Genomic DNA, 57,225 nt, shown 5'->3' with positions numbered 1-57,225 from the left:
TTTCCGTCACCATCGTCTCGTCTTCTCTCCCTCGCAGACAAAGAGGAGGTGCTGAGGAAGAAGCAGAAGCCGCTGCCTCACTATGAGCACTGGAGAGGAGGAAGAGGAGGAGGAGGAGCCGGGGGATTTGGTGGATCAGGAGGAGGAGGTAGGAATGTTTCTAAGATTGGCATGAGAAGGGGGATTTCCTCGCATGAACACGAGGAAGGCGTCTCTCAGACTCAAACGGACGCGGCGCCGGGCTTTCCTCAGCCGTCCTGAGTTTTGAATCTTCTTTCTGCAGGATTTCAGTTCCACCAGGAGATGAATGGAGCCGGGGGAGGAGCAGGAACGGGAGGGTTTTTTAATGTCTCTTTCTCTGGCTTCGGTAATGGGGGAGGGGCTCAGATGTCAGGCTCCGCCCCTCAGTCAGGTGCTGCTCAGCAGCAGCAGCAGACTGACAGACAGACAGGAGGACAGAGCGACTCGCCGCTCCGTCAGCAGCTCCTTCAGATCGGTAAGAAACAAAACTGTTCTCCTCTCGTCGTACGCCGATGACGTGCCGCTGTACGCTCTCTCACCTGAACCTCCACCTGTGCTGCGTTTCCAGCTGCTGCCCTCAACAGCAGAGTCTCTCAGAGCGCCCGGCAGACCGCCACCGCCCTGCTGCAGTACTGCAGCACTGGAGACGCTCGCGTCCTCCTCGCCATCCAGAGACACCTGTGTGGCATCCAAGATGGAAACGGAGACACGTGAGTGTTTCTGAGAACCAATCACAGCAAGTTTCTCCTCTGAGGTTTGTTTGGTGGCTTCACGTGTTTGTTTCTCCTTCCAGACCTTTACACCTGGCCATCATCCATCATCAGACAGGTGTGATCCAGCAGCTGATCCACACTCTGCTCAGCAGCCAGCAGCAAGGCATCATCAACACAGCCAACCACCTCCAGCAGGTAAGCTCCTCCCCCTCCTGTCTGATGTAGATAATGAGTAAACCCAGCTGTAACAGGTAATAACATCCTGCATAGTTTACAGGTTACTAGGTAAACTAGAACTCGCCTCATCTTTTTAGCTGCAGTCTGAGGACAGGTAAGCAGAAACTGGCAGATCAGGTGTTTTCAGATGCGCAGGTAAAGTCCTGGGAAGTTTTTCCTGTTTGGAGTGTTTGTGCTCTGATCGGAGCACGGAGCACACACCTGTTGGGCAGGTTAGGGCGCTGCAGGAAGCTGCAAAACATCCTTATCACATGACCGCTGACTCCTCCTCCTCTGCAGACTCCCTTGCACCTGGCGGTGATCACACGGCAGGTGAAGGTGGTGGAGGTGCTGCTGAAGGCGGGGGCTGACCCCAGCCTGGTGGACAAAGATGGCCGTACCCCCCTCCACCTGGCGGCGCTGGCCGGGGACCACAACATTCTTCGCTTCCTGCTGGCTCACCTGGGAGAATGCCACGCCCACCTGGTCAACATGCCTGATTTCCACGGTGAGAGGATGCCACACACACACACACACACACACACACACACACACACACACACACACACACACACACAGAAATATAAAAGGCTGAAAGTAACCGAAACGTTTCTCTCCGTCAGGCCTCCACCCACTTCACCTGGCTGTGAGGAGGGACGGCGAGCGCTGCCTGCGTCTGCTGGTGGAGGGCGGAGCCAAAATAAACGAGCCTGAGCAGAAGAGCGGGAACACCGCCCTCCACCTGGCCGTCAGAGAAAACCTGTTCAAGGTGGCCTGCCTGCTCATCACCGAGGTAACGAGACACAGCAGGGGGCGGAGCTTCTTTACATCAACCGGCAGTGTGAATCTGATGTCATTAATGTCTTTGTGTTTCCAGCTCCGAGCTGACGTTAACGCCTGCACGTTTGGAGGAAACACGCCGCTCCACCTAGCCGCAAGCCTCAGCTCGCCGACCTTCTGCTCCATGCTCATCGCTGCAGGTGAGACACGCACACATGGGGAGGCGGAGCCACGTTTAACAAACAGGTGATTAAAGGTGGGTTGTTCCTCAGGTGCTGATAAGTCCATCGAAAACGATGAGCCGCTCTTCTTCAGCTCCTCCTCCTCAGACGATGAAGATGAACCAATCAGAGAAGAAGAGAAAGAGCGAGAGGTCGCCCCAAAGACATCCAATCCCCGCAAGAGACCTGCAGGAGGCCACACCCCCCTGGACCTGGCTAAATGCCAAAAGGTAAGTTGTACTTTCAAAATAAAAGCATATTTTCCAGATGTAGAGACGACAGATGTACATGTGATCGACCAACTGCGTAAACAGCGGGGTAATCGATTCAGAGTAATCAGAGTACACCCTCAGGTGGCATTTTCTGAACGTCGTTACGGTTTGTGAGGACGCTAACAGAGAAGCTGTTGTGTGTGGCTACATCACCTCTTCAGGTCAGGAAAGTGTTGTCGCCATCTAAGAGTCCGAAGTCGGATCGCCGCGGCAGCGGGAACATCAGACCGACGACCAGCAGCACTGAAGGTTTGTCGGTTTTCTCTTTTTAGCTGATCGGCTTTCAGATGTTACTAAAAACAAGCTAACGTGAAGCTGCGATGCCGCCACAGAGGTGGAGCGCGCGGGGCTCGACGAGGACACGCTGTCACGGCTCGTGAACGTGCTGAGCGTCGGCGACGTCCCCTGGAAGAAACTGGCGGAGAAGTTGGGCATGATGACGCTGACTCACCTGTACCAGGACAGTCCGACGCCCTGCCGCCAGCTGCTGCGCCATTACAAGGTAAGAGCCACGCCCACTGCACACGTGCCTCGCTGAGGCTGCGCGGGGTCACGTCTGACAGCCGGCCTCACGTGATGGCACCCCACGTGTCCGCCTCTCCCTCTGCCCGAGTCAATTAGAGGTCTCTTCCTGTTAACAGGGAGTTCGTCCTCGCCACCGTTTTAGGGTCTTTACCCTGAAATCAGCTGCAGGTAACAGCTCACCTGCCAGCCACGCCCCGGCTCTGCGACACAAACAGGAAGCATCGCTGGTGCTCATAGATGTTTCCGTAAGCTGTGCTGCTACTTCCTGTGCACACAGTCACATGATCGCTGTCAGTTTATTATTTAGAGGAAGACTCTGTGAGGGACGTTTCCTGTTTATCTCGATCAGGTTGTCAGACACACCTGTGACACCTGTGAGCAGCAACGCGTCTGTTATTACTGCCGAGTCTCTAACGTACCGCGTAAAGCACCTGGAGGGGACTTCGGTGATTTTCTGTAGAACTGAAACAAACTGAATGTCATGGGCTCCTCCTGGTGGAGTATGTGGGTACTGCAGCAGTGTGACTCATGTATCTCACAGGAGCTCGTGGCAGTCTTACACGTTAAGCTGCAGAGGTGTGCTTTGTGACAGCTGCAGGTCAGATTAAACGTTTGTGTGTGTTTGCAGCTGGGTGGAGGTGCAGTCGAAGGCCTGGTTGAAGCTCTGCAGTCTCTCGGTCTGACAGAAGGAGTCCGACTGCTGAGGAACGCCGAGCTCCGAGACGACAAACACAACACAGGTAACTGACGGAGGCGTCCGTTAGCTCTGCTCAGATCTGATGTTTTACACGCTGCAGCGATAGAGCAGGACGGTACTGAGCATGTGCAGAACAGCGACGACTGGAATCTGTTTTTAGTCTCACATCTAACATCGAAGTGCTGCTTACGTTTTGTTACGTCCAACAGACCCACTCACCTCGTTCTTATTCTTCTCTTCAATCAGACGTCACTGTCGACAGCGGCTTCGGCAGCCAACCAATGGAGGACGTGGAGCCGCCCGCGGGCGTGCAGTGACGAGTGCGTCACGAGCACCATCCTTCTGCGATCCATCAGAAACCTGCAGCGGGTTTCAGAGATCGGACTGTAAATGTTTGCTTCCTGTAGGATTGAGACGAACATTTGAAATCCAGCTCAGCGAATCAAGATGAAGTTTTTTATAAAACAAATACAGAGGATGGACGAATCGACGCTGAAACTGTACCATAGATCTCAGAGCGTGCTCTTTTTAACTTATGTTTCATTTTCCTGTAATAATTTCACTTTATTAAAGAGTATGTGTGTTGTGTCAATAACCTTTTTGAAAAGTTGGGTGGATGAAATGATCAATAAATCTGTTGTTTCACTTTCACACTGAGCTGCTTCTTCTCCATTCTGGAAACTGGAATTTCCCATTTTCTGTCCGGTCTGAAACGCAGCACGCCTGCTCCCTGATATGGACGATCCCAGCACCTCAAAAATAAAGTGACGATACCAAAACTAAACGTATAAGTTTGATGTGAAATATGAGCCAATCAGACCGCACTTCAGAGAGGAATTAAAAATAAACATTGAAGTTTACCAGAATGAAAAGACGGCGACCTGCCCGCCATGTGGCCGCGTTTTCTGAGGTAAGTTTAAAGGAGGAGCTAAGCTCGCGGTCTCAGGTGTTTGACACACCGTAATCTCTCAGCAAGAGGATTTTAACTCTGATCCAAGAGGCGAACAAAAAGTGGCGACTCACCATCAGCACAGGATTGATCCACCTGGAGACGGAGGAGCTCAGACTGCATCATGGATTCTTTCACTGCATCTGTCTCCTGTGCAGAGGTCCTCCCTGCACTGCTGTGTTGTTGTGTGTCTGAGCTACACTGGGACATCGTGCTGGGAGAAGACTGACAAACCTGACTTCCTGTTTGTCCTTCTGATTCTCCCTCGTTGGTGTCTGACCTTCGTTTCTGTGCAGCTTCTCTGATTTGATGATAACCTTGTTTTAAGAGCCTCCTTTGCACATGTGTGTTCCTTTGTGGGAACATTTTCTGTGTTGTCCTGATTACTCCCAGTTTGTGTTCCCGAGGGTGGTGGGAGTCAAAGAGGACGAACTGGTCTGTGTGTGTGGGTAAACTTCCTCAGTGTTCACAGCACAGTGCAACACTGGTAACCTACAGCAGAACCAGCTTCACCCGATCAGACCTCAGACGCATATTTAGATACGAGTGGGAGACCAAGTTCAATGACATGAGTTTATCGGCTGTTGATCAAGTTGTTTCTTTGTGTGACGAACAGATTTATTTTTAGATAACTCATGACCAGAACTTGCCAAATTTGGCATACGCCATGAATTCATTTACTAGATGATGTCATTGCTGGAAAAACTGTCACCATGTGAGGGAGGGAAGATTAGCCAGTAGTAGCCTCAGCGTAGGTACAAAGTCCTGTCTGTGTCACAGCACCGGGTCTGCCACTCAGTGTTTTGTGTATTTCCTGTTTTATTCTTTGATTATTGTGTTTTCTCAGTGTTTCCTGTTTTATTTTGACAGAGTCGTTAGGTTTGTTAGTGTCAGCTGTTTCCTCATGTGTTTCCACTCCCCAGATTACCTCTAGTCTGTGGCTGTATCCCAATTCAGGGTCTGCAGCCTCAACGATCCTCAAGGGCCGCGTACTTAAAGACCGCTAAGGCCGGAAGTGCGAGGCTTGTGAAATGGGACGGTCTAACCTCCGTTGTGATGCCCAGGTTGCCTAGCAACCATGATACTAACAGCTGTAAACGTGTCATACAGCTGTGTTTGACAGAAATGAAGGAGAAAATCTTTTGTTCATGTGTTTGTTTCTACATGAGCTTTGATCATTCTCTGTAAGATGAAGCTCAGCTATTGAACGACGTATATTTTAAAGTAAAGGCTTTAAAACCAAGTTAGTACAAACGTCACTAATGTCACATGACTTTGCCGACATGTGGCCAACAGTAATGTTTTAATGTTCTTCGTTATTAAACATTTGCACATCAATAAGTGACATCATATTCAGTACTTAAAGTTCACTCTTCGGCCGCCCCTCATCCGCCGTTTTTTTTTTCCTGCAAAATTATCCACACCCACCGCCGCGCTATGCATTCTGGGATATGTTGGGCCATGTAATCGGCCTTAAAATGCGGCCTTTAAGGCTGCAGACCCTGGATTGGGATACAGCCTGTGTGTTTCGGTCGTCTGTTGCAGGCACGTGCAGAGGGGGGGGGGGGGGGGGGGGCTAGAGGGGCTTGAGCACCCGCCCCTTTCCTGATGTGTGCCCAAAGTGCCCTTTTGTTGAGGCAACTTTTAAAAAAAAAAATCATTTTTAATGTGTGCGTGCGGAGTCCTGTCTGTGCTCCTCAGCAATAATATTTAACTATTAATCACAGTTTTGCTAAATAAAAGGATCTGGCTTGCATCAGTCACATGACCACATTTAACCAATGATCGCCCTTGACGGCAGAACGCGCTGGTTACGAGCCGGGAACGAGCTCACAAAGAGCACGCGCATTTTTTCCGGTCCGGAGCTGCAGGAGAAACACAAGTTAACTCAGAGACACAGACTGATGCGACACAACCAGTAAGTAGGTGTACAGCGTACACTGTAGTGTGTAGCACCCAGGAGTATCAGCTTATTACGTACACGTTGGACTGACGAACTGAAACAAACGAGCGTGCTGTGTGTGCAACAGCGCGACAAACATTACCTGTCCTTTTATTAACTGCACAGGTAGTGCTGGTCACAGCTGCTGGCTACCTGTGTAAGGCTGTCATGGGTCTGCAGCTGTGTCACATATTTAGGGAACATATTTAGTTTTAAAGGAAGTTTCCGGGCTTTTCCTGCCTTTCTGGAGGGATTATATTTCACTAAAAAATGATCTAATATGCATGTCCACATAATAATTATTATAGTTATAATATATTTAGAAACACGCTGTATTTTAAAGAACATACATTAAGAAGCAGATTATATTAGATTTATATTTTAAATAAGACAAAAGTTGGATTTTACAGCAGTAAAATGATTGTATCTCTACAGTTTAAACATGTAATAAGCTTTGCCCTGCACAGAGTGGATAGTGAAACAAATGGAATCATCATAATGACATTATTTCATATTTATTACTTCCCCCTCCTCTTTGCTTTATTATTGTAGCTCTAGTAATAAATATGTAAGGATTCTGGATCAGCACCATGATGCCCACAGTATATACAGTATTCTGAAGAAGGTCTAACATGTCACTGTTGCGTGCATGTGTGTGTTTTATTTAGATGGATTTTTAAAAAAATATTACTCATGATATAACATTGTGCAGACATGGCTGGTAAGGACATGAGGAGGAAACAGCAGGAGCTGTGTGAGGCTACTAAAGGCAGGGCTATAACATTTTTCTGTCATCATTTTATTATAGATTAAGTGCAGGAGTTGTTAGGTGTGGATAATTAGATTATAGTTTATTGCAATAGCAAGTTGTGCCTTGTTCTCAGATAGACAGCAAGTGGAGAGTGATATATGAAATGATGGGATGGAAGGAAGAAGAGAAGCAAAGAGTGATTCACAGGCAGAGCCTAAATTATTTCTCACAGTTTTTTGTGTCCTTATGGTTCCAAGCGCTGTCACCAATCTTTGCATTTTGTTATTATCTCATGACACTTGTTTAATCTGCTACCATCTCTCCTGTGGACTTTTTAATGTCTACAGTCTCAGATCAACACAGCCCTGCCCTTCCCATATTAGACTCTTGATGAATGTGTGTTGTTGTTATTCAGCCTGGTTCAATGTGCCCCTTTTTAACTTTGGGCACCCGCCCCTTTAAACCTCTCTGCACGGCCCTGGTCTGTTGTTCCACACCGCAGTCATCATCGTTTTCCCAGTTCATAGTTGTTCAAAGGCTCACTTTTGTTTTGCTAACCAGCTCCGTCGTCTCTGCTCTGGGGTCAGTTTAAAAAGACATCGGCGCCCTGACAGCAAGTACAGTGAAATGACATTAAAGAATCATATAGTAATATTAATGTTTCTATACATGCATACAAAATTTCAATGATTGTAAAATAAAACCCAGCGTCAACCCTGAAGTTACTTAGACAAGCTTAAAGTCTTTCTTCATAGTATTAGAGGCCTAGGAAACAGGATCTTTGACTCATCCCGATAACCTCAGGGTCGATCCTGGTTTTCTGTGCCACAGAGGTGGTTTACTTCTTACAATCGTCCTGCTAACTTATGCTGTGAAGCTATAGTCCTGCCACTGCAGGTCAAGTTCCACATTAGAGATCAGCAGGTATGAAATCTCTGCCTGATGGATGGAATTTTACTTTAGTGGCAAAAATGATGACCTCCATCCTAAAAAGCTAACAAAAGCCAAACAGGAGCTCCGTGTCATCACAGAGACGTTTAGATGTTCAAACTTAGCATTCTTGAAAGCAAAACAAAAATCTGCTATTTATTTTCTCTTAAATGAACGTATACTTTGATTCTTAAATGAAAATGCATTGGCCCTCGTATATAATATAATATGCAATGTTTCTTACAAATACTGTTGAATGAATAATTCCTCACTGTTGTTCGTTCTTCTATTAATGTAAAAATGCTCATGAATATAAACATTTCTTCTAAGGTCGTTTTCAACAGTTGTTTCTGAGTTAGCAGCTGGAGCTTTTGATAACCAGCGAGGCACCAGAAGCCTTTCAAACTTTGAAACCAACGGGTGCTGCCCCTCGGCAGGCTTCCAGAAAATGGCTGAATAGTAAAAGAGAGGCGGGTTTTAATAGAAATGACAGCGTCTGCATACAGATGACAGGAATCATGTTAAAACTACTAAGAGGAGACATTAAGCAGATAACAATCATTAAGAGTGTTTTCACATCGAAGGGGCTGGACTGTCACAGCTCCTTGAAGTCGGTGCATGAGGTGAGGTTGCACCGAGGTTCTGCAGCTTAAAACGTGAGCCTGTAAACCGAAGGTGCTGGGTTCAAATCCCAGCCACGCCTACCGAGTCAGAGGAGCCGTGACTCGCACGGAGCTCTTCACGATCCTTTGAATAAAAACACTCAACATCGATGTTTTCTTTTGAAAATCTCTTTATTTTTTGCCTCGAAGCCTTCAGGATGATACAAACAAGTTGTTTGCGTTTCACTAATACCAAACCTCACAGGAAGTGACAGCGTATGTACAGATACTAATCGGCGAGCCGGCGGCGAACATTCAGGCCGCAGCAAAGCCCAAAAACAAAGCAAGTTTTCACAGGAACTAGTTTGTCGTCCTTCGAGAGACGAGCAGAATAAATTAATGGCGCCGCCTCTCTGAGGAGGCTCAACCTCTGCGTCACTCTAAAATATCTAAACCAAAGTGCTCTAAAACGCAGCGAGTGCTAGCTAGGCGTCCAGCCCAACTACGATATGGCTTCTCGAGGTTAATGCGAACATTTATTTACAGGACACAGACGAAGAGCTGAAAGCGGCTGCGACGCTCACACAAAGTCATCCTACGCTGCTTCACGTTGCACAGTGCGGAAATACACGGAGTGTTACAGGATATGTGGGAGATAAATAGGAGTCGGCACCGCGGGAGCAGAAACGAGAAAAGTTAGCAGGCGAAGCAGCGATTTCTCCGCACGGAGATCCACGGCATCGCTGACCCAAATCCTGCCGCCCGGCGGTCACCTGCGCGCAGCTCCAGGTCCAGGCTCAGGAAAAAGCCACAAACGATTTATGTACACTGAACCAAAATGGTTTCCTGAACCTCAACCAGAGCTCAGAAGACCCGAGGGCTTTGTTCACCCTCCATCCACCCCGACCTCCTCCTCATCCTTCATCCTAATCTGAAAGATCACGCTGCATCTACATATGGAAAAATGATTCCTGCAGCCGTAGGCGTGTTGATGTTGAAGAGAAGAAGCTGAAGGATGGATTTTCAAACGGATGCTGACTCTTCAGGAATCAGCAGAGAGTTCGGAGCCATTTCAAAGGTACCGGCGGAGCTGTGCTCAGAGACGGGCCAACGAGACGAGAGCGTCGCGAACGAGCCGAACAATTCAGAGCCGCAGTTCCTCAAAAGTGCTCCAAACATGACTCGTTCCCCAGAGCGCCGTCCATCTTTTAACTACAGGCTGTGTTCCTGGTATGGACCAATCACAGCTCTGCAGCAGTGCCCTGTTAGCTGATGCCACAGACGCCCCCAGCTGAATCTTCCAGCCTCACGTCGGGAACTGCGAGAAGGCGAGGGGAGCAAACCTCAAACACGGACAAAACTACGATGAGTCTGTTTTATAAACAAAGACCTGAAAGCTGCGACTGAGACCACAAGTTCACTTCTATACAAGCCGCCCCCTGCTGGACATTAGACAGAATGCAGGTTAAAACTCAGGATGGATTCAGGTTTTTCCAAAGACGCCAGCTTAAACTGAGCGGACTTCTTGTGTCCAGAATACCTAAAAGCGTTTTTTTCCTTGTTTTCAGTCACATGAAGACTCCCAGTGACCCGGGTTTCATGTTATGAGGTAAAAATGTTCACAAAGAACTGATTTCTGTTCGGTACCTTTGAAATGTTCCCTCTGTGGCGTTGTACCTGCAGCTGAAACACAGCGTGGAGACGCTTGTTCTGGAGATAATCCAGAACGTTTTTCCTGATTTCAGCGTGGAAGCTGCCGTTTCCCCTTTTTCTCTTTTTTCCACAGCCGACGCCGGCGGTTCCAGCATTACGTGGCCAACAGTGACAGAAACAAGCTTCAGAGTTTTTCCCTGACGTTAGAGTTCAACATTGATCCTCTGCTGCCACCTGGAGGCCTTCCCTGTCACTGTCAGCCTGATGAGCTGCATCGTGCAAACTCTGCAGCTTTACATAAAAAACTTCCTGTTCCTGAGCTTCAGACCTGCTGAGGTACAGAAGTCACAGAGTGCCAATATTCAAATCCACCTGAAGTCACAGATTTTACTGTCTAAAAAATAAAGGTCAGCACTTATTTCAGAATTAAAAGAGTACCTACTGAACAGGAAGTCATCTTCACCGGATCAGAGGGAGACGTTAGGATTGTGTAGATTATTTATAATATTCTCAGAACCTGGATGTAAACAGAGCAGATTAGATCCCTCTGGTTGAACGCACGTCCATCAACACTGTGATTCAGGACTAATGTTCAGTTTTTGGCACACATCTCGTTTTCAGTCATGGTGTCAGAGACGCTCTGGGCTGTAATCTGAACTCTCAAAGTGGGAAACAACATTTCCACACAGCGTTGAGCTCAGACGAGACCACGCTGTCACATTAACACCCTGACTGACGACCTCCGCCAGTGAAGAACATGTTGGTGGACGCTTACAGCACTCTGGCGACCCCTGGTGGCTGAAAGAGGAAACTGCTGCTGAACATCAGCACGCTGGTCAGGATTTGAAACAAACGGCTCTTTAACAGAAAGCTGTCAGGTGCTTCTTCCTGGATGTCAACGACGAGAAAGGTTTACACAATAATAACTCTCAACTCCTCCTCTCCTACGGTCATGTGACCGAATCCACCTGTCACCTGTTTGGTCCACAGCACTTTACAAACATGTTAAATGAGATTTACATGAAGAAGAACACCGTCCTCATGACGATGAGGTGGACGGACTCCAGCACACACAGAAACTCTGGAAGCCCATTAGTGACAAAACCCACAGAGTGAAACCAGCTGCAAAACAAATCCGACTTTTTCAACAAGAGAAAAAATTAAACATACTCTCACCAAAAATGTTCGATTTTCCAAAATTTCTCTCTTAAATTTAAATTTATCCTCATATTTTTATTTAAAAGTTCACACTGAGATTTTTAACTTGTGGTTTTTAAAGTTAAAGATTTTCAAGTAGTACAAACAACAAAACATCAAAATCTGAATAAATAAGACACCTGGCTCCCTGCAGTGTGAACTCCTGAAGTTTTATTTTGTTCCCTCAGCAGATTTTTGTCACTAATGGTCTTCCGTACAGCCTGTTTTTTTCCAGCAGAAGTCAGAAAAACTAAAAACCCGTCTCCATCCAGCATGTTCAGGCTGTATTTACACATCAACACAGCACTACTGTGATTACTGTGCACACTCACACACACACACTCGCACGCGCTCAGTGGAGTGCAGAGGACGAGGAGGTTCGGCGTTCCTGTGTGGCCGCTCCCTTTGTTTGTTTGTTTATCTCTCGCTCTCTTGTCCCCTTTGCTCGGTTGCCATGGCAACAGTCCCACGCACTCTGTCCGTCACATAACGTCGACATGGCAACCCGCTCTCCTGTGGGTTAATGGGAGAAGCAGAGCGGCGGCGGTGAGGTCGAGGACTAAAATAAAAAGTTCCCGCTGCAGCTGAAAGCTGAGCGGCTACTCACACTCCAGCAGGAAGTAAAGCTTTTATTCTGAAAGTCTGCAGCTGTCCGTTCCTGCTGAGGCCTATGGGAAATAAAGGGACGGCTGAGCGATGAACCGTGTTAGTGTTTCCTGGACGACTCGCCCATCGGGTCGCCCTCAGACCTGACAGGCGTCTCCTCTCCCGCGGACCTCGAACGTCTCGGCCAATCAGGCGACTGAGGTTTAACAGAAAAGGTTTAAAGGAGGATGTCAGCCTGCTACCCATGATGCTCCGTGTCCGTCTCCAGCTACATGACACTTACACGACGCCGTCCTCACCCCTTTACGGCGCCTCCTCCTGTTTGCTGCTCTGTTTCTCCAGCTCCGCCCGCTGGCCGCTCCCACCGCCGTTCTTCTTCTTGCTCGCCTCCCTGCTGCTGCTGCCGCCGGCCTTGGAGGTCGAGGAGGACGTGACCTTCAGGCTCTTTGACGTCTTGGAGCTGCGGGTCTTTTCCTTGTTGGTGGTGTCCTGGGGCAGCGAGGGGCTGGAGTGCGCCCTCTGCAGGCCGCCGTCATCAAACAGCCGAGCCTCAAAGGCGGAAAGGTCCTCATCGCCGCTCGCCAGCTTGGCCCGAAGCAGCATGGCGTACGTACCGTACCGGGTTTTCTGTGGGAGAGAAGAAGGAGGAGATGTGAACAACGAAAGTGCCGTTCTGGGTCTAACGAGGACCAATCAGGGGGCTTTTCAGAGTCTGACCTGATAAATCATCATTATTATTATTATTATTATTAATAACGGTGCTTCTCTCCGGTTTTCCAGCATCTCTGTTGTTATGTGACATCAGGGCGAAACCTTGTGTGTGAAGGGGGCAGGAAAACGGCGCTGTGTTCCTTCCTCTAAGAACACGGCGTGCTGGAGTGTGTGCAGCCTGTTCGACACCCGACAGACTGATGCAGCGACCGTCTGTGACGAAGACGAGCAGACGCGAGGCAGAAGACATTTTACGGCTTCGCATTCAGCCGGAGACAAAAAACACGAGACGAAGATGAAACGCCGCCACAAACAAAGCACGACTCCGGTTATCGTCTGCTCCAATAACATCTGGGTTTGGTTCCAAGGTACGGAGGACCAAAACCGCAAACAAAAAATAAAAAATAAAACAAAAAACCCACAAATAAGTGACTCGATCAAAAAAATCAAAAGTCAAAAACAAGAATAAGGTAGTGAATCTAATTAACTTGGACTTTGGCATCTCTGGTCCTCCATACTTGGCCTGGAATAATTTTTTCTACGAAATCATTAATTAATTAATTAACTTCTTTGTTTTAATTTAACTGCTAACTATTTTTAATGAAATATCGTATTTCATTGAAATGCATTTAAAAATTATTTTGTAAACATTTATTTTTGGCAGCTTTGGTCCTCCATAATAAGGTGCAGATTCAGTACTGAATACAAGTACTGAAATACTTCCTGCGGGTTATTTTAACCTCCTCACCTCAAACTCCAGGTACTCCTGTCGGAGTTTCTGCTCCTCCAGCTCACGACCTTTCACCTTTCGGTCCGGCGTAGCGGCGGTGAGGTCAGACAGCTCAGAGGACACCGCCCTGAAACGGTTCTCGTGAGATTTGACCTGCTCCTCCTGTCGGGACAGAGGGTGGGGGAAGAGGTGTGAGTCTGGTGAAAGTGGGCGGAGCTGAAAAGGACGGCGACGGCGTTTTTACCTGTGACAGTTTAGTGTTGGATCCCGGCAGTAGAGGACGGCTGAACTTCTTCTGGGACCCGATCGCGGCCGGGAACGGGGGAGCAGAAAACATGGCCGCAACTACGTTGATGCGCGTGATCCACGACTGCATCTGCTCAGCGTTCCTGCAGGAAACACAGGAAACACCGTAACTTCCTGTCTCGTCCGGTTTAGTTTAAGCTGTTTGTCCTTCTTGTACTGCCTGCAAGCTGCTTGGAAACCCTCCTCCCCCCTCTCCCTTAACACAGACAGACTGAGGTGCTTACGGGGCCTGGAACAGGAAGACCCTCCAGTCGGCGGTCCGCAGGTAGAACACGTTGGGCCTCTTGCTGTAATCGGCAGCCCGCATGGCCAGAGAGTGATGGATGGACACGGCGTTCTTCACGTCCTCCTCCGTCAGCTCCTTCTCAGCTCGGTACTCGTCCTGCGGATCAGATTGGCGTCAGCTCTCCAGAAACTCAAACATGAAAGACGCTTAAACGCGATGCTCACCACATTCCAGCTCGACTGTCTCGCTATAAACGCTCGCCGTTTCTGATTAAAGGAGTTAAAAAGAAATCTTTGAAACTGAAACGGTTCTTTCAAAGCTCTGACAAAGTTTCAGAGAAAAAGTTCTCATGGCACAAAAATCTGTGTTTTCATGTTAAAGTGGAGCTGCGAGGAGTCCATAAGTATGTGGACGGGTACTCACGCTTTATAGTTTAACCCGTCCACTTACTTTTGTGCGGCAGTGTGTAAAGCAGGCCTCACTAGTTCAGATATTTTAATCAAAGCTCTAAAGTTAAAGATGAACGCGGCGGTGGGCGGAGACGTTAAAAACTGCCGCTCTGGAATCCGTGCAGATAGAAAAACAGGCTGACGCCTAATCAGCTCGCTGCGTTTCCTGTCCTGCGCCTGACCCGGGGACACAAACAGAGAGAGGGGCTGCTGGGAAACGTAGTGCAGACGCTTACCTTCTGCAGGTAGAGGACCATGCCCTTCAGCATGGCGTAGAAGGACTTCCACCCCCTCTTCCCCCGCGGCGCTGCAACAGCACAAACACCAAACAAACAGGAAGTGAGGGATCAGCTGACAGGGGGCGTGGCAAAACTGAAAACTGAAGGAGGAGGAGCGGTGTACTTCTCTTCCCGTCGGGGTCGGCGTGGACTTTGCGGACCAGGAAGCCGCTCTTGTACAGCTCGCCATCGGCCTGATGGGCCACGCCCACCAGCGGGTTTCCGCTACTCCCGAGGCGTTTCATGGTGTGGGAGGCAGAGTCTGTTCGAATGTCCGCCAACTCCGACATGGACTTCCTCAACTCCTCTTCATCACTTCAAGAGAGGAAACAGTTTAAAAGAGCCTGCGTCAGCTCGTCCTCGTCGCCATCGCAGAGCGTGTTTACGTTTCATTGCTAACGACTCGCTCGGGTAACACCGTTCTCTTCCATCATCCCGTCGGGTTCATGTTTTCCGCTTACCGTCACCTCGCACTTCATTTTCTTTAATTCTCATAAATGAATAAATGACCTCATTTCCTGTGTCAGCCTGTCGATCAGTTTCATCCTCTCAGTGGATCCATTTCACCAGGTTATCATTTTAACAGAAGTTTTCGAACCTGCTGAAAGTCGTCAGCTGTTTGATGGCAGAGATTTTTAGATGATTTCTCTTCATAACAGCATGAATGTTAAACGTGACCTGAATAAATACGTTATTTATCAGAAAGAAGCTGAATGTCACACAGGAAGGAAACAGTTTAGGAGAAAGAACAGGCTGAACACGAGGGCGGACAGATGCTGAACGGATACAGACACCCAGTAAATCTATGTATTTATGAGTGTGTGTGTGTGTGTGTGTGTGTGTGTGTGTGTGTGTGTGTGTGTGTGTGTGTGTGTGTGTGTCCACAGTCAGGCATGGGCGTTGGGATGCTGACCTGTAATTACAGTCAGGAATGAAGCAGGGAACGGTTACCACAGCAACAGAGGCTTAAATAAGGGAGTCAGGGCAGCAGGGACACACACACACACACACACACACACACACACACACAGTGGAGATGTTTGTACATGCTGTGTGTCGAAGCAGAAACTCACATGGTCCACTGCAGCCTCTCGTTCTTGATGGAGCTGTACAGCGTCTGCAGAAACACACACACACACACACACACACACACACACACACACGACATGAAGAGCTCATATGGATTTCAGGATTCACAGTAATCTGATTACTTGATAGGACATTCAGTATTTAATCCACATTTTTCACGTGCTCAGACTAAAGATGGTCACATGGCCTAAAAGCCAGGTGCTGATTGGCTGTGTGGATTTAATGGCTCTGGTCATCATTTTTAACGGAGACGAGTTTCCTTGGGCGATCAAACCTGGTCCAGTGCTACCTGTTTAAAGGGCCGTCCACACAGGAAACCACGCCATCACCTGAGACCGCCGCTGACACTCAGCCTCATACGAGCACCTGCGAGCAAAATAATCGCTGGTGACAGGAAGTGGGATATTTTGATGTGCGCGACTGAAGCAGCTAGCAGTGAGAGCTGATTGACATATGAGCCGCTGGTACTTAAATTAGCTAGTTGCCCAGGCAACCAGAGGCTGGCATGTGCAGTATGGACCAGCCGGCAGCAACTTAGGAAGGAGCGGGTCACTTCCTGTGTGGAGGCGCTTTCCCTCGAGCATCGATCTGTATCTGATCCCAGTCTCGGTTCACCCTGTGCCTGAAAACAGCTGGTATAGCCCCTCCCCCTTTAAGCCCCACTCCGTACCGACAACCCACTTTCTTCTGATTGGCCGGATTGTGGAAGCCTGCTGAGGGGCCTTTGTCCATTATTACAGAGACGTGAAGAAAATTTTAATGAACTAAACATAAATGTGTGTCTGACACGGACCGACAACAACGACAATAATAACAAAAACCAGCCAATGAAATATGAAGAAACAGCTGATGTCATCACAAAGGGATGAACACAGGTGTAATGTGAAGCGGTCGGCGCAGAGGATTGCTTTCATAGAGGTTTGTAAACGTGTGTCACGTCAGGAGAGCGTCTTCAGGACGAAAACAAACCTTCACAGGTTTTTAAACGGGGTAACTTAGGTACAGGTTCAGGTAAAGGTTCACAGGTGTGTCTCCGGCTCTACCTTCTTCTTGCGGCTCTGCGGGTGCTGCTGCCCATCCTGGGTTTTTCCCAGCAGGTCGGGGAAGGCCAGCGGTTTGAGGGAGCGGGAGCGGGGGGTCCTGGGATACCTGAACGGGTCGTTGTCCCTCGAGTCCCGCCCGCTCCGGACCGAGCACAGCGAGCGCGAGCGCATGCGGCCCGTGGAGTGGATGCTGTTGACGCCGATCATCTGGGCGGTTTGAGTCGGGATCCAACAGATAAAAAAAGTCCAAACTTTTTATGTTTCCTGTACAGAAGATCCTTGGGCCAGCATTCACCGCTTCCACGCAACAGCGCGGCGGATCTAACAAAGTCCAGCCCGTTGATGACCGCCGGTCTGTGTCGCTTCAGACTCGAACCCACGTCACGAGCTTCCAGACTGTAGATGAGTGCAGGAAGAAGCCGAGGAAGCGAGGAGGTGAGGGTGTGTAAAATAGAGACGGGCTAATGACGGCCACTGACGAGCGGCTGGATGGATGGTGCCTCTGCGAGCTCGGCCTGCTGCATTATGGATCCGGCTCTATTCATTATGCATAAAAACACAGCAGCTCTTCATCAGCCTCATGATCCTGCTGGCTGCCGGCCGGAGCCTCGCTCAGGTGTTCAGAGCCAAAAGCACGAAAGCACGCTGCCAAGAAACAAACCTGTGGACTCCTCTGTGCCTGGAACGCACTGGAATCTGCAGTTACGAGTCAAACGTACGATAGTTTAGTCCCAGGGCTGTGATTTCCAAACTGAGGGACGACTTTCTATTACTCAAAATGTTTCATTCTTCCTATTTTAAATCAAACAAGATGACATTAATGTTGGCTTTAAGGCTAAAATGAGCCTTTTTGTGCACGAACTCATATTTCTGTTTAGGAAAGCTAAAATCATTTTATTTTGAAAATAAATCACATTTATGCCGATGTCTGATAAACTATTTCATAAATAACTGTTTACAATTAGCTTTAATATGTTTGGACTGCAATTCATTTAAAGCAGAAAATTTTAGCTGCAGAAATGAGCGATTCAGACAATCAACATCAAACGTTTGACGTTTTCTACAAATTAATATTTTTTTAAAGGGTTTTACAGTTTTTATACATTTGATCAAATTCAAAATCAATTAAAACTGAAAATTTGAGACTTTAAAGTTGCTGTCAGCCGTCGACACATCTGCCTCCAAACACGCACACTCCAGACTGTCTGAGAGTGCGTGTGTGTGTGTGTGTGTGTCTGTGTGTCTGTGTCTGTGTGTGTGTGTGTGTCTGTGTGTCTGTGTCTGTGTGTGTGTGTGTGTCTGTGTGTCTGTGTCTGTGTGTGTGTGTCTGTGTGTGTGTGTCTAATCCATCAGCGATTCAGAGGCAGTGACATGAAAATCATCCGAACCACAGCTCTGAGCTCGTCCTGGATTTTGGGGGGTCTGTGCTGCTGTTGAGCCTCCTGATGCAGCGGCCGTGGAGGTGCTGTTAGCGGAGGAGAATCCCTGGACTGCAAATAAAGCTGCGTGACGGAGGAGAGGCATCAGCTCGCTCTCACATCCAAAAAAGAAAAGAGGAAAAGCAGGGAGGCTGGGCGAGCGAGCACACCCACACAGGCAGACAAGGAGAGAGAGAGAGCACCCCCAAAACTGACGTCAGCTTCCTCCAGCTCCCTGATGGAGGATGGACGGACGGACGGATGGAGGGCGGAGGTGGAGGCACAGGAGAGGCTAATGAGGAGAAAAAAAGCAGAGAAAGGAGGTTCTCCTGTTGCACTCTGATGAAGAGAGAGAATCCCTCCTTCCTCCTCCTCACATCTCTCTTGATCTCTTCGTCCTCCAACTTCACTCCCACTCTTCTCCTCCTCCTCATTCACTTGATTTCCTCCTGCAGGAGAATCCCTCTGTCAGGTCAGGTGAGCTCACTCGTCCTCCTCTTCTTCGTCTTCTCTTCCTCCTCCCCACTGAGACACTGAACTGTTGAGGACTGTTTGCTCGCTCTCCCTCCTCCTCCTCCTCCTCTGTCTCCCTCTCTCTTTTTTCCCTCGCTCTCGCAATGCGCATTTTCCCTCAGCTGCAGCAGCCAATCGGAGGCCAGGGATGGGAGCTTCAGCCCGCCTTCTGTCCTCCTTGGAGCTGTCAGTCACGGTGGGTTCACAGAGCTGAATGTAAATGCAGCTGAGAGATGATCAGCAACAAAAACTCAAATTCAGCTGAACGTGAAAAATATGACAGCGAGCCGACGACGTGTGAGCGAAGACACCAATCACATTCACGCCCAATAAAATCAATAATCAATACAGAATCAGTTTTAGCTCAACTTCAGTAAAAGCACACTCAGGACCTGAATGTTGAACTGTGGAAACCGTTTTCACAGCGCCGTGATGAAGAGAGGCAGCTTCCTCCACCCGAGCCTAAAACGACCCTACTATGCTAACACTGATGCCCGTTAGCATCAGCGCTTCTCTGACCTTCGCTGTGCCGCCGAGACCAGGAGACCACAACGAGACGCAGAACGACCACAACGAGACGCAGAACGACCACAACGAGACGCAGAACGACCAAAAAGAAACATAACGACCACAACGAGACGCAGAACGACCAAAAAGAAACAGAACGACCACAAAGAGACGCAGAACGACCACAACGAGACGCAGAACGACCACAACGAGACGCAGAACGACCACAACGAGACGCAGAACGACCAAAAAGAAACATAACGACCACAACGAGACGCAGAACGACCACAAAGAGACGCAGAACGACCACAAAGAGACGCAGAACGACCACAAAGAGACGCAGAACGACCAAAAAGAAACATAACGACCACAAAGAAACAGAACGACCACAAAGAGACGCAGAACGACCAAAAAGAAACAGAACGACCACAAAGAAACAGAACGACCACAAAGAGACGCAGAACGACCACAAAGAGACGCAGAACGACCAAAAAGAAACATAACGACCACAAAGAGACGCAGAAGGACCACAAAGAAACAGAACGACCACAAAGAGACGCAGAACGACCAAAAAGAAACATAACGACCACAAAGAGACGCAGAACGACCACAAAGAGACGCAGAACGACCACAAAGAGACGCAGAACGACCAAAAAGAAACAGAACGACCACAAAGAGACGCAGAACGACCAAAAAGAAACATAACGACCACAAAGAAACAGAACGACCACAAAGAGACGCAGAACGACCACAAAGAAACAGAACGACCACAAAGAGACGCAGAAGGACCACAAAGAAACAGAACGACCACAAAGAAACAGAACGACCACAAAGAGACGCAGAACGACCAAAAAGAAACATAACGACCACAAAGAGACGCAGAACGACCACAAAGAGACGCAGAACGACCAAAAAGAAACAGAACGACCACAAAGAGACGCAGAACGACCAAAAAGAAACATAACGACCACAAAGAAACAGAACGACCACAAAGAGACGCAGAACGACCACAAAGAGACGCAGAACGACCAAAAAGAAACATAACGACCACAAAGAAACAGAACGACCACAAAGAGACGCAGAAGGACCACAAAGACGCAGAACGACCACAACGAGACGCAGAACGACCACAACGAGACGCAGAACGACCACAACGAGACGCAGAACGACCACAACGAGACGCAGAACGACCACAACGAGACGCAGAACGACCACAAAGAAACAGAACGACCACAACGAGACGCAGAACGACCACAACGAGACGCAGAACGACCACAACGAGACGCAGAACGACCACAACGAGACGCAGAACGACCACAACGAGACGCAGAACGACCAAAAAGAAACAGAACGACCAAAAAGAAACAGAACGACCACAAAGAGACGCAGAACGACCAAAAAGAAACATAACGACCACAACGAGACAAATAACGACCACAACGAGACGCAGAACGACCACAACGAGACGCAGAACGACCACAACGAGACACAGAACGACCACAACGAGACACAGAACGACCAAAAAGAAACAGAACGACCACAACGAGACGCAGAACGACCACAAAGAAACAGAACGACCACAAAGAAACAGAACGACCACAAAGAAACAGAACGACCACAAAGAAACAGAACGACCACAACGAGACGCAGAACGACCACAAAGAAACAGAACGACCACAAAGAAACAGAACGACCACAAAGAAACAGAACGACCACAAAGAAACAGAACGACCACAACGAGACGCAGAACGACCACAAAGAGACGCGGAACGACCACAAAGAGACGCGGAACGACCACAAAGAGACGCGGAACGACCAAAAAGAAACAGAACGACCACAAAGAAACAGAACGACCACAAAGAGACGCAGAACGACCACAAAGAGACGCAGAACGACCACAAAGAGACGCAGAACGACCACAAAGAGACGCAGAACGACCACAAAGAGACGCAGAACGACCACAAAGAGACGCAGAACGACCACAAAGAGACGCAGAACGACCACAAAGAGACGCGGAACGACATTGAGTGAAAAATGACCACAAAACAATCCAGGACAACGTCTGTGGCTCTGTGAATATTTAAAGATGTTTCTGTGGTGTTTGTTCACCTGTTGGGACTATTACTGAAGTAAACTGTGTTACTGTCTGAGCTTGAGCTTTGAATCTGATCATCCGTTTCCTTTCTTACAAACTGTCCCAAATACAGAGCGCTTCTGCTGTGGACAGCGCGAGGACTTTCCTTCCTCTCTGACTGCAGATAATTCATGTTTTTGTCTCATAAATATTCGACATTCACTGTTTTCTGCTCTCAGCCAGTCAGTCGGTGCTGCTGCCCACACACTCAGCGCTTCATCAACAAGCAGCCATCCAACCAGTGCCAAGCTGAAGGCAAGAAAACACTCAGCACACACGTTAACACAGAGCAACGACGATGATGATGATGGTGGAGGTGAAGAGGTGACGCAGATTCACGTTGATCGCTCCGAGGCTGAGATGGAAAAACTGAGACGGAAACAAAAGAGTGGGAGACTGACACACACGTATCCACGAACGCGCGCACACGCACACTCGTTCTGCCTGGCGGCCACAAGAAGTAAAATTAATGCATCTCTCTCCTTTTTCTGCTCTGACGGCCACAAACCAAGAATCGCTGCGGGGACTTCACCTCCTCCTCAGGACACCAAGCCAGTCCTCACAGTGCCCATCATCCAATTTAACGCTGAAGACTAGTGTAAGGCTGGAAGAATGTAATGTCCTCACAGGGAATGGAAACAAGGATGTGTGCGCGCTCATGCTTTAGTGTCTCTGTGTAGTCCGATGTCACTTTGAACTCCTCACGCTGAGGACGCGTCCACATTACAGGGACAGGTCTGAAATCCGAGCACTCCACTGGGCTGGAGCGGCCCATTTAAGGGTTCACACTTGTGTAAGCATCGTTCTGGTCTGTGGGCTCGGTAGCTGCAAGCACCAACAGTGATGTCATCGCAGGCCGGTGGCCATCCATCCCGGCGCTCGAAGCGTGCTGGACTTGCTGCAGTCTTTTAATCAGTCATAGGCGTGTGTGTGTGTGTGTGTGTGTCGTACCTTGAGCAGATCTTTGGGAAAATCTTTTCCGTTGTTGAGTCCTTCCAGGTTGGAGATGAACTGGCTGCAGGACATCCTCTTGCCCACGTTCTGCACGCACACGCACACACACACACACACACACACACCTCAGATGTGATTGTGACAGACTGAACATGAACACACAGTCAGCTGATCTGTGACGTTAGCTCGGGATGTGAAATCATCGGCTGGTTAGCAGATCAGCTCGCTGAGCTTGGACGACTCGTCCCCGCTCAGCACACAGTAAGTCACCCGTGTTAGCAGCAAAGCTAGTCTTACCCCAAATTACCCAAAGTTAAAACAGCTGTGGGTCGGATCTGACCCCACAAACCAAAGGACGCCTCGCTGATGCTGACGGGAGCGCTGAGAACGCTCTGGAAACAGAAACGGTTCCACCTGATATAAAAGCTGCACAGGTGGAGTTAAACCCTTCTATTCGGTGCTAGAGTCGGGTTTAACGCGAGGGGGGCAGCGGAGACCGTCTTCCTGTCACTCCTGCTGTAACGGTCAGAGGAAACGTGCAGGCATGTTGCCGCAGTAAAAGTCAGCACTTCCTTAAAAAAGTTCATTAGCAGAAATGAAGAATGAGCCCGATGAGCCCGCGGCGCTCCTCAGTGATGACGAGTCAGTCAGTTATTTGTTAGTATTTTCATATATTTGTCACATTTTTAGATCAATATTTCAATAATAACACAAAGTGGATTTTCACATTAACGTCTCCGAATATTTCTTTACTCATTTTTATATTTATTCACATTTTTATAAAACTTTCCTTTTTTAACATTTTTCAAATGATATCATTATAATGAAATTCTGGAAACAAATATTTATCATTTTATTATTTTTTCTGTTTATTAATTTGTTATTGATGAAATTCACACTGAACTTTAATATTTCCTGTATGTCACACCAACAAGGAAGCAGCAGGTGACATGAAACAGGAGGAAACTCGCGGGAACGCTCGAGTGGCAGATGACGCCGACGTGCTTTCAATCGACCAGATTAGGAGTTCCTATTAAACGTAACGACCAATCAGCCGACGGCTCGGGTTCACTCACGTTTCCGTGCAGGTCCGTGTTCAGCAGCATGATGGCACAGGTCAGAGTGTGGACGCTGTCTGTGGGACAGAGCGACAGACAGAGGGGTCAGACGGGTAGGACAGGTGAAAGAGGACAGGTAGGACTGACGGTACCTTCGCTGGTCAGGCTCTCCGAGTTGCACTGTCTGTACCTCCTGGAGAAATGAGCGAGGACTCTCTCTCTCTCCTGAGTTTCCCCCATCAGAGCAAACTGCCTCAGAAACATCCTGAACGAAGAAACAGATGTTAAAGAAGCTCATTATGATGTCACCAGAACACCTGAACAGGTGAGATGAACACAGACACACCCACTGCACAGGTTTTTCACATTAAGCCCTGTGATAGTGCCAGTCCTGCTGTAAACTGACAGAATTTGGGATGAAGTCAGAAAAAGTTCCGCGTTTAAACTCTGAGCTTCTCCATCAGAAAGGTGACAGCAGAGCACGCAGGAAGTGACTGACTGCACGCCACGGCACACCGTGACTGGTTCATATGAACATCTGGACCTCCTGCAGATGTTCAGGAGGCCATCGCGCAGTTGAACAAACATTAAAGAACCGCAGAGCGACGGGAGGTGCTGCCAGTGAGCGAAGACAATCGCGTCTGCACGCTCTGAAATACACACGGACAGGAAGCGGGACTCACCTGAGCGCCTGGTCGATGGTCAGACCCGTGAAGTCAAAGTTGGTGAGATATTCCTCGGCCACCATCTGACTGAACTCATTACTGCAGAGAGAAGCAGGCGTGTTGGTGTAACACGAGCACGTTTTACTAAGGATTATCACTGTATCACTACACCGGCTGCCTTATTTCTGTGACAGGATATTACAGAAAAGAACAGAGCATTAAACCTCCACCTGCAAACCAGAACTTTACCTGAAAGGTGAACAGGAAGTAAAAATCTGCATGTTTATATTAAACCTGGAACCAGGAAGTAACAGTAAAGCTCGACTAGCTCGTCCCGTGACGTGTCACTCAGACTCAAGGAAGTGAAATCAGGACATTAGCTCTGCTGAATCTGCCCGCGCTAACTGCGCGGTGACATCATCGGTTAGCTGGTTGAGTCGCTGCAGTGTGACCAGCAGGAGGCCGTGATATGTTCACTGCACGCTGGAAATTCCTGTTTTTGTTGGATGTGAAAAAATGTAATGTTGTGAACCAGCTCTGTGTGCAGGTGTACTGCTGTAAAGGCCACACACTAAAACTCGCTGAAAAGCCTTCAGCTGATCCAAAATGCTGCAGCAAGAGTCCTGACAGGGACTAGAAAGAGAGAGCAGATTTCTCCTGTTGGCTTCCTGTTAAATCCAGAATTCAAAATCCTGCTCCTCACATACAAGGTCTTAAATAATCAGGCCCCATCTTATCTTAATGACCTTGTAGTACCATATCACCCTATTAGAGCACTTCGCTCTCGCTCTGCAGGCCTACTTGTTGTTCCTAGAGTATTTAAAAGTAGAATGGGAGGCAGAGCCTTCAGTTTTCAGGCCCCTCTTCTGTGGAACCAGCTTCCAGTTTGGATTCAGGAGACAGACACTATCTCTACTTTCAAGATTAGGCTTCAAACTTTCCTTTTTGCTAAAGCATATAGTTAGGGCTGGACCAGGTGACCCTGAATCCTCCCTTAGTTATGCTGCAATAGACGTAGGCTGCCGGGGATTCCCATGATGCATTGGGTGTTTCTTCTTCACTCACTATGTGTTAACAGACCTCTCTGCATTGAATCATATCTGTTATTAATCTCTGTCTCTCTTCCACAGCATGTCTGTATCCTGTCTTCCTTCTCTCACCCCAACCAATCACAGCAGATGGCCCCGCCCCTCCCTGAGCCTGGTTCTGCTGGAGGTTTCTTCCTGTTAAAAGGGCGTTTTTCCTTCCCACTGTCGCCAAAGTGCTGCTCATAGGGGGTCATATGATTGTTGGGAATTTCTCTGTATGTGTTATTGTGGGGTCTGCCTTACAATATAAAGAGTTTGAGGCGACTGTTGTTGTGATTTGGCGCTGTGTAAATAAAATTTAATTCATCAACTGTTCTGCATGAAGTCCCCTGCTCTTCACGTTACTCTGCGAGCCCAAAGTTTTAACACACACACACACACACACACACACACTGACTTCTTGCTGAGCTGGCGAGCGACGTCAGACTTCCTGAAGCCCTCCAGGTTGTAGAGGCGTTTGGCGAGACGTTTAGCCGCCTCCAGGTCGGGCTTCATGCCGTTGGCCAGCGTGTCGTCACTGCCGCCGAGTGCCAGGCGCTCCGCCACATCGGCCTGCGGGTAGAGCAGCTCGGGCGGTCGATTCACTGGACGCTCCCTGACAACATAAACACAAAAGGAGATTCATGCTTCAGGACTTTCAGATCCTTTTTCACTGAAGGACAAAATGATTTCTGGTTCCTGTTCTCAGAGTTCCTCCTGTGACGCAAACACGCGACACAAAAACACTTGGAGTTTATCTTAAATGTGACAAACACGAGGAGGACTCTGGTTTAATGTGAGGAAATCTGTTGGATTTAAGGCTCAGCTGAGCAGGAGAGGAAAAGATCCCTTAAAAGTTTCAGCTTCAGGATAAGGAGGAATAACACCCAACTGTGGACAGTTGGAGGGGGAAACTCAAACCCTTTGCCTGGAATCAGCCTGCTCCCCAACAGTCACTGAACTTAGACTCAGCTCAGTGACCAGACTACAAGCTTTTAAAGATTACTGCATTCCACATCTCTGTGACAGGCTTATACCCGAACGTACAGGTCGGAGGGATGTTAACGGAGACGCACATCAATATGGAGAAACTCCAAGTAAAAGACGCAGTTCAACTTCCAAAACTCAGAAACACTTTAGAGCAGGGGTGTCAAACCCCATGCCTCGGGGAGTGAAAACGTATCCCTGCTGCAACACACCTGACTAAAATTAAAAGGTCATTAGCAAGACTCTAATGAACTAGACTGCATGGTGGCGACCCCTAACCCTACTGAAGTAAATTTAAATAAATATAAGTGTTTGGAAAAATGTACTTCTAAAAGTTCTTTTATTGCACCGTGTTCGTTCACTCATCAGCTTCTGTAACATGAATCAAAAGGCTGAACTGCCACCTCAGCATGCAGTCAAGTTAATTAGTCTAATGACCTTTTAATTTTAGTCAGGTGTGTTGCAACAGGGACACCTTTTCAAGAGTCTGACACACGAGCTTTAGAGGGGGGTTGGTTGGGTGTACGGAAGGACAGACGGATGGTTGTTTGGATGGATGGATGGATGCTTGGTTGTTTGGATGGATGGATGCTCGGTTGGCTGGACGGATAATTGGATGGACGTTCTGTTAGGTGGATGGATGGATGGATGGATGGATGGATGGATGGATGGATGGATGCTTGGTTGTTTGGATGTTCGGTTGGCTGGACAGATAGTTGGATGGATGCTCGGTTCGGTGGATGGATGGATGGATGCTTGGTTGGTTGTTTGGATGTTCGGATGGCTGGACGGATAATTGGATGGACGTTCTGTTAGGTGGATGGATGGATGCTCGGTTGTTTGGATGGATGCTTGGTTGGATGTTTGGATGTTTCACATCCCAGAGGAAGTTGTAGTTATTCAGAACTGGCAGCATCATGTTCAGTTAAAAACAAAACTTTATGAAAATCAAACTTATGGTGTCCTTCATATACAATAACAATAATAATAAGACAGTGTTAGATTATACAGCAAAATAAAAACTGGATCTGGATCCACCCAACGTGGAGGAGTCGAGTCGGGAGCAGCCGAATGACATCAGGGACGCCACAACCCGGCACGAGGGAGCCGGGAGCAGCAGCTTGCCAGCGAGGAATCGATCACGGGTGACATCACGCTCTCAGAGGCACCAGAAAATAAAAATGAAGCAACAAACGATCAGCGGATGTTCCAGGACACGGATTTATAGATCGATCATGAAACCGTCAGCGCAGAGCGAAGGCGATGACTCCGTGAACCTCAGTGTCTTTGTGACCTCACATCTCGCTCACGTGTCACATTTTGAGCATCAGCATGAATACAGCGATTGCTTTCTGTTGCCATGGTTACCCTGCAAACAGGAACTGTTAGCAGCTAATGCGGTGTGACATTTAGCAGGTCACAGAGTGGGAAAAGCTTCCTTTTACATACGTAGGCGGAGACACTGAAGAGGTTATTCCTGAAAAAAGTGATAAATTATGGAAACAGGTGGCGGCGGGCGGCGAGCAGCGGTTTCTGTTTTTATCAGCTTCTTTTTGGGTGTGGAGCGAAAACTCGAGCAGGTACTTGTCTGTTACTCTGGAGATAAAAATACAGAATTCATTCAAACTGAGGAGACGCTCTCCGTCCGCTTTGATAACACCTGATATCCTCCTTCAGTAACATCCAACACACAAACATCCAGTTCAACCAGTGCTCAGTGCAAATGCTCCCAGCCAGCGTCAGCATTTGAACGTGAGAGACGGGGCACATCTAACTGCAAACACGTTAATGCGCCGTGTGCGGCTGTGTTTCCTTCTCCAGCCTGCAGTCTATTTATAACCCGAGTGTTTGCTGCTGCATCGACCAGCCTCTCCTGAAGGATCGATACGGCCTCGTGTGCGCAAACGTCACCAAGCCGAGCAGGAATACTTTTAATTTAACGCACCTATCTGCCGCCGTCGTCGTGGGAATGTGTCCGTTGTCCATCGGCCGTTCTTCGCTCGCAGTTGCTCTTTACATAAACGCACTTTTTAAAACATAAAAAAAACCTCAGGCACGAAGAGGAAATGAAGTCAGAGTTTTGAATGAGAGTCTGAAAGTGGGAAGTGGTCAAACCACCGTGTGGACTACATCTACTTCCCTTAATGAGCTTCCCTTTACTGGACCGGGCGGTCAGCAGGCCTGCAGGCAACTAAAGGTTGTCTCATAACATAATAATTCATTCAGTTATCCATGTAAGTATGATGGATCAGAAAGCAGCAAAGGCATGTTTGTCAGAGATTACAGAGAAACACAACGACGCCGAGAGCCTCTCCAGAAAGAAAACACACCAAATGCAGCCGAATACAAAGCTGGGACAAACCACAGGAAACACAACTACACAGCTACACGACCACAGAAATAAAACAGAAAAACACTTGAAGTGCAATCGAATCTCCTGGAGCACGACACATTACAGGAAGAGCTTCTAATATTAAAAACAGAAAAACATACTGAACGTCCAAATAAACACGACAGTAAAACACGTCTCATTCAATAAAGACAAAAGGTCAGAATAAGAAAACGTGACCACACAACACCGCCGGGTACAGAAAGCACCGCCTGATCCCTGCAACACGATAACCAGAAGCACACGAGTCAGAACCAAAACCAGACGCGGGCCAGAAAACAGAAAATACAATAAAACAACCGACACGACGAGGAGAGCGCAGGGCTGCGCCGCGGCAGCTCGCTGCGCCGGATCACTGCAACATGTTTTATTTTTCCTACAGCTTCAGTTTGTTTTGTTTGACATTTACTCTGATTACTCAAACATCATGTAGGAGTACATGATTACAGGGCGCTGCTGTTACAGCCAATGGCAGGACTGCGAGCGCCTCAGACTCAGAGCTGCATCAGTAGTATTTCCTGGTGAACGGAGGGAATGTGAGTCCGGATGTTTCTGTCGGCGAGTCCCTCCCACACTCGCCGATGCAGCCCACTCATCCCGGACAGAAATAACCAGCGGCCGGGGAACCTCGCTCAACAGGACGCCAGGAAATTCTTTCAGTGCATCTCTGAGTGCTCCGCCCACTTCCACCGACCGAGTTCAAGGTCAACGGCAGGCAGACGACGGCCTGCTCTGCCGCCGCCAACACGCTTCACAGAAAGCGCAGCTGCTTTTACAAAAGCCGAGTCTCGAGTCAGCAGGAAGAACACGCTCGGGTTTGTCGTCACGTCTGCTGTGAAGTAACAAACGTCCTCGTTCAGCTACGGCGGCTCATCGTTACTGACGCACATCAGCCTGCATCCAGCAGCCTCAACTCGTCGATGACCGCAATGTGTCATCAGCTCACGTTCATTTTGAGAGAAAAGCGTTTGAACGCCTGCGTTTCATTAAAAATGGCCGAAGGTTTGATTACACTGATGAGTAGGGATGAGTACTGATAAGATTTTCACGATTCCATTTTCGATTCTTTATCGATTCTTTTTAAAAAAGGAGAACACTAAGGTCGATTAGCTTAGAACTTTGTTTTATATCCTCTCTTGTCCCTGCCTACAATTAAACACATTCACTTACCGAAAATCATCTGCTGTGGCAAATGGGTGCAAGCCTTTGACCACAAACTGAGTCACTGCTCGGTGACGTTCGTCTATCCTGGCCTGAAAGGAGACGCTACCGGTAGACTGCAGCGAGAACTGCCAGCATCTGAGCCAGACTCTGTCTCATCATGGTCACTAAATGCACAGTGATGGCAGGTTTGTAATAAGACAGATCGCGCTAACATAATATGTTAGTTGATTATTTACCTGCCGCATTAACGGGAGAGGACGTGCAAACGTTACCGCTGCTGCTGGGTTGAGATTCACGAGTCTGGAATTAAAAACACGACATTCATTTAAGGTCATCGCGTGTTTTGTGAGCTTTTGCATATTCGTAGTGTTTCCTCCCTTAAATGAAATCTCTACTTTGCAAGTATTGCAAGTTGCCCTGTTGTCATCCGTTCTCGTAAAGTATAACCAAACTTTTGAGCGTTTGAGCCGCCGTGTTTCCTGCCAGGTAAATGACGCTCCGCAACGTGGTGACGTCATTCGGGGCGACTGGAATCGATAAGGGAATCGTTTGCAAAAATGGCAAACACTTCCAAGGAATTGAAACAGTGGGAACCAGTTCTCAACAAGAACCGGGTTTCGATTCCCATCCCTACTGATGATGTCAGAGTTGATGTTATTTTATTGCTGATGCTTCTTAAACTCAGTGTGACTGATCCATCCTGTGACTGCCACAGCAGTATTACAGGATTATCATGATACTGTAATAGTTATGGATTCAAAATGTACTCTCCTTTATTTTTATTAACACATCATTAAAGCTTTAGCTTTAATAACTAGAGCATCAGGTGCACAGCACTCGGTGTTTCTGTTAAACATGTTTCACAAATGACAGACTGGACCTGTAAATCAGAACCGTGAGTCCTCTCTAATGGAAAAGCAGCAGCTCTGATAATAATTGTTATTAATTTGTGATGCTGTAAAGCTTTCACTTAAAGCACAGAGCAGCGGTCTGTTTCTCTGTGTTGTCCTGTTCTCTAATAAATGATGAATTTACTGAACTAAACATCAGAGAGAAGAACTACAGCAGGAAGGGGGATATTGAAAACTTTGAGAACTTAAATGTAAATGACCTCCTGTGACGTGCAGATTCTCTGTTTCCATACCAGGTGGAGATGGATGACAGCATTAGGATGCACGCCCAGATCCTTGTTGTTGAAAACGTCCATTTCCATTTTTCATCAGGCCCAATCTGGACACCTGGCGCTCCCCCCATCTGAGCTGAGACTGGTTTGATCCACCAGCTGAGACAGAGAGGCTTAGAACAATGAGTCACCGAGCAGCAGAGCGAAAAAACAAGACAGAAAGCTCGAAAACGAAAGGCCGGACGGGAGGAAAGCAGGAATGCAGAGAAAGGCAGAAACGCTGTTATTTTCCAGGGCGTGTCAGTCAGACTCACACCACAACAACCAAACCACAAACAGGCGCTGAGTGACAGCCAGCCGACACGAACATGAGGCTCTCGGAGCCCAGGTTTAAAGAGTTAGCCTGCTGTTAATCAGTGTTTGTGTTCATGTCAACAAAGCCCACATGCAGACCCCAAAGCAGCGCCGATGGAAAGCGTCTACAAACAGCTCACAGACCGACTGGTTCACAGTTCAGAATGACGCACGTTTACGGTCCTCAAAATGTTTCTGAGCGCATTATATGATTACTCGTTAAAAAGGAGACTGCAGTCCCTCTGGTGTCCAGCAGAGGCAGCAGTGAGTCAGTCCCCACAGACAAACACGTTTACAGGCTGATACACAAACTGCTCGTCTCTGTAGTAACAACGGCCCAGCGAGTTTGCACCATCAGGGGCGTGGCCTCTTTGACTGACAGGCAGCTGTAGCTGCTAGCTGTGTGCTAGCTTCACCTGAACTGGACCTCTGCATTGTGTTTATACTGTTGGAGCTTTTTTAATGACATCATGTGACCAATAATATGGCTGCTGTGAGGCTACTGTACAGACTGTGTGAGGAGGCGGAGCTTCAGTTGGGCTGCACAGTGAAATTTGATTTGGATGTTACTGATTAGCAGATATCTGTGTCTGAGCGATGCTAACATGCAGCCAATAGCTTAGCCTCGCGTCCAGACATGGTCATCAAACCCGTCCAGATTTAGTGATCCGGTTTGGAAACACTGCCATGGCAACATGTGCCAGACTTTATCCTCAATCAGTCTGAAACAAACCCAAACGTCGTCCTGTAACCCGAGGACGATGAGACACCTCAGTGAAAGCGTGAGGCTTTCCTCAGACGGAGGTAAAAACAGCTCAGCCGTCACATGTCCCGCTCAGGCCTCACCACGAATCCAGCGCTTGATCTATAATGGATGCTCAGCTGGAAAGTTAAAACAGCAAACTTCCTGCAAACTCCAGAGGAGATCCTCTGCCTGCAGGGACTTTTATTCAGCAGAAACGTCTGGACCCAGTAAAAATCGCAGAAAGGTTCATTATGGAGTCTGTTTGAAGCAATGCGGAGCGAAGCCTCAGAGCAGAGCAGAGTTCCTGCTGAGTCAGATCACACAGTTTAACAGGAAAACCGAAGCAAGCCCAGAAACATGCGACGAACTCCTCCATCAGCACCCTGAGAGATAAACCTGAGGCTCACGTCAGGCTGTTAAAGGAGTGAAGGTCACGCCCTCACGAATTCAAACCCAGGCTGTGAAGACTGGACCAAAGGCACTCACAGCATCGGGAAGGGACTCCTAAAAAGATGTGTTGCAGGAAAAGCCTCAGTGTCCTACATAGTTCACACAAAACACTGAGAGGCTGCACGAGCTGCAAGTTAGCTTTTGTGACTGAAACCAACATCTGAGGAATGAGAGCTTTACTAGAATAAACCTTTGAGCGCTCCGAGTGACTTTTAATGTGAACATTTAGGTTTCTTTGATTGAAGGAAAACTTTGTAAAGTCCAAGGACGGTCTGCCTTTAACCTGCACACACAAACGGCAGAGTGGGCCGCAGTTTGCAAAGCTTTCATATATCAGACTGGCTGATGGTCAGTGCGTGCAGCACATCACACAAACACCGGTTTGTTTTGGTTCCATAATGTGAAGTTTCTAAAACCACACTGTGTCAAATCCACAGTTTTAGTGTTTTTAGGGTTTTAACATCCAGGTTAAAATAGATGTGAAAACACATTTTAGTGAAACACGAATAAAAACTGAACGTACGGTGCACGAGAGCCTGAGTCCGTGTTAGAAATGTCCTGAAGTCCTTAAAGCGACTCAGCTGACTGGTTTTAAACCATCACGATGATGCGTCACATATCAAACACACCCCTTTGCTTCTCAGCCGTGTGTCCCCGTCGCCAACAGCTCACTCGCTCTTTAGTTCAGTTCAGAAACTTCAGTTCAGCAACAAGGACCGAGGTGCCACAGCCCGGACGTACCCCAAAACCCCGCCCACCACAGCGTCCGACCATCAGGACATCCACGGCGCCATCTTTGGTGGTGACCGCTGCTCACGAGGTTAAAGTAAACTGTCGGTTCAGCTCTAGCCGGGACGGCACACAGAAAGTTTCAGTCAATAAAATAAATGTGGGAATGAAAGGATTCTTCTCCTGCTGGGCCAAAATCAATCCGTCCACAGGTGACTCGAGCTCAGATCAAAGCTTCATCTGTCACGTCAGCTGAACCAAACTGACGGACAACAGCGCGCCATGAAGCAAATCCCAACGCAACACTGTAGCTAAACAGTCGTTTTACTTGTAACTGAATGTAAAGCTCCAGCCTGACCTGCAGTTACCGGGCAGGTTTCCTAAGAGCGCCTCCTGCTGGGCTGGCTGGCACCAGCAGCTGTACTGTAAACTCGGTACGTGACGCCCGAGTCCCGCACCGCCTCTTTTTTATTTATATGTGAAATCTCCTGTGAATCAAACAAACAGCCCACATTATGAAAGAACTGAATCAGAACGAGTGAAAATACAGAGGAAGGCGTGCTGCACGGTAACGGCTGAGCAGAGGTTAAAACTGGCGGGCGGACGGCACGCGTCTCCTCCCAGCCTCCTTCCTCTCCTCGTGTACCCTGACACACAGCAACGACTGACAAACACTGCTGCGGAGAGCGCGCGGCGACGGCGTGGGGACGTTTCACAGAGTTGCATCAGTGGAACAAAAAAAACGAACAGGCTGAAGTCCTGGGAGACGGGGCGTCTAACAGCAGGCCAGCCCAGATCCCTCTCTGCACAACCGCACAAGTCCAGAAAGTCATCGACAGACTGAGCTTACCCTCAGTGAACATTTTTAACAGGCCGCTGTTGGTTTTACAGATAAACTGCAGCTCACGACGTCTTTGAAACAACTTCCACTCATGAAAACAGTTCACCAATCACAACAAGACCCAAGACTCAGCTGATTCTCGTTCACTTTTTTTCTGTAGCTCAAATCACAACAGCAGTCACCTCAAGGTGCTTTATACAGTGAGGTAAAGACCTGCAATAACAGACTATCAGCACACATTTGGTGACAGCAGGAAGGAAAAACTGACAGGAAGAAGCAGGCTCAGGGAGGGCGTAACTCTACAGTGGTATCCATTTCTGCAGCGCTGCCGGTGTTTTCGTTTGCGACGCTAGAATAAATCTGTGTTTATGTGAAAGACGGGCGATATGAAGCTTCTGGTAGACGGACGCTAGCAGCCACAGACTGTATGGGAGCTTCGCTCAGACACGGACGTCTGCGAATTAGCAACATCCAAATCAAATCCTCACATCTCACTGTGCACTCCGCAAACACCTCCAGCTCAGGTGAAGCTAGCAGACACCTAGCAGCTCAAAGAGGCCACGCCCCTAATAATGCGAGCCATTGTTATCTACAGAGCCAATAACAGTTCGTGTACCAGTTTTAACATGGGAGTCCGTGGGGACTGACTCGCTGCTGCCCCTGCTGGACGGTAGAGGAACTGCATCTGTTTGGCATCTGCACGCACTGGTTTTAAACCTCAGCATCACTCAAAAACAGCCGGAGACCAATCACACACCAGAACAGATCATCTCTTTGACCTTATGCTGTGGTGTTGTTTCCTGCTGACAACATTTAACTTTGTCATTTTTGTCAATAACAAATTAATAAATAATAAATTTAAAAGGATAAATTCCCTGCTGACATATTTACAGATCAATGACATCACTGATCTCATGTTTCAGACACAGGAAGCTTTAACCTCACCTGTACACAGCCGGGTAGGGCGAGGCATACATGTACCTGTCCTCCAGAGCCCCGCCCCCCCAGCACAGGATGTATCTCGCCATTACGACACGGCCCCGCCCACTCTCACACAGAGCCTGTGAGAGAGCAGCCGTCGATCAAACAACATCCACATCGACGCCTCCGAACCACGCCGAGCTGTTGTCGAGGGAAACGGAGCGACGTCACCCACACGTTAATCTGATGACATCATTAAGCTATGACATCATCTGCTCCCAGTTCTCCCCTTCATTCGGCGCCTCGGTAAGGAAATCCTCCAGCAGCAGCGCCTCCTCTCTGATCCGTCTGCTTCCAGTCCTCCTCTTCTTTCTTCCACACTTTTGAAACCTCGGCGCGGCTCCTCTTCACAACTTTCCCTCTTTCTCCTCTCCGCTGGCCCGTCTCCTCGTGCTGCCTCTCTCGTCCATCAGCTGGCTTATTTTCCAGCACTGAGGGGAAGGAGGTATGCGCTTCCTCCCCCGTTTGACCCAGGACGCCCCTCCTCCTCCTCGGCTCCTCGCCCTCCCCCCTCTGTCCTCTCCTTCCCCTCTTCCTCTCTTTGTCTCGTCTCACCATCCTGGAAGTTTTCAGCGGCTCGATAAACTTCAGCCTCATCGAGGCGCCGCATGAACGTGACTGAAAGCTTAAGGAGAAACTTGGAACATGAGGATTTCAGCTGAGCGCGAGCAGCAACTTGTCTTTAATGTTCACATGAATAAGATAAATTCAGAATTTACTCATTAAACTGAACTCAGTACAGCATTTATATACACACACATACAGGGGTACAGTGTGTGTGTCACTCATGCAGAGCTCGGCGGGGCGGGGCCAGAAGCTACACCTCGTCCAAACGCTGCTCACACATCTTCAATATGAGCCACGACCCTGTAACCATCACTCGTCTGCACCACGTCAGCCTCGCTTCAACTAAAGTGCGTTTTATTCACAACGTCGCAGAAACACGACTACACTGCACACAAACCGAAACAGCGACGGCTCTGATTGGTGGAAGTGTTTAAACAGCAGGTCACACTGTGAGGCTACATCTGTGCACAGCCTGCTGCTGCGCTCGACCCACATCACATCTTTAAACCTTCCAGCTGAAAGTTGATCGTAGAGTCGTTGAAAAGAGCGTGCAGCCGCCGCTCTGCACCACGGTTATCAGAATCCATCTGAAGACACACAACTCAGAGTATTTACAGCCGCACACGAATGTGTTTCAGCTCACAGTAACAGCAAGGGACGTAGCTCCACGGCAGAAGCATCACCACGAACCGAGGGGAAGCAGGTCAGAGGTCAAAGGTCTGAACACACAAACAACAGATGGAAAACATCCACATGAATGACATCGAGGAGGAGGAGGAGGAGGAGGAGGAGGAGGAGGAGGCTTTACTGAAAACATTTCAGACTGTTTCTAGTTTTCAGACAGGAGTGGGAGGTCTTTACTTCCACCCTTCCTGAACCCATCTGGAATTTCCATCTATAGGCTGATGTGTGTGTGTGTGTGTGTGTGTGTGTGTGTGTGTGTGTGTGTGTGTGTGTGTGTGTGTTTTTACACCTATCCCTGTGAGGACAGACCTCCCACATGAGGCTGTTTGAAGCTGCAGATTAGGATTAGATTTATGGCGGGGGGCAGGGGGCTGTAGTGCTGGAATGCATCATGTCCTCTTAGGATACGACGCACAGAGGTCCTTCGCGCATGTGAGCGTGAAGGCGCCTGGACTCGATGAGCAGGGACAAGGATACGAAGCTTCGGCCGTGATCCTGTTTTCATGTCCAAGTCTGAATTCCTCGCTCGCTGCAGCGCGATGTGAGTTTCTGCTGAGAACAATAAAGTTTTTGACTGCGTCTGAATTCGTCCACACCCAGCAGAAGCCGTGGCGCGAGGCCAAGAAGGAAAACGGCGAGCTCCTCCAGCTCGTGCTGGGAAAGCTCCCAGCAGCAGGCCGGCTGTTTCCATTTTACTCCTCAGATGTTTGAACGTGTTCGTGAGCAGAGCGACGTTTCAACAACACGAAAGCAAGAAAACGTACGAATTCTTCCGCTGAAGCCAACAACGGGCGGGAGCGAGCTACCCGATTTTATCCCGCCCCAGAATTTAAATCCATATTCTGCTCATTTCCACCTGAATGCTGTTATCCTGCACTCCGCTGGAGCCCGAGCAGGAATACAAACGCTCCAGGTCGTAATCCTTCAGGAGCCGAGCTGCACGTGGGCAGATTAGCTCAACTAATCTGGAGAAAAATAGAACTAACGGTTCAATTTAACAGCCGTGCTGCAGCCAACACAAACAGCAACTGCAAATGACGCTTAGTCAAAATAAACTGAGCAGGAAATGAAATGTTTTATCATTTGTTAAAAAGTAAAATGAGTGGTTCAAGCAGCCCAAAGCAGGTGAACGTGTGAAACTGTGAAGATCTGCAGGAAATCTGCAAAATTAGAGTGAGCTGCAACGATGCGGGTACGGACACGGCAACAGTCAGATGTTGTATTTTGGTAAGTTGTAATTAAAGCAAACGTGACGGTAACATGTGATGTTTAAGGTCAGGAGGAAGCAGATGATTGGCTGCAGAGAGAGGAAGTACGTGAGGGTGGTGCAGGACACGAGGACCGAGGTGTGGAGCAGGAGTGACAGGTGGGGGTGGGATTACATCAGGGATCTGCTCTGAGCTCCTTCCTGTCTGCAGCGCTGACGAACAGACTGACAGGTGACGTCAGGCAGGAGTCTGCAGACAACACTGCGATCTGCAGCGAGAGCGGGCGGAGGAGAGCCTGGAGAGGTGGAGGCGTGCTCTGGAGAGAAGATGAAGGAAAGTCGGTGGAAGCGAGACAAAGAGAGAACGAGAAGGTTTAAAGATGAAGGTGTTCAGATGTTCAGACCGCTCAGAGCCACAGAGGCTGAGACTGTCTGAGCATGTGCAGAGGAGGGAGGAGGGAGGAGAAGAGGGAGCAGTGAAGGAGGACACGCAGAGAGGCGGTGTAACAGAGCAGCATGCTGGGACAGGAGGTGGTGGAGGCAGGTGATGCTGGTCTAATCAAATCTGTTTGTTTTTGCCTTATTAATCATCCTGATAAACAAATGAAACATCAGCTGTCAGGATGAGTTTAATGCATCAAGTGCTGAACTGGTTTAGAGGGATGCACTGCTGCAACACAATGGATGCAGCGGGACACGCTTCAGCTGACCACACTCCATCAGCTGATGGGACCCGCGTCATGTGACCGCCGTGGTTTGGTTTAAAGGAAAGTAACCGTATAAAGCTGGAAGTGGAGCACGAGAGGATGTGCAACCAAAACCGCTCGGCGAGCATCAAATACGCCATCTTTGTTCTCCACGCAGAGCACGGAGCAAAGGAGAGCGCCGTGGAAACGTGTCGCTCATCGTCCTGTGGGAGCAGCCTGCAGTCAGCCTGCGACTCAGTCGGGTCGAGCTGTGCGTGTTGCATGCTGCATGGACAGAAGTTCAACCATCACCCCTGCAGGCAGCAGCAACCAGAGGAAAAGCAGCTGCAGCGCTGAGTCGAGCCGCTGCTGTCAGGTGACCTGAGCAATCACGCCACACGTTATCCTTTAATAATATCACAAAATAGCCACTGACTTCCTGTTTCTTTGTTGCTATCGAGCTGTGAGCTCGCTCTGCAGCGAGCTTTATCGAGAGGATGATTTTTCAGCTGATTTAGCATGATCTCAGGGCGGTGGTGCGTGAGACGTTTGGGGATTTTGTTTATTTAATGAAACATTTGATGTCCCTCATGTTTGGTGATATTTACTGTCTCTGTCTCAATATTTCTTATTTTGTGACCTCATACGTCTGACTGTGAAAATTCATATAAAACAAACTGAAACTTAAGAAATTTAATGCAAAAAGCCTGAAAAGTGTTTCCAGCTGCTCAGATGGCTGTTACACGACTTTAAAATGACGGTTTCATGATGTTTGTACGAAGCTGAGCCGAGGTTCAACACAGAAACACGAGCCGCCAATAACACAAATCGACTATTTCTCAACAACCACGACTCGGCCATCAAACTTAAATTCATAGTTTAGTTCAGCTCACCTCGTGCCTCATTAAGTGAAGTGCGTGAGGTGAACGAGGCTGAAAGCTGCTGCTGGTTTTTTAGGCTTTTAATCTGAGGATTAACTGGAGGAAAATAAAACGAGGTTAAAAACAGCTGCAGAGCCAGAGGGTTAAAAAAAGAAACGGAAAAATGTCCCGACTCAGCAAAGCGCCAAACAGAGCCGAGCAAATGTCTGCACTCTCCATCTGTATGACACACACACACACACACACACACACACACACACACACACACACACACACACACACACACACACACACACACAGAGAGCTGTGCTGCCACCTTGTGGCTGATCTGAGTCCCTGCAGCAGTTTTCAGCTCTCATCACTTTAATCTGCAGATCACGTTTGCACAGCATCCAGAAAGTGCTACAACACACACACACACACACACACACACACACACACACACACACACACACACTGACACTGACACTAACCAGGAGCTCGTCTCCTCGTCTGGTCGGCCGCAGAACGAGCGAGCGCTCCGACTCACCTGATGCTGCTGTGGAGCGCTGGTGTCGAGCTCGCCTTCCTGAAGCCGTCTTTGAGGATGGAGCGACGCCACGACTCTCTCTCCGACTTGGACCTGACCGGAGGGCCGCCGTCGTCCTTGGAGCCTCCTCGGAGCCCCGCCCCCGAGGCGCAGAGTGCAAGTTCGGAGCGAGACGTTTCAGAGGCGGCGGACGGGTCCGGACGGGCCAGCGGGGCGAAGCTGAGCTCGATAATCTGCTTGGCGCTCTCGCAGATCTGACTCTGAACACACAGACGAGACAGCGTTATGTCCTGCTGCGCACAGGAAGCCGCGACCCGCCTCCTTTCTGCGTCCTACCTGGATCTCTGGCGTGAGGGTGGGGAGGTCGAAGGTGAATACGGACGTGGATCCCGAGGTCAGCAGGTCCACGCTGTCCAGGCTGCTGTACGACGTGCCCTTGGCCCGGTGGGACTCCATGATGCTCTCGAAGTGGCGGCTGAAGGAGTCCAGGTTGCTGTCGGAAGGTCGGCGGGGGCTGCCGATGGAGATCGGAGACTTGAGGCCCCCGTGGCTGTCGGAGGACTCGGGCGACCTGAGGAAGAAGAGTTAAACCGTGTTAAAGCCTGACTGCGTGTTTAATCCTGGCTTTCAGACGCTCACGCCGAGTCTCCTCATCAGACCCAACTGGGATCAAAGAAAAGTTTAAAAAGCCGAGCGGGAGGAATCTGAGGAGGAAAAGCCTGCACACGGCCTCTCAGTTTACACGCATGTGCGTTAAAGAGGATGAAAGAAGCAGGAGAGACGACTGCCTCCTACACAGGCAGCCCTTCTTCCTCAGCTGCAGCTCTGAATATAAAGCAGGGGGGTCAAATAGACGGCCTGCGGGCCAGAAACGGCCCACTGCGTGACATTTTAAAACGTGGCCTGTCATAGGCCAGAAAAGTAAGATACAGGAAGTCAGGACTTTACTGTTATGTTTAATCTGACAGGAGAAAAGCTTCTTCCAGGATTTACAGCTGAACACAACTTTTGTGGTTGTCGGATAATAAATCCTTCATTTCTGTGTAGCAGCGTCTCGTGTGATTATTCACGCAGGCAGGGCGGAGCTTTGAACATGAGCAGAAACCCTGATGAAAGTCGTAGTTTATAAAGTTTATAACGCAGCCAATAAACAGAAAACGTGCATATTTGTACAGGTAAATGCAGCCGTGTGCAAACAGACAGCAGACTGGAGTAAAAGCGATGCAGCGGCTGCAGAAGAGAGAAAAGCAGAGTTCAGTAAAGCTTCGAGGGTTTGTGGTGTAAATGAGCTCGATGCAAACAAGCCTGAAAACAACAATCTGAGCTTACATCGCCAAGTCTTTGAGTAATCAGTTACTCTAACAGCTCGACTATGAAACAAGCTGCTTCACTAAAGCTCACCCCCCCTCCCCCGCAGCCCCTTTCCTCGCCCTCTCACCCCTTCAGCAGCAGGCTGAGCACCTCCTCCTCCTCCTTCATGGCTTTCTGTCTCTGTCGGTCTCCCTGCATCCTGACGCTGGCCCAGCTCACCACTCCTCCTTCTTCCTCATCTTCCTCGTCTTCCTCCTCCTCCCCATCAACCTCCTTCCTTCCACCTGGGCGAGATTTTGGGGAGGGGTCAGCGGGGTTAAAATTGGAGTTTCCGAGGACACTGCGGTTACTCCCGAAGGCCGAGTCCGCCTCCTCGGCTGCCTCCGCCCGCATTACCTACACCATACGAGAGATGATGATAACGTATTTTAAAAGGAACCAGGTGAGATGCAAACAGGTGGAGGCGCACGCACCTCGTCCAGGTCGGTCTCACGGTAGCAGCGCAGAGGCACGGCGTCCAGGTCCGTCTCTGAGTATTTGAGGGTTCGCCGGATGATGCCAGTCTTGGGGGAGGAGCCTCGAGGGTCGGCGGTCACCAGTTCCACCTCGATCTGCTGGACCTCGTGATGAGACAGCTTTTGTCCCTCGGTTTCCCGCCCCCTCCTCTGATTGGCTGGTTTCAGATGGAGGGAAGAGGGTGGGGTGGGACTGGGCGAGCTGCTGGTCGGAGGCGTCGTGAACGGAGCGTCTACGGGAGGAAAAAGCAGATGTTCATAACGCCAAGTGTCAAAGAGCACAAAACAGGTCCTACGAAGTGTTGAAGCTAAACTCTGATTGGTCCCCAGTTTTCTGTTATTTTTATCCAATTCTAGTTTATTACCAAATCTTAGAGGCAACTTCAAGGTGTTCATATTGCAAAGTACTGACCTGCAATAACACAGAGAAACCCCAACAATCAACAACGCCATGTGAGCAAACACTTAGCGACAGCGGGAAGGAAAAACGGCGTTTTAACTGGATGTAACCTCAGAACGAGGTTCTGCATCCGGTCGTCCTTTGCTCAACTCAACCCGGTTACAGGATACAGACATGCTGTTTAAAAGAGGCAGAGATCTGGTTGGAGATTGGCCTGTAATTAGCTAAGACTGCTGGGTCTAGAGATGCTTTTTGAGTAAAGGTGTAACTGCAGCCAGCTTGAAGGCCTGTGGTGCATAGCTGATCATTAGAGATAGGTTGGTATTTAAGGCTGAAGCATTAATTAATGGCAGGACGTCTTTGAGCAGCTTTGTAGGAATGGGGTCTAAAAGACACGTTGATGGTTTGGAGGAAGTAATTATTGAAGTTAACTCAGAGTCCAGAGTAAATATCAGTAGTGTTAAAAGTAGCTGTTCCTAATGATGCGCCTGTTGGATGGCTGTAATGGTTAAAAAACCCAGGGTTGCTCCTGCGCTCCTCGATCGGTGGTGAAGGATAAGCTGTTTGAGTCCAGCAGATATCCTCGTGAAACTTTGATGGATCATGGTGTGAATAAAGTTTAACACAGAGGAACCAGCACTAAAACCCTGGATTTGGACCCGTTTCTGATATTTCACTACAGAAACGTACGAGTGCAAACAAATTAGATCAGTTTATACACAGAAGGACTCCAGATAAGCTGTGTTCCATGTTGAGACTTGACTTTATCAATATCAAACTGTCTACAACGACCTGTTGGAGCTCAGAGTTACACCGACACGATCGGAGCTGCAGCTCAGAGCACGCCAGCGCAAACTTTAAGACTCGGTTCTGTGTCGTTTAGGGCTGACGCCCGGTTTTAAGTGAGAACGTACAGAACAGGAAGCGGTGATGTGTAGCAGCACCTGTGAGCACAGTTGTACTCTCTGTAAAACCCCTCTGAGCTTACGTTAAGCTGCAGCTTCGGCTAATTGGCTTAGAAGACGCTGGGAACTCCGGGAGCTCCGTGTTTACTCCACAGCAGCAGAGAAAAGACAGAACGGCCCTTTAACCTGCTGCAAACAGACTCCGGGTCATCAGCACACTGTTGCTGCTGCTGCACCACTACGAGCAGTCCCAGCATCGGTGCTGTCAGACGGTTGGAAGAACACAAAGCCTGTAAGGTCGTATTTACCTGCTGTGGTATCTACGAAGAGGTGGGTGTGGCTTCACTTAAGGGCTGCTGTTAAATTATATATGCTGTAACATTTACAGTGTGATGCCAGAAACACACACCTGCTGCACACGTCTGCGCTTCATAAACAGTCATTAGTAAAGAGCCGCCATCAACACTGGTATTTACCTGCAGACGCCCCGCCTGCTTCAGAAAGCCCACCAACACCGTCACTCAGCAGGTGACCTCCAACAACACTACTGTTTTAACCCGTCCAGGTGTCAGTGCTCATGCTCCCACCTGTTTAATATTCCAGTTTACACTCTGAGAAACTGAGACATGAAATTAGCTGACTGAGTGAATTATTGAAATCTAAGAATGCATTGGTGGAGCGTCGTGTGTCGTCCTACGACTGGACGCAATAAAATTAATCTGACATTTACAGATGTTAGAGTTTATAATAATGTGTGTCTGCTGACATAAACACGTCCATACTGAGAAACAGAGTCTGGACCCAACATGGACAGAAGCGGCTTCTTTCTGATAGAGTTTATGCGGATTTGGTCCACGGTGTAGGACCTGAGGTCAAAGGTCATGTAGGAACTGCCTACCGCACCTTTACTGCAGCGGCTCTTCTGGCTTCCGAACAGGAACTCCCACTTGGCCTGGGCGATCTTCTGCGACCTGGAGGACAGAGCTGTTGCTGATCCGACGTCTGACTGAAACGGACAGGAAGTAGCATGTTTACATGTGTTTATAAACACGGGAAGGAAGCAGCGGTGCGTTGGATACGTGCCGTTCGCTGACACATTAAAGAGAAGCAGAGTTTGAGCTGGTGCAGAAGCTTTTGTGCTTTAATTGCTGTGACAGTCTAAAGCAAAAATCATCATTATGTAAACGTTAGGCCGGTCCTGTTTCAGCACAGCGGGAGGAAACGTGCGCGACGGAAACAAAGACAAGTCGCTGAATCACAGTGAAAGCTGCAGTTTTACTTTGCTTTCATTATCGATTTATTGCAGTCGAGGTGAAGATGACGACTTACTGGAGCTCACTGACTCAACACACACTCTACTTGATGACCTCCTCTTACACAACCACACCCTCCTCCCCCTCCCATCCATCCGACCTGCATCCCGGAGCCACCGTCTGCCGTATCGTGGCTCGACTGGCTCGAGGTCTCCGGGGACAGACTGTCCCTCAGGCTCCCCGTCACTCCACTGGAGCTGTGAGAGGACGGCCCGGCACCGCCGCTGTGGTCCTGGACGTCCTCTGTCTGATCCTTGGTCACGCCCACACCCAGCCTCTGCTGCTCCTGCCCCGATGTCTTCACCCCTTTATCGCCCCCATCCTTTTCACGACTCTCGTCTTTGTGTGAAACGTAAACTCTGGGAGGTGCCTGACGGTAGTTTTCTTTGAGTTCGCTCCTGTCCTCCATCCACTCCTGCTGCCTGGAGGTCCAGCTCACAGGCAAAGCTTCCACGGTCGGTCTGGAGACAGGTTTCCTGGTGATTTCAGGGCTGTCTCTGGGTGATCTCTCAGACAGGTGATCGTACTGTCTTCGCTCCACGCCAGGTGACCTGTGGTCTCCGGTGTACTGTGGCGGCTGGTAGCGGTGCAGGGAGGACATGTCCTTAGTAGGTGATGCGCTCCGTTTCTGCCGTGGGTCCAGTTCAGGTGACTGAGAGGCAGCTGCACGGTACAATCTAGCAGGCATGGCTGGCGATGCTGGTGAGGAGAGGCCTTTCTGTGACGAGACTGGGGAGATTCGTCCTGGTTTAGTGTGAGGTACTTCCTTGTCAGTTTTCCGGCTGTGGTTCCAGGGATCCACCTGTAAAAGCTCAGGGGAGCTCCGTCCATAAAGGGCGGAGTACGGTTGTGATTCTTTCCGTGCAGTCTTGGGACTCTCGGGCCGAAAAGACTCAGGAGGAGTCGGAGTTCGTCTCTCTGCAAAAATGCTGGAAAGTCTGCTGGCCTCCAGAGCTAACTTAGAAGCCACATCGAGGTTTGAGGATGGGGAGGCACTCCTCCTGCCGCTGACATCGCTGGCTGCGTCACTCGCTCTGCTGCAGCGTGACAACCTGTAGGGACTCCTGCTGGTTAAATTCAGTTTATTGCTTGAGCTGCTGTCTATCCCGTCTGTGGCTTTTTGGCTGGTGTTGGTAGTGTTAGCATTACGGGCGCTGTGATGAGAGGTCCCAGGTGTGCAGGAAGTGCTGGCAGGTAATACGTTAGTTTGAACCTCATGCTGGATGTCTGTGGGCCTCCCTGCAGGTAACGGTGGGTGAAATTTACTTGAGTGTCTAGGGCTCTCGTCTCCCATCCACGGCCTGGGTTTGCTCTGAGTCGGGCCATTGGAGTGCAGTTTAGCAGCTGGATCTGCAGAGTAAGACCAGCAGCTAGTGTGGGCACACAGATGGTTGGAGGCAGGACTTCTGGGTAATCCGTTCACTGGACTACGGGAGAGGGTCCTGTCCAGTTCCATGAGCTGGGTCTTGCACGGCAGGGTGAGGGTGCTGCGGGGCAGGTCAGGTGAGCCCCCCCAGGACTGGCAGCGAGAAGGCTGATAATGCCGAGGCAGGGAGGGGCTGCTGTTCTCAAATCGGTGACCTCCAAATCTGCGCTTAAGCTCTGGAGATCCAAACTCCTCAAGGGCCCTGTAGGTGGCACCTCTGGCCACTGAGTCCAGGTTAGCTCTCTGCAGGTAAGGTGAGCCCCGTGGGGCTGGACTCTGAGCCGGGCAGGTGTGGCTCTGTGACAGGTAACCATTGTACGACATTGGATCGCTGAGCCTCTTCCGAAGGTGAGCGGGCAGCACCTTCCTGCTTCCCATTTCCTTGAAAGGACTGTCCGGCTCATTATGAGACAGAGAATTTCGGCGGGCGGCCGTGTTGTGCACGTTTGCTTTCTCTATGTAGCTAAACGACACCACGGATTTCCTCCCCTCATTGCCCTCCACCCCTGGGACCTCGCAGTACCTGCGACCGCTGACTGGTGTGGAGGGCACAGTCAGCCTCCCAGAGGATGTTGATGATGGTGAGATAAACACCCTCCTCTGGTGGGGATCCATGTCTGAGGAACAGATGTGTCCAAGTGAGCCGTGGTGGCGTGGAACGGTCATTCCCGGTGTAAGGACTTCAAGTAACTGCCCAAACCTGTCATGCAGTGCATCTTCTTGAAGCTGGGCGTTCGACCGGAAGTTGACCGACTGCCTGGAGGAGGTCTTTGAGAGAGGCAAGCTGTCGTTCTCGCCCCCCATGTGGTGCTGTATCGGAGAGAGATCCGGACTGGAGTTCCGGCTGGAGTAGGCAGAGCTCCTCTGAGAGTGAGGGAGAACATCTGGACATTGAAGCATCAGATGACTGGAACCATCATCTCCTCGGCCCGGCACCTTACCTTCCTCCTCAGCAACAGACCTCACCTCGACGTACAGGTGGAGGACCTTACCGGCCTGGGACATATCTGCCCTTCCTTTAAAACGCTCCAGAGTTCCCTGCTGTGGACCTGTGCTACAAGTCCAAAAGGTCCTTAGACTTGTTGGTGTCCAGCACAGAATTCATCTAGTCTTTGGTGAGGGGCAGGACTGGGGTACCAGTTCCATCCTGCAGCTGCACATCTTCTCTTCGACCTGCAGCAAGAAACACAGACAGAGTTCAAAGTTAATATTCCAGTTTATCCTCTACAAGGGTTGAATCCATAAAGGTTTGATCATTTAAGCTTTGCTGTTTTAAACCTTCCATTTCCTCAAGATATCAAATCATCCACTTCACCCACTAGGCCAACCTCTGCAGGGTTGGGTTTTGTTTAGGCATAAGCCGAACCCTTAGCTCCAAGTCTGGATTGGTCCACAGCGACAAAGTGGATGTTAAGAGGTTAAAGACACCTAGCATTCCTAAAACTTGGAGACTGCAAAAAAAGATCTTTTCCAAACCAAGAAAGTACAAACAAACTTAATTTGAGGCTTTTCCTGGGTGAATGCTTTGAGCATCGCAGAATGATCATCATCAACAGGAAGTAGTTATTATGTAACTATAACAGTTGCAGATGTCACTAGAAGCTACCAATCATATGGTTTCGACTGTACCACATGAAATTTGCATGTAAAGTGTGACAGAAAGACGTTTTCCACCCCACTAACTGCACAGCTTCAGGCTGATGATCATGTTTGACCTCACGCTTCATCAGTTCTCACCCAATCCTGTATTTAGGTCACAGTGTCCTCAGACTGGTTCACTGCTAGAAACCAAACACCTCATGTTTTAGTCATCAGAAGCAGAGTCCAGCCCCACAGTGTGGGTTAGGAAGGTGAATGTGTGGAAACTGGATGAGAACGAGTGAATTTCAGACAATGTCAGGAAAAAACTCAGAGCGGGAAATTCTCTGATAACGCTCACACTTCTTTTTTTAAAAAATATATATTTAAACTTTATTTTAGAAGCATTTCCTTGAGATTAAAATGCATTTTTCAAAGAACGCCGGGCCCACAAAGAGGAGACCCGGCAGAGAGCAACACAACAGGAGGTTTTATCTAGCACGAACCTCAGGGACAGAAAAATGAAAGCAACGCTGTCAAAACAACAGCTCCTCTCCTCCAGGGTGCACCAGGCCGACTCCGAGGGAGACCGTCGCCAAACGCTCATGGTTTCAGTCCTTCAGGAGGTTCTGGGGGAACCTTGGAGGGGTTCTAGGTTCTGGCTCACAATTTGGTTACAGAAGCACCAAATGTGGATTCGACCACAACAGCTTTGCATGATTTGAGGTTCTTTATATCATACGTTGCCATAATTCAGCTCCTCAGATAATCCTCTGTCTGAAGTAGGCCGTTTAACCCCCACCCCCCGTTTCAACAGCACATGGGCGGGGCTTCTGAAATTACCATATGGGGGTATCCCCTCTGTACGATGTCATAAAGATCTAGAAGAAGAAAAACGCTGTGATAAACTGTTTATAGCAGTCACAGGATTACTGCTCATGCACAGAGTTCATCGTAGAAGGAAGGAGCGTTTGAATGTTTGGAGCGAAAAACTCAAAGTCTTAAAGTTTACATGTACTTGTTTGGTCGGTCGGTGAGGATGATGTGCGGCACGTCACTGTGACTAAACAGGAGCTGAGGGGTGAGGAGGCTCTGCGTGGCCTCAGGGAGATCTTGGGGTGAAACCTTCGATCAAAGGGGTGAGGAAGGTGTTTGCTGTGCAGTGTGGCTCATTATCAGCTGAGAAAGACAAGCTGCTGCCCTTCTCAGTTCTCTGGTATCTACATGTGCTCTCTTGCCCTTGGCCGTCCTCCAACGGGGCGGCAGGAGCGCGTGGGCGAGCAGGCTGCGACTGACACGTGAGTTCAGCTCGTCTGTTAAAGGGAGGAGCAGAAGCAGCTTGACGGGTGTTCAGGTGAGGAGTCGGCAGCCACACCGTGACCTCTGTGACCGCTCCTCCTGAGCGTGTCCGGAGGAACGTCTGCGCAGACCGGCGTGTTTTACACAGCCCGCTCCTTCCATCACGCTCCATTTAACCACCTCACTGAGGCCGCTCGTGCTTCTATTCTCGGCTTTTTACAGCTCCTATCTGTGTCGTCGCCGCTCGCCTGTTCCACATTTTACAGTAAATCTGAGCTTCTGTGCTGCTCGCTGATGTAGGTCAGCAGTTTAGATCACGAGGAGAGGTCACATGAAAACACAAGAGGCTGCAGGAAACAGTGGCGTACAGGAGACGTTTGAGATGCTGATCAGGCGTGACACGTGCTGAGCAGAGGGTCGAAAGGTCATTTCGGTCCCTTTCAGTGTCGTCGGCGTTCACCTGCAAGCGTCTTCCACACGCGTGTGCGTGTTCGTCCTGCAATCGTGCGCCTTGCTGGCACGTGTGGGGGTGTGAAACGGCTTAAAAACCAGTTTTGCTGGTTTCTGTCAGAGGAAATGACACACACACACAAAGTGTTGCTGCTCTGATCTCCTGATCTCGAGTAGATCCAGAACAAAGAACCTGAACTTTGTTATTCTGCTGAGTGAACTTTAGAGCGTGCGCCACGGCGGATGTGGAGCAGATGTTGGTGCTGAGATGCGAGTCAGTGCGCGTCTCCTCTCAGAAACAACAAGGCGACCTGTCGGCTCGTTTCTAGCTCCTACCGCAGCAGCTTAGCATGATTCATGGTTCAAAATAATCCTTCTTTGTCTTAACTCGGTGCTTCCTCGCCTCTCCTGGCTGCCCCTCACTAACCGGAGGTCTGAGAGCAGAGATTTATAAAAGCGGTGGCCTGCTACTTAAATCAGGCTGAACAGAAGCGTCCACGGTCAGAATTACCATGGCGTTCACTCAGAGGTCTGGTGGGAGGAGCCATCAGTGGAGCTGAGTGTTTTTAAGCCTCCTTTTAAAATGAGAACTTTAATCACATCTATACCTGCAGTTTTCATGTCCTGCAGACCTCTGAGATGAATCTGTGGAAATTCCACAATGGCTACCAACTCAGTGGGTGACTCCTTTGGTCCCGAGATGACCATACAAGATACCCACTCTCTATGACATCATATAAACCCAGGAGTAGAAAAAAACTGAGCGTTCTGATCATTATTAAAACACATTCACCACGAACAGGAAAACAGGACAAACTCATCAAATCCACATCAAACTGTAGAGCAGGAAGACGTTGCTCTGTGATGAACGGAGAGCAGGAATGATGCTTTAGGGCGAGGAGAGCGAGGAGAGCGACTCCGTGGCGTGATCAGCGGCATTTACAGCTATCAGAGGGTAAAACCTGCATCTGAGGCTGACAGGGTCCAGCAGTGCTTTAATCAGATGTAAGTGCTGCCCTCGGGTTATGTCATACTCAGGTCCCGTGTTTCTGCACCGACGTGTTCACGTCCACAGAGAAGCGACGGCGCTGTAACGATCAACACATTAATAACAATCTGATCGGCGGTTCGTCCTTTTTGCGACGGCGTTTCTGGTAACAAACTGCTACTCTCGTCTTCACAACGAGCATCAGCTCCAAATAATCCTGACACCTGAGTGATGTAACCTGCTACAGGACGCCGTGTCAGGTTTTTGCTTCGGAGCGCGATCAAAGGGCGCTTTGTCTTTCCTGCAGAGGAACATCAGAGAGCTGCTTAAGCGCCCCCCAAACCTCTCTAAGCAGCTCTCTGCCTTTATTGAATCTGACTCCTCTGCTGCTCACGCATCAGTCCTCATCACCGTCACGTCCACTTTCATCACCTCCAGCACCGGACGAATCCGGTGAGATGGGTTTCGCTGTGAAATCTGCAGTTCCTCTAACGTCCACCTGAAGAAATCACAGTTCTTCCAGAACTGCAGCCAATCCGATTTTCTTTCCTTCTCAGCAGAAATCAAGCTGAAGCCTCGTCTCTGCACTACAGCAGCTTCAAGACAATCAGCTTCCTGTCCTGAACAAAAACACTGGATCATCCCTCCAAACCTGCTTCATGGACAGGTGTGACCAGGGGGGCGGTGCTCCTTTTAATAAGCAACATCATCACAGGTACACAACTCGTGCCAAACCTGCAGTTCCTCTGAGGTCCAGCAGAGGCAGCAGTGAGTCCGTCCCCACAGACCTTCACAGCAGACATAAACATGTTTACAGCCTGATCCACAGACTGTGTGTGGGTCATTTCCTCCTTCATAACAGCTGTACGAGGGGAGGATGTTTTCATAGCTCACCTGGATTAAAGTCTGTGTTGTTAGGGGCGTGGCCTCTTTGACTGACAGGTGGACGGCACCACAGGCGGCCATAGCTCTCAGCAGTCTATTCGGCTTCACCTCAGCTAATTTTTATCTTATCCAGCCAATAACGTGGCTGCTGTGAGGCAGATGTACTAACAGACTTTCTGAGGAGGCGGAGCTTCAGGTTTGTGGTCACAGTGAGAGGAGCCCACTGTTCTCCGACTCGCTGACCTGGACACACATGTGCTTCAGAGGACATAAACACTGAAGTTCAAACGACGCATGGAAGGAGGCGCTCACGCTGACGGCGTCACTGAGAAGGTCTCTGTGAGCTGCAGCTCTGCAAACTGTTGCTGTCTCTGTGAAGTCATTTTCCAGACGCCTGGCTCGCATTTAGCAGCTGGAAAGTTTTATATCTGCAGCCAATTAAAAGCAGAACGTGACTTTAATTCCTGCAGCTGCTGCGAGCGCCCGACACGTCGCCGGCTCTCAGCTGGAACGACTTGAAGCACGAGCGCGTGCGAGTCCTTCCTCACTGACTGCGATCCTCACCCTGAGCTCTCCGGTCAAAGGTCAGAGGAGGTAAAAGAGGCTCCGAGCGTTGCTTCCTGCTGTCGTTGACAAAAGTCTGGCTGCAGAGGAAACACAAAGCAGCAGCAGCTCCTGAACTCTGACCTCAGTTTACAGCCGCTCTTGCACTGACGCTGCCGATCCTCGCTCACAGAGATAACCGAGAGGAAAGGACGAGGGTCAGGGGTCAACTTTGTTCTGCTTCTGTAACTGCAGCCGTGTGTTAAACTGCTGCTGTGCACCGATCAATAATTATTGATAAGGATTTGTCTGTTTCACCTGTTCGTGGTCCAACTTTGACTTCCTGATTCCATATATTTGAATAATTACTGCTGCTAGTTTCACTTTGCCTTCAAACCGTTTTGGTGATTTTATTATCGCCCCCTCGCTTTTATCTAACGGCCACTCAAAGGGGCCCCAACCACACTTTTAGCAGCCAAGCAATAGTTTCTAAACCAGACGACTGGAAACGACTTTGTTTCCCAGGCCTGTTCAAATGTGCCACACAGAGCTGTGCAAAAGTCTTGAGCCACCCCTCAGGTCTGCTGAGCAGCTCTCGAGCTTCCTGAAGCTCCTTAAAGTTCTTCTGTGGACATTGGCTGCTTTTCCTCTCCTGTTCAGTCCTTGTACGGGAGCTTTCTCACAGGAATGACAGTGAATCCCACACACCTGAGCAGAGGTGCAGTTAGTTAGCATCAGCCTGTCTCACAAACTCATCATCTGTTCCAGTTTCTTTACCAAATCTGTCAAAAATGCCAACGATATCACAGCTTCTCATGAAAACAGGATTTTGTCTCCAACATGGTGATTCCAAAGAGCTGTCAGCTGAAACTCTGCACATCTCAGCGTGGTGTCAGTGTGTCCTCAAAACCCTGAGGAAAGTGGACAGAAGAGGAAGTGGGAGGCCATAAAAACTCGACAGCAGCTGAACAGGACCTGAGAGATGATCTGGACCTTCAGCTGATCGAGAAGCTGTTCTTAATGAAGGCAACCTGGAGTCTGCAGCCATCTGTGAAGCTGGGTGGAGGCTCTGTCATGGTTTCAGCTGCAGCTCAGTCAGAGCTGTTGGAGATCTTTGATAAACTGATGAATCACAGAGTCTGATCCACCACGCAGGAACATCTGGGAACATCTGACTGACAGCAGCTTCCTGTTCCAGCATGACAACGATGCAAACACACTGTCAGTGCAGAGAAAGCACACCTGGATCTGACACCACACAGCAGGACACCATCAGTCACGGACGGGCCTCCGCAGAGCCGCCCTCAGCTGAGGAGACGTCTTCCTGAGGATCCTCACAGAGCTGACAGCTGCTCACACTAAAGCTTGTTTGTGTCTGCACTGTGCAGTTCATGTCTGTTTGCAGCTTAATAAATCTCTTGCACATTATTATATGTTAAAGTTCACAGAAGTTCATTCTTTGTGAACTCTGTCTGAAGCCACCAGGCTTTGAGCTGCTGTTCTTCCTTCCTGTTAAAACCAAAGTCTCACGATTACACGAACTAATCGACCAACCGAGGAAGCTTCTGTCCGCTGGGAGGTAAAGTCTCCTGATAACTGCAGCAGCTCCTTGAAATATGACCTTTAAAATGATTTTTTGGACTCTACATGGATGAGAGCGTTCAATAATCGTGTCTTACATGCTGCTGTGGTACAAACTGCCTTTGTTTGTGGAGCGTTCAGACACCCTGAGCTCTCCTCCCAGAGTTAACCACGAAGTACTTTTACTTGTTTCAGAGTATTTTTACAAAGTTTTACTGCAGTGAAAGGTCAGATTACTTCATACCTGAGATATAAAGAGTGTGAGATACCTGACATGCTGTCAGAGTGTGTGCGTGTGTGTGTGTGTGTGTGTGTGTGTGTGTGTGTGTGTGTGATAAGCACTCTTAGTCCTTCTTTTCCTGGACTCTGCTAATAGGATTCCCTCCTCCTCCTCCCACCACACACAGCTCAATCCACCACATAAAACCACACGTACACACACACGCCTGCCGCTGTAACCTTACCTGTGTGTCCTCGCTGCGGCAGTTGCCGTGGTAACCCGCCTCTCTGCGTGCTACAGCTGGTTTTATCCTCCTTCGGCCTCCTCTTCCTCTCTGAACACTTGTTGTCTGCAGCAGCGCCGGCTCATCGTGGATTTACAGACTGCGCTCAGCTCCTCCTCTTCCTCGTCTTCCTCCACCTCTACTTCCCATCTCCTGTAATCAGCTGACACCCCGCCTACCCCTCCTCCTTCCAGACAGTCTGCCAGCCAATCGGGCGCTCCGCCGTCCGCAGACCCGGCTCCTTCACAGCCAATGACGGGCAGCTGTGACAGATGGCAGCTTAGGAAAGGTGGGGGGAGTGCGGGGAGCGGGGGGTGTCCAGTATCAGGATAATGTGCAGAATTACAGGCTGATTAAACTGTGATGTCACACGTCACTGCAGCGGGACCGGCCCACAGCCTGTGACCTCATCACTCTTTGCGTTACATCAGCGTACACCTGCAGGGGAAAACTGCAGCTGCTCCACAGGGGGCGCTCTTCTGACAGCCCAGTGACCACGTGCCGTGCTCTCAGCACATACACACATCAAGCTGGTACGTTTATACATTCGTGGCCTGTTTGAGTCTCTCCTGCCGACCCCCTCCAGAGACGAGGCGAGGACGTTACTCGCGGAGACAGCTGGGAAACAAAGGAGCAACAAGCAGAAGGTTACAGATTCACTCAATACGCAGCTGCAAAATAATCTGAGCCAAGCTGCACGGGTCCTCTTACCTGTGTCGCAGCTGCTGGGAGTGCTGGTCGGCTCCACTCTGGATCCAGTTTCAGGATGAAGAATATCCCAAACTCACAAAAATATACACTTGTTTTTTCCTGTTATCATTCATCATTTTTAATCTCCCGTTTCCTGAAACCTTGTTGAGGTGCCGACGCCTTTTGTAACAGCTGAAATTATAGGTTCAATTATAAGTTAAACATGAGTTTTTGCAGCATTAGTTACTTTTGCGTGACACACTACAGTGATCCTGTTGTCTGATATCAGCGAGTTCGGTGTGTGTTGAGTGCTCGTTCTTGTAGACCTGAGCATCGTCTCTGCCTCCGCTTAGACCGACAGCAGTGTAATCGTTTTCTCCTGTAAAGCACGGCGTCCTCCAAGAGCTCACTTTCAGAGGAACTTGTTTATTATCGCTCCGCATTCTTAAAACAAAGGTGCAGGATGGTTTCTGGCTGGGTGGTCTTGCCTCGCTCTGCGGTGTTTTGCAGCTCAATGCGAAGCAGCTGTAATGAGAATGAGAACCTCCGAGTCCTCAGCTGCCTATTTGGGAGCATCTCTGGGTTCTGCTCGTGGGTGAGGGAACAGCTGAGCAGACAGACTCGTACAGCCATGACCTGAGAGTGAAGCCGAAGCTGTCCGGCTACTCGTCGAACCACGTTCCTACCCTGATCTATGACCACGGGCTTAGGGTGGTGACAGAAGGACGGGTGCAAGTGTCAGAAATGAGCTTCTTCTGAGGGGCGGAGACAGGATGTGCAGCTCAGTCCTCCACGTCTGAAGGACCCAGCTGAGGTGGTTCACCTGACCAGGCTGCCACGTGGAGGCCATCTGTGCTTAGACTACTGCTGACCAGGATACACAGGATATTCGCTGCTATGCTGACGACGCGCTGCTGTACCTTTAAGCCCCGTCATCGTCCCGTGGACTCATTAGTGCCTCGTCAGCTGTCAGGTCCCACACCTCCTGCACTCCAAACGTTCTCTCGTTTCAATAAATTCACTCTCGTGAAAATAAAAATCCAACCTTAGGTCAGTGATTCTCACTGTGGGCTCCTAAGATTACTGCCTGTGGGCCACAACAAGTCACTTACAACATTATTATTTCCTCATAAGTCTTTAAAAAAAACTATCAGTAGAAATGTAACATTTTAAAAGTGGTAGATTTTTACATAACTTCACCTTTCAGAATAAAGTCATACTGAAGATGCACGTCTGGTTTTTACAGGTAAAATGAAATGTTTGGATACAAGAATCGCTTCTAAAATTAATTCAGTTTATCTGTTGAAGGGGAAGAAGCTGGATGAGGCTGGAGATGTTCGGGCTGAGGTCTTTTCTCTGCTCCCCTCTGCTTAAAGACTTTCTAACTCTCCGTGTAATAATAATAATAATAATAATAATAATCACAGAGCTGTTCTATCCTGATATCAGTGATCGTGATGAGGCCTGCTGTGTGCTGGATTACTTTAAAAAGCGTTAAGCTAATAATTTCACGTTGAAGTGAAGACGTGAAACGTGCGATAGAGTTCCTGCTTTTATTTGTGAGATGAAATGAGAAGCATCAAAGAGAAACTGAAAATAACTCGTGCAGTTTGTAGGGATGAAACGCAGCAACGACTGAAGCACGCAACAACTTCAGAAATGACCTCATCGTGTTCGAGTCTTCCACTTTCACGAACACTGTTTGGGTTTGTTAGCAGCTTCAAGGCGAGCACTGACAGCCTGAACACTGTTCGCCTGTCCACATCCACACGAATAAACACGGGGACCCGCTGCAGTTTCTCTTTAAATGACCTCAAATCTAATCCACACAACTTAAACATGCTCGCTGGGACTTTATTTTACAGCAAGAAGCCTTTTCAAGAACAAAGGGTCGGTTTTTGCTGCTTTTTTAGAGCTCTGGTTCCGGCTGTTGTCGGCAGCAGCCCAAACTCCTTTCAGAAATGTGTGTTTTTACCACTCCCCCCAGTAAAATCCACACTTCACATCCCTGCGTGTCATACTAAACCTTTCATTTACATCACAGGCAGACATTTTCATGTCCGGCATGCACTTCATCGACTCAGCAGCCCTGAATGATCTGAAATGCACCGCTCGGCAGGGTGGACCATCCTTGTGAAGAGGCGCGGGGAGGGTTGTAAAAGTAGAAATGTGACTGAGGGAAACACTGTTTGTGGGGTCAAACGTACCCCGGAATAATGGGCAGGTGCTACTGCCCCGGGGGCAGACCCCCAGCTTTGTTCTCCCGCTTGTTAAATTTCATTCATGAGGGAATCATCTCAAAATGTCATGTTTTTCAAAGGAGATTCGCACGCAGTCCACTTACCTCCGGGATACGATGGGATGCAGCGGGGTCTGCAGCTTTCAGAGACCCCTGCAGCAGCTCGGCGGCACCGCGGCGGACTCCGGGTCACCCGCTCGCTCCATTTCACGGTAACGCTGTCTGTAACGGCGAAGTGCGGGAGTAGTAACTGTAACGGCTAGCTAAGTGAACTAGGTTCCATGGCGGAAGCAGTGAAAGTCCAGCCGGAGGTGAAGAGTCCGCTCGGCTCCTTGTTCTCGCGCTTCCGCCGCTCTTTGCTCGCTTTTTCAGGCGCTTGCTTGACATTAGTTTACGTTCTCCACGGTGACTCCAACTTCCGCATCTTTGGTGACGTAACGGGTCGTTGAGCTACGTCAGACAGGCCCGAGCGGAAGACACGCCTACAACCGATTACGCGTACGCTTAACTTTCAAAATAAAAGCTCGAATAAACTGTGTTTATCCTGCTGCTTTTAGACTTGTGGATGTTTTCTTCTTTATTCTGTTTAATATGAATCCTAAAATTATTTGTCAGACGTTGGTCTCATGTAAAAACAAGTTTTTGTATACACCTGTCTTTCACCTCTATTACTTCTTTTAATAATAAAATTGTTTCCTAAAAAAACCTGGGACAGGTAGACCTTTGTATGTTAGCATATTCATAACGGAAACCTAGTGTCCTGGGATCCACTGGGATCCACTGGGATAACGTTCCTGAACCTGTTTCCACGTCACACAGCGCTGCTCAGGTGTCCCAGCAGTGCCTCTATTTCCTCTATTTCACTTTTTTTTATTTTCTCCAGATATGACGTAATGATCTGGTACAGCATATATATATATGTATGTATACATATACATACATATATATATATATACACCCAGTGTGTATACATATATGTATACATATATATATATGTATACATATATATATATATATATACACACATATATATATGTATGTATGGGGGAAAAACATGAA

At 49.0% G+C, this 57,225-nt stretch overlaps 2 protein-coding genes across 4 annotated transcripts in view; one reads left to right on the top strand and one right to left on the bottom strand.

Moving 5' to 3' along the window:
• nfkb2 (nuclear factor of kappa light polypeptide gene enhancer in B-cells 2 (p49/p100)) overlaps window positions 1-4,096 on the top strand; it is a 20,151-nt gene extending 16,055 nt beyond the window's left edge. For both annotated transcript variants that reach the window (XM_085476880.1, XM_085476881.1), the window contains 12 exons: window positions 38-148; window positions 284-496; window positions 590-731; window positions 815-929; window positions 1,251-1,458; window positions 1,574-1,743; window positions 1,828-1,930; window positions 2,003-2,181; window positions 2,385-2,472; window positions 2,556-2,725; window positions 3,377-3,488; window positions 3,692-4,096. In XM_085476880.1, the coding sequence (XP_085333006.1) occupies window positions 38-148; window positions 284-496; window positions 590-731; window positions 815-929; window positions 1,251-1,458; window positions 1,574-1,743; window positions 1,828-1,930; window positions 2,003-2,181; window positions 2,385-2,472; window positions 2,556-2,725; window positions 3,377-3,488; window positions 3,692-3,762 (1,682 nt within the window). In that variant the 3' untranslated portion in view covers window positions 3,763-4,096. The remainder of the gene's footprint in view (window positions 1-37; window positions 149-283; window positions 497-589; window positions 732-814; window positions 930-1,250; window positions 1,459-1,573; window positions 1,744-1,827; window positions 1,931-2,002; window positions 2,182-2,384; window positions 2,473-2,555; window positions 2,726-3,376; window positions 3,489-3,691) is intronic.
• Window positions 4,097-11,428: 7,332 nt separating this feature from the next.
• On the bottom strand, window positions 11,429-53,601 carry psda (pleckstrin and Sec7 domain containing a). 2 transcript variants are annotated; one of them, XM_085476879.1, is made up of 20 exons: window positions 53,199-53,601; window positions 44,085-46,583; window positions 43,575-43,677; window positions 41,325-41,599; window positions 40,979-41,247; window positions 39,877-40,111; window positions 39,541-39,800; window positions 30,875-31,045; window positions 25,642-25,839; window positions 24,175-24,255; window positions 23,644-23,756; window positions 23,510-23,568; window positions 22,431-22,520; window positions 15,849-15,892; window positions 14,900-15,090; window positions 14,734-14,804; window positions 14,047-14,204; window positions 13,761-13,905; window positions 13,535-13,678; window positions 11,429-12,702 (listed from the first exon to the last, which is right to left on the bottom strand). In XM_085476879.1, the coding sequence occupies exons 2-20, from the start codon at window positions 46,413-46,415 to the stop codon at window positions 12,379-12,381; spliced, it is 5,262 nt and encodes a 1,753-aa protein (XP_085333005.1). In that variant the 5' UTR covers window positions 46,416-46,583; window positions 53,199-53,601; the 3' UTR covers window positions 11,429-12,378. The 2 variants fall into 2 exon arrangements, with proteins under 2 accessions (XP_085333005.1, XP_085333004.1); XM_085476878.1 differs by lacking the exon at window positions 30,875-31,045 and having other exon boundaries at window positions 53,199-53,600.
• Window positions 53,602-57,225: the final 3,624 nt, after the last annotated feature.

This window comes from Copadichromis virginalis, linkage group LG13, assembly GCF_057382275.1.
Source record: "Copadichromis virginalis isolate Kocher_CV1m ecotype Utaka linkage group LG13, C_Virginalis_male_GT1.1, whole genome shotgun sequence".
Lineage (NCBI taxonomy): Eukaryota > Metazoa > Chordata > Actinopteri > Cichliformes > Cichlidae > Copadichromis > Copadichromis virginalis.
This window is presented reverse-complemented; position numbering and strand designations above follow the sequence as displayed.

Coding starts and splice junctions, on each gene's coding strand:
- psda (XM_085476879.1), bottom strand. CDS start 46,415: ATGTCCCAGGCCGGTAAGGTCCTCCACCTGTACGTCGAGGTGAGGTCT. Junction 15,893..22,430: donor TTCCCAAAGATCTGCTCAAG/GTACGACACACA, acceptor GTGTTTCTGCAG/ACGCTGTACAGCTCCATCAA. Junction 13,679..13,760: donor CCAACACTAAACTGTCACAG/GTAAAAACGCCG, acceptor CTGTCCCGACAG/GAGGAGCAGGTCAAATCTCA.